At 57.4% G+C, this 69,071-nt stretch overlaps 3 protein-coding genes and 1 pseudogene across 5 annotated transcripts in view; 2 read left to right on the top strand and 2 right to left on the bottom strand.

The window, feature by feature from the left end:
- Nucleotides 1-6,127, bottom strand: part of RAB36 (RAB36, member RAS oncogene family) — an 18,156-nt gene extending 12,029 nt beyond the window's left edge. For both annotated transcript variants that reach the window (XM_075534281.1, XM_075534280.1), the window contains exons 1-4: nt 5,970-6,127; nt 5,428-5,508; nt 1,003-1,094; nt 1-15 (exon numbers count right to left, since the gene is read on the bottom strand). The exon at nt 1-15 is cut by the window's left edge and continues 51 nt beyond it. In XM_075534281.1, the coding sequence (XP_075390396.1) occupies nt 1-15; nt 1,003-1,094; nt 5,428-5,496 (176 nt within the window). In that variant the 5' untranslated portion in view covers nt 5,497-5,508; nt 5,970-6,127. The remainder of the gene's footprint in view (nt 16-1,002; nt 1,095-5,427; nt 5,509-5,969) is intronic.
- Nucleotides 6,128-14,684: 8,557 nt separating this feature from the next.
- Nucleotides 14,685-65,021, top strand: RSPH14 (radial spoke head 14 homolog). Its single transcript, XM_075535043.1, has 6 exons — nt 14,685-14,883; nt 20,419-20,521; nt 23,742-23,860; nt 63,129-63,360; nt 63,682-63,818; nt 64,783-65,021. The coding sequence occupies exons 1-6, from the start codon at nt 14,685-14,687 to the stop codon at nt 65,019-65,021; spliced, it is 1,029 nt and encodes a 342-aa protein (XP_075391158.1).
- On the top strand, nt 24,538-25,162 carry LOC142429820 (DNA damage-inducible transcript 4-like protein; annotated as a pseudogene).
- GNAZ (G protein subunit alpha z) lies at nt 29,916-57,392 on the bottom strand. 2 transcript variants are annotated; one of them, XM_075534234.1, is made up of 3 exons: nt 57,261-57,392; nt 40,015-41,082; nt 29,916-31,598 (listed from the first exon to the last, which is right to left on the bottom strand). In XM_075534234.1, the coding sequence occupies exons 2-3, from the start codon at nt 40,747-40,749 to the stop codon at nt 31,254-31,256; spliced, it is 1,080 nt and encodes a 359-aa protein (XP_075390349.1). In that variant the 5' UTR covers nt 40,750-41,082; nt 57,261-57,392; the 3' UTR covers nt 29,916-31,253. The 2 variants fall into 2 exon arrangements, with proteins under 2 accessions (XP_075390349.1, XP_075390350.1); XM_075534235.1 differs by having other exon boundaries at nt 40,027-41,082.
- Nucleotides 65,022-69,071: the final 4,050 nt, after the last annotated feature.

Here is a 69,071-nt window from a genome sequence, read left to right as displayed (position 1 = left end):
TTGGACAGTCTGAGCCTGGAAGACACGTGTGGACGCTTGGCGGGGCTAGGGGCTTCAGCCTCTTGCAGGCTGACCCCACCCTGCCCTCTCGCAGTGTCCGGCAGGCCATCCCATCGGAGCGGGCAGAAGCCTGACTTCCCCAAAGTCCCTGTCCTGAGGATCAGACCTGGGGTCGGCAGAGGCTGGGGAGAGGGCTGGGGTAACCAGGAGCCACAGCATGATTTGCAGGCCCCGCCAAGGGCCCAGGAAGCTGATGGGGCCCGTGGGCAGGAAGACACGGGTGCTCGGTTGTCAGTGTTAGTGAGACAGCCTAGCACCCCACAAGCTTCCTGGGACAGAGACCGCAAGGGCCCCAGGGCTCTGATGTCCAGCCTGCCCCACCTCCCATAGGGCAGTGTCGTCACCTTGACTCCACCTCCACGAGGGTGGGGCTGACATCAGGACACACCCCTAGGGCATGGCCCTATCCACCCTGCCTCCACCTCCTGGATGGAGGATTCTGTTTGCTGGCCCCAGGCTGCCCTCATGTGTTGCACGGGGTGGTTTGGACTTGTGTCCCTTACAAGAGGCAGTGGTTCCTCCCAAGCCAAGGCTGGGATCCCCGCTCTTGATTCACAGCCCCCACATGCTGTTGGGAGGGACCGCGGAAACAACGTGCCCCCAGCCCCTGGCCCAGAACCAGCTGCCTCAGGCCCAGCAGCTTTTCCAGACAGCTGTGCAGGGACCCTGGCCAGGGCACCTCCAGGCCTCATGTGGGGCCTCTGCCTGACCTCTTCACACCTGGACTCTTCACACCTTTGGACAGAGGCAAGAGCAAGCCCTGTTGGTCCCAAGGAAGGGCTGAACCAGGGACCACGGGGGCGGTAGACATGGGGGTCGAGAGAACATTCCAGATGCCACCATAATTGTCATTCTGAAACTGGGGGCGGGGGGTGGGGGGGCTGCAGGCATGGACATGAGCAGAGGCCAGGGCGGGGCCTCTTCCTCCACTCTGGCACTCACCCGACGGTGCCCGTGTCCCTGCTCTCACAGGCGGCGCTGACCTTCTCATGGAAATGTTCCTTCAGCTGCAGGCTGGCCTGGGGTGTGTACCACTGCAGCGAGACAGATACAGGGAAAGAGGGCTGAGAGGGGGTGCCCTGCTCCCCAGCCCCCACCCCTACACAGAGAATGACCTCGGACTCAGGGTGTGGCCAGGCCAGGACTGCTTTTGAATCCATTGGTCGGCTAACTACAAGGTCAGCAGTTCAAAACCATATGCTGCTCCTTGGAAGAAAAGCAGGGCTTTCTACTCCCACAAAGAGTTAGTCTCGGAAACCCAGAGTCCGGGGAGTTCTACCCTGATTGTGGGGTCTCTATAAGTCCCCATCGACTCAGTGGCAGAGTTTGTTTTTCGGCTTGGTAACTGTTTGGAAGGGGCCCAAGTGGCGCTGTACAATAAGCACTGGGCTGTTAATGACAAGGTTGGCACGCCCTCAGGAGAAAGAGGGGCGCCCTCGGCAGCCCTTTATAGGGAATCGACTCGATGGCAGTGGTTTGGTTTGGCCTGGAGGCTTTGTGCTCGTCTCTGTAGCTGGGAGGGCGGCTCTGAGCATTTGCCTGTGTCCTGCCCTGGCCTCCCGTGTGACCCTGGCCTCTCACACCCCCGTCTAGAACGTTCTGGCCTGTGTCCACGCCGCAGTAGACATGGAGCCCTCGGCAAACGGCTGTGGCGACAGAGAGGCAACGACACCCACTGAACAAACCTAGCACCCATGTGAGAAGGCCTACTCCTACTCAGCAGGACCTCATGGGGCAGGGAAATGCCTGCTCAGGACTCTCAGGGACATGGAGTCCGTGACGATGCAGTGACCCTACAGGACAGGGCAGCACTGCTCCGGTGGGTTTCCATAACCCCGTCTTTCTCCCCTGGCAGCGAGCCGGTGGCTTCAAACCGCTGACCTTGCAGATCTCAGCCCCATGTGTCACCATGACGCCACCAGGGCTGCACCACTGCAGGGCCCGTTCTGACACAGTGACCTTCTAGGGCAGAGCGGAACGGTCCCACGGGAGAGGGGCACTCGTGGTGGGCACAGCAGAGGGAGTGAAAAAGAGGCAGGCCTTCAAGGAGATGGACTGACACGGCGGCTTCCACGGGGGTCAGGCACAGGGACCATGGTGAGGAGGGCACGGCCAGGCAGGGTTTCCTTCTGTTGCAGGGGGTCACTATGGGTCAGAACTGACAACAACCACAACAACAAATCTTTACGGGAGCAGACTGCCTCACCTTTCTCCCTCAGAGCGGCTGGAGGGCTCAAACGATGAGCCTTTCGGTTACAACCACGGAGGCCCCGTCCCTGAACGCACGGAGCTTTTTAAACTGTGGGTCCTGACCCCATATGGGGTTGAGAGACTGACGGGGTGGAGGGGAGGGGCGGACTTGGGAACCATTTGGCAACGGCCGAATGATTTGAGAAGGCACAAGGACCACCCATGAATTCTGAATCAAATGCAGCCACCGCGTCTCCGGAGGCACTTGCCGGTATGGTAAGGTCCTCCGGCGGGATGGGGTCGCGAGTGACGGCACTTGAAGGAGGCCTGGCTTAGCATTCGGAAAAGGGTGATCCTCACAACCTCAAACTGCTGTTTGGTGACATCGACTCGACAAGGGACGGAAGCTATGACACAGTAAGGACTGGGGCGCAAGCTGTGCCCTGTAACAGTCATAACCTCAGACACCTGGAAAGGCCATCCACTCGCTGGCTACCTGCTGGGCCGTGGCCTCTCCTTGGTGCAGTGCTTAGACCTGCAATGGCTCCCCTCCCTCTGGACTTGACCCTAGCTCACAGTGCCTCTCCAGAAATCTGACAGTGAGATGAACCCTACCTTAGCCTGTCGGCATCTCAGGGCCCATTGTGGCTTAGGCAGCAGGGGCAGCTGAAGGACCGTGTGAGGGTGAGTCACGTGTCCTTCTGGGCTTCAATTTCCCCATCTGGAAGATGGTCTTGCCCATGTCTATGAACGTGGCCCTTGAAGGATGATGGGTAACCTAATACAGTGACCAGCTTAGCCTGGTGGCCCACAATCACTGGGCAGGGCAGTCCTGTCGCTGGCCACACAGCTTCAAGCAGATGGGGGTGGTGGGCTGGGGCAGCTAGACACCATGGATATTAGAGGAATCAAGCCGTTTCGGTGAAGAGTGAGCCCTGGAGGCACAGTGGTTAGGCACTGGGCTGCAACTGGGCTTCTAACCACAAGGTCAGCAGTTCAAGACTACCGGCCAGCCGCTCCTTGGGAGAAAAATGAGACTTTCTCCTCCCGTTAAGAGTTACAGTGGTGGAAGCCCACAGAGGCAATTCTACCCTGTGCCACTGGGTCAGCAGAGTCAGATGGACTTAATGGCAGTGATCTAGTTAAAGTGAGGAGATAGGGAAAGAAAGGACCAATGGTAGAGCAATGGGATAACCATTAGGCTGCTAACCAAAGGCAGAGGTTCGAACCCCCCTGGCTCTCTGAGGGAGAAAGGTGAGGCTCTCTGTCCCTGTGAAGGTTCACAGCCTTGAGAACCCTAGGGGAGGGGGTTGGTTCTGCTCTGTCCTATGGGGTCTCTCTGAGGTGCAACTGGTACCACGGCGGTGGGCCTGGCAGACAGCTGTGGGCGTTCAGCAAAAAGCGGGGCAGAATGGCTAAGGTGGATAACGACTCATAGTCACCCTATAAGTCACAAAGGGGAGCTTCCATGTCCAGAGGGGTCTCTGGTTTGTGACACTCACCAGACACATGACAGTCAGAGGCAGAAGGGTTTGGACCTTCAGGACTTGGCTCTTTTGATTGAAAGAGAAACAAATTCACTGCCATTGTGTCCAGTCTGACTCATGGCGATTCTGTAGGACAGGGCAGAACTGCCCCTGTGTGCTTCCGAGACTAACTCTTTAGGGGAGTAGCCAGCCCTGTCTTTCTCCTGAGGAGCAGCTGGTGTTTTCGAACTTCAGACCTTGTGGCTTGCAGCCCCACAGGTACCCACTACACCACCAGGGCTCCTCCAGGTGTGATGAGTGTAGGCCGATGAGGCTGGCCCTGAGGATCTCTGAGGGAGGCAGGGGGTGCTGTGATAGAGTGCCTGCCTTCCATGCGTGAGACCCAGTTTGATTCCAGGGCAAGACACCTTGTGTAATGCCACCAGTCGCCTGTCACAAGGAGACGAGAATAGCCAGTAAGGAAGACCAAAATCCTCACAACGGGACCATCATGCCAAACGGAGAAAAGGTTGAAGTTGTCAGGGATTTTGCCTTGCTTGGGTCCACAGTCAGTGCTCATGGTAGCACCAATCAAGAGATCAAATAATGCATCGCATTGGGTAAATCGGTTGCCCAGGACAGATTTAGAGTAGTCCTTTTGAAATGCAAAAAAGGTGACTTTGAGGACTAAGGTGCGCCTGAGCCAAGCCATGGCATGGAATCTCCCATCACCTCACAGGCATGCGAAAGTCGGACACTGATGAATCAATGCATTTCAACTATGATGTTGGACAGAAATATGCAAAGTATTACGGATTGCCAAAAGAACAGAGAGATCTCTCTCGGAAGAAGCACAGGCAGACTGCTCCTCAAAAGCCAGGATGGCCAGACTTCATCTCACGACTTTGGACGTGTGGTTAGGCAAGACGGGTCCCTGGAGAAGGACATCGTGTTTGGTAAAGTAGCGCGGCAGCGAAAAAGAGGAAGGCCCTTGACATGATGGAGGGACACAGTAGCGGCAACAGTGGGCTCACACATAGGGCTGATTGTGAGGATGGGGCCGGGCTGGGCGGTGTTTCCTTCTACTGTACACAGCGTACAGGTCGGACCGACTCGATGGCACCTGACAAGAGGATGCTGAACAGACCAGAGTAGGAAGAGAACGCTGGAGATTTCATCTTAAAATCTGCTTGTACCCGCAACACAGGGAATCCAGGAGAGATAAAACCCTCAGGGCCAACAGGGAGAGTAGAGCTACCGGGAGGATTAGGGGAGGGTGGGGGAGAAAGGGGCAATGGATCACAAGGATCAATCTAGAACTCCCTCCCAGGGGGACGAATAACGGGAAAGTGGGTGAGGGGTGACGGAGGATGATGTAAGCTATGGAAAAAATTATCTATAACTTATCAAGGGTTCATGAGGGAGGGTGGGGGCAGGGGGGAGAAATGGAGAGCTGATATCAGGGGCTCAAGTGGGAAGAGACTGCTTTGAAAATGATGATGGCGGCATATGTGCAAATGTGCTTGACACATTGGAGGAATGTATGGATTGTGATAAGAGATGTAAGAGCCCCCCCCCCATAAAGGTGTTTGTTTGTTTGTTTAATCTGCCTGTAAAAGTCCTTCGGGTTCCCAGCTGGGAGTGGGGGTGGTGCAGGAACCTGCTGTAGGGGCTGAGTCCACCTCAACCAACCACCACCAGGAATCTCTACCTTCGGGAAGCTGGTGATGACACAGTTCCGGCTCACAGGTGGCCCCCACGGCTTCAGGCTGGCCCTCATCCTTCCGGAGTCCTGGGGATCAGAGGAAAGAGTTAGGCAACTGCCCACAGGTTTCCCTGCCAGGCCCTCCAGGCTCACCAGAGAAGGCTATCTCACCTACGAAGGCCCCCCACCCTCACCCCACCTCCCATTTACAGCTCTGCCTGGGCCTGCTCAGAACCAGGGACCTGCTTCCCAGAGCTAGGGTCCAAGCAGCGCGGGTAAGCATAGGCCCGCCTGGTGCAGGAGGGAAGGGAAGATCCAAATCTCCAAAGACTAAGGTCCTGGGCCTGGGAGGGGGTCCACCCCCAGCATCCGCAGGCAGCCCAGCACCCACGCCCCCTCTGGGTGGCCCGGATTGGGGCTTCCCTGGCTGCGCTCCTCGGCGACCAGGCTCGCTGGCCCGCCGGGCGCCAGGGCGGGAGGCTGCGGGCCGCGGCCAGGTTTGTCTGGGTCGTGCGGGAAGAAGCCCACTGAGCTCCGCGCGCACTCACCTGCGGCCCAGGCAGCTACGGCTGCAGCCGGGGTTCTGAGCTTAGCCCGCGGCGCCAATCACCATGGCAACGAGGCCCCACTCGGGACTTGCGGGCTCCAGGCGGGGCTTGGGTGGCTCTGGGCGGAACCCGACCCGGGAGAGAGCCGCGCATGCGGCCTACACAGGCAATCTGCATGGCAACGGGGCCGGGCCGGGTCCAAAACGGACAGGGGGCGGGGCTTAGCTTGGGGGCGTGGTCTGGACCGGGAATGGTCCAGGCACCAGAGGTCACCATGGCAACGAGGGCCTCGCCTGAGCGGCTGACTCCAGAAGGGCGGCCTGTGGGGAAATTTGTTGCCAGGCAATTACCAAGGCAACGGGGGTGGTGCCTGGGAGACAGGAGTGGGCGGAGCCAGGAGAGCCCGAGAGTGCTGTCCTGTCCCTAGACTGAGAGGGACTTGGAAAGTGGTTGGCGCGCACGTGGCTGGCGCTGGGGACCCACTATGTTTGGGAGGGGCGGTGGCTTCAGGGCTATGGAAATGTTTTAATATCTACTTTTGTGGTACATTAAACATGATTTCTTTTTCTGGTTATCTAGTTCTCGCTCCACCAATAAACCCTGTAGGTTCGACCTTGAAATGCATCACCACGCTCTCTCTCCACTTGCACTGTCTACCCAGGGCTGGACCACCCTCTTCACATCCCTCACCTAGCAGCCCTGCTCTGGCTTATTGCAGAGTCAGCCCCAGTGAGCCTGTTGAAGCACATCATATGATACCTGTTCTTAACATAAACACACACACATGCTTCCACCACACACTCTGATAAAGTCCTTATGTGGTCCCCTAAGCCCCATGTAATTCTCCCCATCTCCATCTCGCCTGCTGTGGGTCTACTACTTCCCATAAGCCCACCCAGTGTCACTGGCCTCTTTGATGTCCCCGGCACACACTGCCATGCATGGGGGGTGGAGAGGTGTTGACCAGATTGTCCATAGACCTGGAACGGCCTTCTTCAGATCCCCAAGCAGCTCTCTCCATCACTTTCCATCCACCCCCTGCTGTGAGTTGATTGCAACTCACAGTGACCCTACGGGACTGAGGAGAACTGCCCCTTTGGGTTCCTGAGTTTGTAAACATCTTTGAGAACAGACAGGTTCCTCTTCCTCCCTGGAAAGGACAGATGGATTTCAAACTGCTGACCTTGTGCTTAGCGCCTCAATGCCTGACCCACTGTGAAACCACCCCCTGACAGTTTGTTCAAATGTCACCTCTAACTGGGGTCTCTCCTGACCACAATGTGGAAAATTTTACCCTTTTGAACCCCTTCTGCTCTGCCTCTCTCCAAGACAGTGGTTCTCAACCTTCCTCAGGCTTAGACCCTCTAATACCATACCTCACGTGGTGGTGACCCCCCCAACCATAAAATTGTTTCCATTGCTACTTCATCTCTGTCATTTCGCTACTGTTATGAATCATCATGTAAATATCTGATAAGCAGGATGTGTTTTCATTGTTACAAATTGAACATAAAGCATAGTGATTCATCACAAAAAGGATATGTAACTCTATATTGTGAAATATTTATTTCTAATGACAAATAAATGAAATTTTGTCTTCAAGCATGGTGTAGCATGGGTAACAGTCTTCATGCCGGGTACTCGTAGGTGGGCATATCTGCATGTGAGCAGACCCGCCTGGAGACAGATAGAGGAGCGGTGTCTTTGTTCCTAAGACCATCAGAAATCTGTGTTTTCCTATGGTCTTAGGTGACCCCTGTGAAAGGGTCGTTCAACACCCAAAGGGGTCACGACCACAGGTTGAGAACCACTGCTCTAAGAGATCATAAATCTGATTAAAACAAACGAAAAATGTTAAAATGTGAAGGTGAAAGCCAACAGAGCTTTCCTGCCAACAATTCAGACACTCTCCCTCATCCCACTTCCTCCCTGGCGTTCCTGTTTCCCTTCCTCCTCCTCCTCTCCTAAGCCATCTGCACTGTTTTCGGTCCAGCGCTGCCCTCTGATCTCTGAGGTGTGTGTACTTCCTACCGTTACTGTTCTACTGTTCTCCCATCACACACAAAACTCAAACACACATGGAATCCGTGTCAGCTCACAGTGACCCTATAGGACAGAGTAGAACCGCCCCCATGGTTTCTGAGATGAAACAAACAAACAAACTCACTGCCATTGAGTCCATTTTGATTCATGGTGACCCTATAAGACAGGGAAGAACTGCCTCTGTGGGTTTCCAAGACGAGCGCCTCACGGGACTAGAGAATCGCGTCTCTCTCCCGAGGAGCAGCTGGTGGTTTTGAACTGTGGACCTTGCCGATCCCCAGTCAACTGGTATCCACTACACCACCAGAGCGCCCACAGACCTACTGTTTGACTGGAAAGTGAGCTGTGGGTGTGAGTTCATTTCCAGACCTGAAGGGGGATGAAGGGCCATAGTCTTGGAGGTTCTACCAGCCTCTACCTGACCAGTAAGCCTGCTCTTATTTCATAATTTTGAATTTTGTTCCACCTTTTCCCCATACCCAGGACCTTCTTAAAGGAGCCCCTTTGAAGCAGTTGGCAGTGGTAGCTGGGCACCATCTAGTTCTTCTGGTCTCAGGGCCAGGGAGCCTGAGGCTCATGTGGTTTGTTAGTCCCTCAAATCATTGTATAACTGACCTTTTATTTACTGCCTGTTTCCCTCCATTAGGAGCATTGACGATTGGGGTTTTATCTGTTTCCCCGTTGATCACTGCCCGATCAGTGCCTGCATGAAATGAGACTCAATCATTGTTTAGTTAGAGTGAATGAATATTAAATTTAAAAAAAAGAAGGTGGGGCAGAGTGGTGACAGTAGGACAGTATTTGTGAACAGCTGTTAGCTATGAGTAAATTCATGGGCACCTCATGGCCAACGGAACCAAATCCTCTCTGGTCTGGCACTGTCCTCATGACGGCCAGCATGTTCAAGTCCATCATTTTGATCTTATGCCAATCCCTCTCACTGAGAGTCTTTCTGGCCCTCACTGACCCTCGACTTCACCAAACATGATAACCTCCTACAGCAATTGACCCTTCTCAGTGATGGCAAGGAAAGCTTGCTTGTTGAAAGTGAGGAGGACTTGAAGCACTTGCTGATGAAGAGCAAGGACTATAGCCTTCAGTATGGATGACAACTCAATGTAAAGAAGACCTCCCCCCAGAAGAATTTACTTCAGAGGACAGCACTGAAGCTACAGCTCAGGGAGAGGGACATGTCTGATCAGAGCACACAGGAGCAAATGAAGGGGGAGGAAGAGAGAGTGGAGCACATCCTGGCCCACCAAGCCCTGAGGACGATATTCCTGCTCAGAGCAGCCAATCCACAGAGAAGACCACATGGCCTGTCCCACTATGAGACACCACATCCCTCACTGACCTACAGGGGACAACATTGGAGACACAGTGTGGGAATTCCACCCGATCTGATCCCACAACACCAAGGCAGAACACTAAGAGTGTGCAACAGAACAGCAAGGGGAACAGCAAGGAAGTCCTCAGGGAATACCAAAAATAGACTTTGGGGCCCGGGCATGGCACCTCATCAGACTCAACAAGAAAACGCTCCTAAAGGCAAAAAGCAGACCTTGAACTATTTACAGGACTTTCTTTTTTTGTCATTGTTTTTTTAATTGTTGTTGTTTTGTTTCCTTTTGTTGCTTTGTTTTTCTCTGTCTTGTTTTTGTGCATATTATTATCTCTGCAGGTCTATCTAGATAAGACAGGCAGGATAAACAATCTGGAGGAGAAAGCAACAGGACCACGGTTCCAAGGGGACATGGGAGAGGGGGAGGTGGGGGAAAGGAAGTGGTGTTAGCGAACCCAGGGACAAGGGAATAAGTGATTCAAAATCTGTGGTGAAGCGGGTGTAAGAGGCCTGGTAGGGCTTGATCAAAGGCAATGTAACCGAGAGGAATTACTGAAACCCAAATGAATTCTGAGCATGATTGTTGGACAAGAGGAAACTAAAAGGAAATAGAGGAAAGAACTAGGAGGTAAAGAGGATCTATAGAGGTCTAAATAAAGTTGTACATATGTAAATATATTTATATGTGATGATAGGGAAATAAATCTATGTGCATATATTTATAGGTTTAGTATTAAGGTAGCAGATGGACATTGGGCCTCCACTCAAGTACTCCCTCATTGCAAGAACATTTTGTCTATTAATGATGCTCATCTTCCTGACACAATCGCTGAAGACAAAGTGGGTGCATAAGCAAATATGGTGAAGAAAGCTGATGGTGCCCGGCTATCAAAAGATAGAGCGTCTGGGGTCTTAAAGGCTTGAAGGTGAACAGGCGGCCATCTAGCTCAGAAGCAACAAAGCTCACACAGATGAAGCACACCAGCCTGTGTGATCACAAGGTGTCAATGGGATCAGGTATCAGGCATCAAAGGACAAAAAATCATATCATTGTGAATGAGGCGGGATGCAGATTGGGGACCCAAAGCCCATCTGTGGGCAGCTGGACATCCCCTTATGGAAGGGCCGCAGGGAGGAGGCAAGCCAGTCAGGGTTTCAACGATGAAACATACAACTTTCCTCTAGTTCTTAAATGCTTCCTCCACCCCCACTATCATGATCCCAATTCTACCTTACAAATCCAGCTAGACCAGAGGATGCACACCGGTACAGATAGGAACTGGAAACACAGGGAATCCAGGACAGATGATCCCTTCAGGACCAGTGGTGAGAGTGGTGAAACTGGGAGGGTGGAGGGAAGGTGGAGTAGAAAGGAGGAACTGATTACAAGGATCTACATATAACCCCCTCCCTGGGGGACAGACAACAGAAAAGTAGGCAAAGGGTGACATGGGACAGTGTAAGACATGACAAAATAATAATAATTTATAAATTATCAAGGGTTCATGTGGGGGGGGGGTTAGAAAAATGAGGAGTTGATACCCAGGGCTCAAGTAGGAAGCAAATGTTTTGAGAATGATGAGGGCAACAAATGTACAAATGTGCTTGACACAATGGAGGGAGGATTGGATGGACTGTTATTAAGAGCTGTAAGAGCCCCCAATCAAATGATCTTTTAATAAAAATTAAATAAATAACACACATGCACGCGCGCACACACACACAGTATGACGTGTTTCCCTCTGTGGTGTGTAGAGTCCTTACCAATTGGAACAGACACCACGTAACTTGACCGTGCTTGCACATGGACGGCAAACCAGAGCCTGGTAAACGGAGGGGGTGGAGAAATGGAATCGGATTCACTACCAACATCCATAGGAGCTGTTGTTGAGTGACGGCAAGTGGTTTCTGCCTCACAGAAAGGACCTACGAACAAATTGAAGGACACCCTGGTGGGGCCATCCTCTGCTTGAGCCAGCAGTGGTGTGGGCCCGGGGCTAGGCCACCATCTCCTTGAAGCTCTTTCTCTTTGTTGTAAGAGTCTTCAGAAGATCTAAAGAAGCAACAGTCAAGAAATCAAAGGGTCTAGTAGACTCTAAGGAGCCCTGGTGGCTTACTGGTGACAAATTGACCTTCAATCCTAAAGGTCAGCCGTTCAAAACACCTAGCAGCTCCCCAAGAGAAAGATGAGGCTTTCTAGTCCTATAAAGAGGACCAGTCTCAGAAACCCCCAGGGGTCAGTTCTACCCTGTCCTATAGGGTCACTATGAGTCGTCATTGTTTTTGGTGTTTTTGTTATTAAATTCTAAAACTGTGTCATCGAGTGGATCCTGGCTCACAGAGACCCTGTAGCTGGGGTTCTCAACCTGTGGGTCTCAACTCCTTTAGGGGTCGAATGACCCTTTCACAGGAGTTGCCCGATTCAAAACAGTAACAAAATGATAGTGATGACGTAGCGACGAAAATAATTTTGTGGTTGGGGGCGTCACCACACATGAGGAACTGTATTAAAGGGTTGCGGCACTAGGAAGGCTGAGAACCGCTGCCCTGTAGGGCAGGGTAGAATTGTCCCCTGTGGGTTTCTGAGACTGGTGGCTTCTAACGGCTGACCTTGAGGTTAGCAGTCCAACACATAACCACTGTGCTGCAGGGAGAACTTAGCCAGGACCCAACTGTGCTTTTTTTAAAGGCGACAAAAGCAAAGATGTCATTGTTTGTTTTTCCCAAGCAGGTGCACCTCGCCCTGTCCGTCGTCTCGGGCTTTTCATATGCATGTGAAAGGTGCACAAAGGAGGGCAGACGGGAGAAGAGGGGGCACACTGGGACTGCGGTGCTGGCCAGCGACACTGAATCTACCACAGGCTGCCAGGGGAGCACTGGCCTGGAGCGTCGGCGAAAACGAGGCAACCCCTGGTGGCCGCAACAGTGGGCTCGGACGCCCCACTGATGGAGAAGATGCTCGTGGACACGCTAGGTGGTCTCTTGTGGTGCGTGGCCCCCTGGATGGGCCCGTATACCAAGGGGTTCAGAAAGTTCGGGGAGTCCATCCTCCGTGAATTCCACGGTGAGGTCCCTCAGCGTCCCGTCTCTCCCACTAACAAAGCCCTCGCAGTTCGCCTCGCTTCCCGGGTCTCCCGAGGGAAGAAGCATCTTTTCTCTTTGCCTCCAGACTGGGCTCCGCGGCGCGCGCTGCTGACGCCTGCGCAGTGGCGCGCCCCGTGAGTCGCCTAGCAACCCGGTCGCCTAGCAACGGGCGCGCGTCAGACGGCGGCGCGCGCGGGGAAGCAGGTGAGCGGTGGCGGCGGCGCCGGCTGGCAGGACCTGGGAACAAGCCCCCACCCCCACCCCCACCCCGAATCCGGGTCACTCGAGGGCCAAGTCACTCGCTCCCCCGTGGGCAGGCCCCTGCAGCTCATGCGCCCTGGAAGGGACAGAGTCCTGTCCCTGACACCCTCCATTGGGTGCCCAGGAGGGACATGGCCTTGCCCCACCGGCCTGTCCTTGGCACCTGGTGTCTGCCCCGGGACTGGCAATGCCCCGTTGCAGCTGCAGAAAGACGCAAGTCAAGGGTCATACCAGCAGGCTTGCTCCCACGTGGCATGGGGCTAGGGCCAGCTCGCAGTTGGTTGCTAAGAGTGGACCTCACTGGAGGATCCACAAACTCACAAAAAGGCCCCAAGGCCAAAGGGTGACACCCCCCACCCCCCTTTCCAAGCTGTGGTCGCCGCCCTGTGAGAAAAGTAGAACTGGGTTTGCGGTGGGCATCCATCGATTGCTAGCCTTCTCTTTGGAGGTACTTTGAGTGGCCTGAAACCTCCCACCTTGGGGTAGCACCCTACCGGTTCAGTGGCTTGGCTTTCTAGGAACCTTGGAGGCTGGAAACATTTCTTCATTGTGGGCGAACCAGAGCCCTCTGATAACAGATCCTTCATTGGGTGAGAAGGCATGACCACATTTGAGACTTCACTCTCATACTTGCCCGTCCTAACCCCGTCTGGCCAATGATGCCCCAATCTCTTCATTTGTAAAACACAAGTCCTGGTGGCACTTTTGGGTAAGTGCTGGGCTGCTCATCACGAGGTCTGTGGGTCAAATCCACCAGCTGCTCCTAGGGAGCACGGTGTACATACAGCCTTGGAAACTCAACGGAGGAGGCATTTCTACTCTGTTCTACAGGACTGCTGAGTTGGAATCGATTAGATGGTTTTGGAGTGAGCTACTGGGCATTGCTGAGTGTGGTGGTGTGGGAGTGACTCGTCTTGTTCCTTTCAATGCCCATGAGCGAGACCCAGCCCGAGAGTTGTCCCTGGTTGTGACCGTGGGTGACTCCTTTTAATACCTGCAACCTCAATTTGCCCCGCTGTAAAGTGGGATTGAAAATACCCATCCCTTTTGGAAATTGATCATAGTGGCAATTGTACAAATCCCCTTGATGTAATGGAACATGGAATGGTATGATATATGCATTAACTCCCAATTAATAATACGTTTATTTTAATGCCCCTCCACTTATGCTCACCAGCTGAGAACAACAAAAGCAAACACCAGACCCATTGCCCTCAAGTCCACTCTGACTCACAGTGATACTCGAGGACAAAGAATTTCCCACCAGAATTTCTGAGGCTAGAGGGACTGGTGGGTTTCAATCCTCAACCTATAGTTTAGCAACCCCCTAACTACCCACTGCTCTCCTAGGGCTCCTTATCAGACAACATTATTGTTGGGTGTCATGGTGTCAATTCCAACCCAGGAGGACCCTAAGCCCAGCAAAACAAAACCCTGCCTGGCCCTGGGCCATATTCACAATGGTTCCTATACCTGAGCCCATCGATGCAGCCCCTGTGCCACTACTTCTTGTCAAGAGCCTTCCTCTCCTTCACTGCCCCTCCACTTTCCCAAGCCAGATGCCCTTCACCAGGGACTGGCCTCTCCTGAAAACTTGTCCAAAGTATGTGAGGTGATGTGTCCCCCTCCTTGCCTCTAAGGAGCACTCTGATGGCACTTCTTCCCGTACAGATTTCTTTGGTCTTTTGGCACTCCATAGTACGTTCAGTGTTCTTCTCCGGCATCACAGTTCAAGTGCATTGCTTCCTCTTTGGTCTTCCTTATTCCAAGTTCAACTTTCCTATGTGTGTGGGTGATTGAAAATGCTACTGCTCGGGTCAGGCACACGTTAGTCCTCAAAGTAACCTGCCTGCTTTTCAGGGGAGAAGACTGCCAGCCAAGTCACAGTAGTGGTAACGACAGCTTTTTTTTTTCTTTATTCAGTGGTTTCCGTTGAACTTCATTGTGAAAACTAGGGAGTAGTTCTCCTTTTCTGACGTGGAAAGATGGCCCACACCCGAATCTCCATGTACCAGCCCCCAGACATCAACCCCACCCAGGCGGCCATTGCCTACGGCTGCCGGGCCCTGCCCAAGCTGAACGAGGAGCTGCAGTCTGAGAACCTTCGGATGAGGCAGAAAGCCCTCATGGCGCTGTGTGACCTCATGCACGACCCTGAGCATGTCTACCAGGCCATCCAGATAGGTGAGGCCCCGATGGGACAGCACCGCCAAGTGGCCTAGGCTCCCCGTCTCCCCCTGCTCGGTGTCCCTCCCGTCCCAGCAGGCCGTGCTGGCGTGGATACTTGCCCCAGAGCCGTAGTAGCCCCACTGTGACAGTCACCCTGCAAAGAGCCTTGTAGGTGGGCCACATCCACAAGGCTGTCACAAGAGGTGGGTTCATATCTTTGTCTCCCACTTTCCCAGCATCAAAGGACAAGCTTCCTCCTGGAAGCTTTGGGTACTGGGACTGCTTCAGCAAGCAGAGTTGCTACTGAAGATTTGTACCCCATGTACCGTGCCTGTGCCAGCTGAGTCCTCAAAGCGGCCACCCGAGGGAGGAGGGAAGATCCTTGTTGCTGTTAGCGGACATTGAGTCAGTTCCGATGGCCCCTCATGACGACCCAATGCACAACAGAATGAAACACTGCCTGATCCTGCCTCATCCGTACAATTGTTCCTAAGCCTGAGCCCATCGTTTCAGCCACGGTCTCAATCCATCTTGTTGAGAGTCTTTCTCTCTTACTCTGCTGTTCTTTTCTGAGGACTGGTCTCTCCAGATGCGCTCAAAGTTCATGAGGCCCAGTCTCACCATCCTTGCCTTGTTTGTTGGTTCTTTGGGCGGTCCATGGTACTTTCAATATCCTTCTCCAGCCACACAGTTCAAGTGCATTGATTCTTCTTTGGTCTGAATTATTCAACGTTCACCTTTCGCATGCAGGTGAGGCGATTGGAAATGCCATGCCTTAAGTCACGCACGCCTTAGAGTAACATCCTTGCTTTTCAGTACTCTAAAGAGGTCTCGTGCAGCAGATTTATCAAAACGTGTCATTTAATCTCTTGAGTGCTATGTTCGTGAACTTTGATTGTGGGTCCAAGCAAGACAGAATCCTTGACAAGCTCAACCTTTCCTCCATGTATCATGATGTTACCTATTGGTCCACTTGTGTGGATGCTGGTCTTCTTTACATTGAAAGAATGTACTCACACTGATCTTCGTCAGCAAGCGCCTCAAGGCTGCCTCACTTTCAACAAGCAAGGTTGTTCATCAGCTTTTCTCCCTGGCTTCACCAAGGGCTGAGTCAAGGCTACCAGCCACATCCACGAAGCAGGCTTTGCCTATTCAGTCTTTCTTTTCGCTTAGGTCAGTTGAGTTTCCTTTCTTTTGTTCCCCAGCCAACTCAACATTTCTCACCCGAATTTTTATCATGAAACGAGTGACGGTTTACAACGCGGATCAATTTTTCCATCAGGGCAAAATTGTTTCATCTCATCAATTGCCAGCCCCACAGTGGAGCATCTCTCATCCCATCCCACTTCCTCCCTGTGTTCCCTGTTTCCACTTCTCTTTCTTTCCTACCCCCTCTGAATGTTGCCCTGGGGTAAATGCTGCCCACTGATCTCAAACGGTTGATTGTTCTCCGGTAGACATACCTCCCTGGTGTTATTCTCCACGTGGGCCTGTCTTTGTTTGGTTGAAAATTGAGCCATCCTGGTGAGTGCATTTTCAGACCTGAAGGATGAGGCAGGACCATAATCTCAAGGGTCCCACCTGTCTCTACCCACATTTTTCTCCCCGTCTATCCAGGACCTTCTAATATGAGCCCTTTCAGAGTGTGTGACAGTGGTGGCCGGGCACCACCTTGCAGAGGCCGAGGCTTATGTGGTCCACTAGACCATCGGACCATTTGTTTCCATACACCATCAATTGACTTCACTTTCCTTTCCTCCAGACAGGGTGAGACCAACAGTTGTAGTTCCTCTTTAGATGGCCACGCATGAGCTCTTAACACCCCTGTGCCAATCACTGGAGCCCTGGTAGCATAGTGGTTATGCATTGTGCTGCTAACTGTAAGGTCAGCAGTTTGGAGCCACCAGGCAGCTCCTCTGTAGAAATACGAGGCTTTCTATTCCTGTAAAGTGTCACCATCTCGTCAAGTCACAAGGGCCAGTTCTACCCTGTCCTATAGCATCGCCATGAGTCTGCATCGGCTCGATGGCAGGGAATTTGGTCTTGGTTTGGTTGCTACTCACCAATGTTGGATGTAGACCAGATGTTATGCCAACTGACCTGGACGTCCCCCTACACGCTAGTTGGAGTCCCTGCTCAGTGACTCACTCCCTCAAGGTGTTTGGTCATGGCTAAGACATGTTCATACCTTTGCCCCCGATGTGTTCTCCTGTGTTCATGGATATACTTGCAGCAAAGGCAATTACATTATTCATCCAAATCTAGGCCCATTGGTGGGTGTGCGTCCACTCTTCCCCCTACTCCTGTTCAGCCGCATGTGTGTCTGTACAGCCAATGCTAGGTTCTTATTATTGCGGGATTTACCTCCACTGCCGCCAACACAGTGTCCTTCAGCTTGTGCTGCCCTCCCTCTTGTGGTATAGTTAAGGTGACCAGATTTTAACATTGGTAAAACTCGACACCAGTGGGACGCCATTGATAAAACTCATATCCTGGCGAAATAGCCACATGGCAGCCGAAAGCCGTGCATTCTTTCCAAAAATCTTGACTTTTTAAAATGCCGCGGGATGTGGAACAAATTGTTAGAAATCGGGACTGTCCTGCCCAAACCGGGACGTCTGGTCACCTTAGGAATATTGCCTTTCCCTTCACCCAGTGTCTCCCACAGTGGGCACTATCTGTATCTCCTCTTCCTCTGGCATATTCGCCTGTGGTTTGTCAAGTTTTGTTCACCTTCTAGCCGTGTTGATTCTTTGTTTTTCTCTTTTGGATTTCATCTATTTCTGTTCTAGTCTTTATATGTCTTTTTTTTTCCTGTTGACTATAGGCTAATTAGCTGATATTTCTCTAATTATTATTATTATTTTTAAATCATTTTATTGGGGACTCGTACAACTCTTACCACAATCCATACAGATCTTTCTCTAATTATTGCAGAAGTTTGATCAAGGTATTGATTTTTAGTTTCTTCTTCTTTTAAAATATGTGTTGACTGCTATAAATAGCCCCCTGAAATAGCATTTTGCTGTGTCCAAAGGTTTGGGTATGTTGTATTCTCATTCTTCTTTGATTCAAGCGATTTTTTTAGTTTGTCTGCTTCCCAGTAGTTTTTAATCAGAGTGTTATGTGATTTCCATGTGTTTGGTTTGCTCCCCCATTCATCTTCCTACTGTTGATTTCTAATGTGATGATATTGTGATCTGAGAAGGTGCATTGAAATATCTTGAGGTTTTAAATTCACTGACACGTGTTTGTGGCCTAACCTGCGGTCCGTTTTGGAGACTGTTCCGTGCGCACTGGAAAAGGATGTACATGGAACTGTTGTTGGATAAAGGGCTCTGTGTAGATCTTTGAGGTCAAGTTGGTTGGTTGTGTTCGTTAGTTCTGCGTCTTTGTTGCGCTTTCGAATCGTTCTGTCTAGTTGTTATGTCTTGGTGTATTAACGTCTCCAGCTACTATTGTAGCATTGGCGATCTCTCTCTTCAACTCTATAGGAGTATGATCAATGCCTTTTGAGGCTCTTTCATTGGGTGCATTGATACTTATTATCAATACATCTTCATGATTTTCTTTTCTAGCCGCCCCTATTAGGGACTACCGAGTCTTTTTGAATGCATGCTTTCCCATCTTTCTTTCAACCACTCCAGTCATATTCATGTCACGGTCATGACTGAACACTGCTCACAAAGTTCAAAGTGGCCACGCTGTGTCAGAGCCGCTGGAAGTTCATGCTCCCCCTCTGCCTCCTCTCTCATCTTTGTTTACTCAGCTTCTACTGAAAGTTGGGACTTGATCCGCTTATTTGTTCTTTCCCTTGAAGGTTTCCAGGGCCCCCATAAATGTCTGCTCCAGTTGGGCTCTCCTGTCTTTGCCCTAGAGGGTCTGGGTAGTCTTTCTGCCCAGTCCTCCACCTTCCAGATATTCTGCCTCGTGGTTTTAACATGCACAACGCAGTGATAGCAATTGCACTGGTCACACTGTGCAGTCGCCACCGGCCTCCTTGGTCAACCGTCCCGTCACCACAAACAGGTCCTCAGCCATTCTCTCTTCTACTCTAAAAGAGTTTGGTTAATGCCTTTTGAGGCTCTTTCATTGGGTGAATTAATATTTATTCTGCATATGTCTTCATGATTTGTTTCCTAAGCAAAATCTCGCCCTCTCCCCTGCCCACCTGCCCCTGCGAACCACCAGTGAATGCCTTATCGCGGTGCAGCTGCCCATTCTAGAACAGACGTTAAGGAGAGTCATAGGCCATTTGGCCTTTGGTGACCAACTGACTTCACTCAGCATGGCATTCTCTGGTCCCCCCATGTCACAGGATGTATCTGGACTTCACGCCTCTCTATGGCTGAAGGGCACTCCGTTGTTTGGCTGTTGTTGATGTTGCCAGGGGCCGTCAAGTCACTTTGGACTCAGAGGAAGGGACCCTCTGTACCACAGAACAAGACGCTGCCCAGTCCTGCCCCATCCTCACACTGGTTATATTTGAGACCCTTGTCGCAGTCACTGTGTCCGTCCATCGCATGGCTGGTCTTCCTCTTTTTCGATGACCCTCTCTCTACTTTGCAGAGCATGATGTCCTTCTCCAGAGACTGGTCCTTCTTGATAACGTATGTCCAAAGTACGTAAGATGCAGTCTCACCGTCCTCACTTGCAAGGAGCATTATGGCTATACTTCTTTCCGGAACAATTTGTATTGTTCTTCTGGGCGCCCATGGTACTTCTAGTATTATTTGCCAGCACGTCATTCAAATGCACCAGTTCTTCTGCAGGCTTGCCCAACTTCCATATGCAGGAGAGGCAACTGGAAAGAACATGGCTTGGGTTAGGTGCATCCTTATTTCTCAAAATGACATCCTTGCTCTTTCCCCCTGCACTGAGGCAGGTTGAACCTGTGCAGCCGATTGTCTGTCTTGACTGTTGCTCCCATGAGCGTTTATGACATAGACCCACAAGCAAGTTGAAACCCTTGAAAACGTCAGTCTTTTCTGTTTATCATGATGTCTCCCGGTCCAGTTGTGGGCCTTTTGCTTTCTTTACACTGCGTTGCAATCCACACTGAAGGCTGCATTCCTTGATCTCCATCAGCAAGTGCTTCAAGCACTCTTCGCTTTCAGTCTGCATATCGCAGCTTGTGAATTCAAGGTCGGCTGAATGGATGGACTGTATTTCTGTCCTTCCGCTTACCTGGGGAGGGCCAGTTGGGCTCTGTCCACTTTGGAGTCTCTGTAGTTATGCTGCAGTGAACCTTGGTGAGCATGTGTCTGTCCGACTCATCGAATAAAGCTGGATTCTTCGCACTAGATGTGGCCGCCCTTGGTGCCGCCTGCTATCATGCACAAGAGAAGGTTGGGGTAGGACCACATCTGTCCGTGGGTCCCTCTGGTGCAGTGGCCATCCTGGGAACCCTGGCGGAGGGTCTTGGACATTCCCATGGGCCATGAGGTGGGCCTGCTCACTCAGAAAGATCCCCCAGTCAGGGTCAACTGCTGCCCTGAGGGCAGGCTGGTGTCCCCGGCGGTGACTCTTTACAAGCATCTCTGGTTCCAGGCTGCCTGGAGAGCCTGAAGGCTCTGCTGAGGGATAGCAACCACTTGGTCCGGATCAAGACCACCGAGGTGCTGTGCATCATGGCCACCCACAACATCGGCAGGTAGGTACCAGCTCTGCCTTGGCATGGCTCTGCCCACACGCATGGCTCTGCCCACATGCATGGCTCTCCCCACATGGCCAGCCCAGCACAAGGCGGAGTTCATGGGCTGCTCTGGGGAGGGGGGTTGTTGGGGGGGGCTCCCAACACCCCAGACCCACTTTGAATGTGTGCTCTTGGTTCTGAGCTCCCCTCCCCTCTGCCCTGCCGCACCCACAGCAGCTGCAAAGAAGGCTCAGACTCCACAGTGATGACACTTTCTCTCTCCCGGCTGGTGGCTTCCTTGAGCCGCTCACGGCCCCCTGGTTCCCCCCTGAGGCAGAGGTGCTAAGTGCCAGAGCCTCAGAAGCCACCTCTTGTTCAGCTGGGTGTTTGCTACCCTTCCCTCCACCCCAAAGGAGCATGAGGTTCTTTCGTCTCGGATTCCGGCTCCGGGACATGCCCCTCATGTGGCCATGCCTCTCACCGAGTCCCTGGGGGTGCCCTGTCAGCGACGAACCCCAAGCTGAGAGGTTCCAGTTCTCCCAGAGGCACCGCAGCAGGAAGGCATGACAGCCGTTTCGGAACTCCAAGTAGCACAGGGGGAGTGGGAGAGGAGGGGATGGGGTTGACCAGCAGCATCAAGACCTCCCTCCCGAATAGCTCTGGCCATTCCCTTGTGGTGAGACCCACCTCAGCTCAGGGCCTCTTCTTGACCTGGGATCACTGGCCTGGCTTTGTACTCAAGCAGAACTCAGTTCTACAGCACCCTCAGGGCCTGCCCAAGCACCCATGGAACCATGGCCTGGAACCCACCTCCCAAGCCTGGTGCCTACCTGCCCAAACTGCCATCGTCCCCATGGCCTGGTGCCTACATGACCAGACATCAGCAAGAGGGGATCGCTTCCAGGCAGGGCTATGTGGTGTTCAGAGAGACTTCAGAGCATGTGTCAAGAGCCCTGGTGACGCAGTGGTGATGTGCTGGGCTGCTGACCGCAAGGCCAGCGGTTTGAAGCCACCAGCCGCTCTGTGAGAGAAAGACGAGGCTTCCTACTCTTGCCAAGTGTTAGTCTCAGAAACCCACAGGGGGCCAGTTCTACCCTGTCCTCAGAGGTCACCAGGAATTGGCACGGAGTTTGAGTTTAGGCCATTTCCCCCAAAGCCAAAGTTACCCAGCCCTTCCGTGCCCCAAACTCCATGTGCCTCCAGTCTCCAGTCTCCACCTGTGTTCATCTGGGTAGACTAGAGAAGCAAATCCAGGGAGACACTCATTTGTGTGTAAGAGAGAGAGTAATTGAATATTGAGAAAACATCCTAGCCCCGTCCAGATCAAGTTCATAAGTCCGATATTAGCCCATATGTCTGATACCAATCTATAAAGTCCTCCTCAGACTCACGAAACATAGGCAATGGTGGGAAGATGGAGGCCAGTGGGTAGAAAGTCTTTGGATCTAGTGGCATTGTAAGCATCTCAGCGCTGGCAGGGGCCTCCACGGGGCTCCTTCAGTTCCCAGGGCATGGGGTCCATTAGCGTAGTGACATCTGGCTTGTCAGTAGACTCAGGGAGTGTCTCCCACCTTCAAGAAGGCATACCGGATTTCCCAGAGTCCTCAGGGGGAAGGCCATGCTCACACAGAGGCCTCATTGGCTATGACCCGATTGACACACTAGGCTCCACCCCTTCACTCTTAATCCTCTCAAGTCCCAAATTGGTACCAGATGATGTAACTACCACACCACCTCAAAACCAAACCGACTCACTGTGACAGGCGGTGACCCCATTGGACAGAAGAGAACTGATCCTTTGGCTTCCGAGACTGGCAGTCTTTATGGGCGCAGACAGCTAGTCCACAGCCCCAGCAGAGCCCCTCAGTTGCTGTGCCCCAGGGCGGGGGGGCTGTGTCCGTGAGGCAGGGGGCCTTGGAAGTGGACTTCAGCTCTCCTGACCCCAGTGAGGGACCCAGGCCATTTCCCAGCCGAGGCTTCTCATGCAGTGCAGGCAGGCCGGCCTGGGGCTTGGAGGCTTAAATGGGTTTCAGCCGAACTTCCAAACGGAGCTGGCTCAGAAGAAAGTCCTGGAGACCATCCCCTTCAGAAAACCGACCCCACCAGGGGTTGTGCGAAAAACCCACACAGCCATCCGGTTGTGTTTAGGGCCCCCGTTAGAGAGGCTGGCTGGACAGCAGGCTTTGCCCCTCCCAACCCCCCACCCCTACCTGCCCAGCGGTGGGATTCAAACAATGTAACGGCCGGTTCGCTGCCCTAATGACCATTTCAAGTATTAGAAGACCCTATACCGAAAGGCAGTTTGTGGTTTCATACAGTGAATACCTGGAAACTGGACGACGTCATAGGAAGAGCTGTAGACGGTAATAAAAACATCAGCGCCTGACAAAACCAGGAAGATATTTCCATCTCGTTTCTCGCCTGGCAGCCTCACTGACAGTCTTCTTCGCCAGTCATTGCCAGCGTAGTTCCGTCAGCTCTTTTAAACCCCTGGAGGACGGGGCGAATGTGGTGCTTAGAAGGCGCTGTGGTGCGGGCGCAGGCTTACAGAGGAATAAGGAAGGGGAGTTGGTGATTTCCACATCGGGGCGCTGTCCGGCTGCCCACCTTAGAGAGGACCCCAAGACAAGGGCCATGCTAACAACCGGCTCACCCAACTCCACATGAAACTCAGCCTGCAGGGGGCCTCTGAAAACAGGCTGACGCCCACCGCTGGCCCCGCCCACCCCACATTGTCATGACAACAAGCGGGGCACTCATGGGTTTGGGGCGAGCTGCTCTGAGAGGAGAGGGAGGGCGCGCCCATGGGACTGTCCCACAAACCCCGGGGGGCGGAGGCTGAGAAGGTGAGAGGAAGAGGCGGGGACATAAAGTCACACCAGGCATCCACCCCTACCACCTCCCACCCCACCTGTCCCCTCTCTGACAGCTCTCTTGGTGGTCCCCCACCTCTGGCCTTGTCTCCACCCCTGGAGTCTCGCGAAGACAGCCGGGCAAGGCTTCAGAGCTTGGCGGTCACTCGCTGTTGTCAGCCACCCCATGCAGCACGGCCGCCACGCTACGGTGTGTTCCAGGGCCTTTCAGGCGGCTGGGTTGGTTGTGGTTGACAGCCGCCAGGCCTTTCTTCCTGGTCTGCCTGAGTCCAGACGAGCTCCTGGAACCAGGGGCTACACAGGAAGAAGCTGGGCGGGGTGCCTGCGCTTGTGGTGATGTCCAGCTCCCCCTGTCGTCCACCTAGGGAAGGCTTCTTGAAGTACAACGTGGTGCCGTTTCTGGCCCTCCTGCTGAATGACCCCCAGCTGCTCTGCCGCCTGAACCTGCACCAGGCCTACAAGCACCTGGCCCAGCTGCCCCAAGGTAGGCTGTGGCCACCCCTGGCCCTGCGTTCGGCCCTCACACGTCACTCTGCAGTCGATTGCGCCTCACTTTTGTCCTGGGCGGCGGATCAGGGTACAAAGGAGGCCTGTCGCAAAGGCAAGGGCCCAGGCCTGCTAGTAGATGGGGAAATGCTGCCTGCCAACTCGCCCCATCGCGAGGACAAGCTCCTGATGCCAGGAGCCCTTTAAATGAAGGGTTGGGCCCAAGACTGCACCAGAAGGAGCCCTGGTGGCAGAGTGATTATGTATTGGGCTGCTACTCACAAGGTCAGCAGTTCGAAACCACCAGTCGCTCCAAGGGAGGAAGATGGGGCTTTCTACTTCCTTCAAGGGTGACTGTCTCAGAAACTCACAGGGAAAGTTCTGTTGTGCCCTGCCTTGCAGGGTCACTGTGAGTCAGCATCGACTCGATGGCAGTGAGTTTTGGATTTTGTTTTGTTATGCCTTTGGCCCAAGAGTCATGGCAAGGGTCTGTGGAGGAGGCAGACAGCCTGATCTCCCTTTTCCCTGTCTTGTTGATGCCCCAAGACTCCCAAGGCGCAGGAGGGGGGGGTGTCTGACTTTCTAAAGCGGGGTGAGAAGTGGGGAGGAGGCAGGCAACCCTCGCCAGAGGCAGAGTTCCACAAGGGCTCCTCCAGGGAAACAGAGCCTTCGACCATGGTTGCAATGGGCAGTTTGAGCAGGAAGCACTTGGCCAGCATTTCTGAGTTGCTGGACCATGGTCGTCCCCCCCGCCCCCCACCCCCCACCTTCCCTGGAGGAGCCTGCTGCTAAGTGATATTGTCTACTGGGATTATGTTGTTCCTGAACTCAACCTCAGTGGGGTGCTATCTGAGGAGACAGCTTGCCTGAGGTTGGTTGAGATGCTGCCAAAGTGCCTGTCCTACATCAAAGGCCACCAAACGTGGTCCTTGTCGCTGAAGAACTGACCCAGGGAATCGCTCAAGACGTCCTGTGGCTTTCCTCCACGGAGCCCTGTGGCCTGCGAGGTTGGGTGATGCATGTGAACTTGGAGATGGAAAAGGTATGTTGATAGCTGGCCAGGATGGTGTATGATTCCAGCGTGGGGCCAACTCTTGAGCGAAGACTGGTGTGTAAGCAGGAAAACTGCTCACAGGATGGAGTGAGTAGCTCCGGGGGGGTGGGTGGGGGTGGACTTTCGCTTTAGGAGAGCCTGCTTCTCAGCTGGCCTCTGGAGAACTCTGATACTCAGGTCAGGGTTTTTGACTTAAGGAAAGGCTTGACGCATTGGATTGGAACCATAGTCACTGAAGAGTGTTAAAAAAATGTTAAGCTTCTTTTTTAGGATTGGATAATAAAACGATGCAGACGTTCAGTTAAAACAAACAAAATAAAAAACACCCCGCGTTTTGTTTGGAATAAAACCCAAGCATGTCTGAACTGGACCTCTTGGTGGTGATCGATCTTTGTTCACTTATTCCCGGATGTCTGTTTGAACTCCCGGTAGAGGAGGGGTCCCTGAAGCAGCATAGGTAGGTGAAAAGTCCAGGGGCCGGTAAGTAAGGTGACAAAGGGAAACGACGGTCAGAAAATGATGTCGGCAGCGTCTGTCCTCAGTTTGGTGGGGCCTTGGTGAGGCAGTGGTAAGCATTCCTAAACCACCAGCCACGCCGCAGGAGAAAGACGGGGTTTTCCACCCCCCACCCCCCCATGAAGAGTTCGTCTCAGAAACTCACAGGGGCAGGTCTACCCAGCCCTACAAGGCCATCATGACTTAGCATCAACCTGAAGGCAGTGAGCTAAGTGTTGCCGTACCAAGGTGCTTCGACTTATCTTGCCATCTCGTTGTCTTTTCTTGCAAAAATCTAAGCAGAAGGGAAGCTTGTTGGTGCCAGGGCTTCGAGTGCGTGGGACGCAAGGGCATCCCGTCTGCCATTACCAGGGCTCTATGGGGGAGCTGGGGTCCCTGGGTAGTGTGCACTGAGAGGTTGGCACCTTGGAAGAAAGGCCTGAAGGGCACCCCTCGCAGTACAGTTCACTCTGACCCCCGTGGGGTCACCCCCCCAAGGCATCTTGGTTCCGTCATATTTTTAAGGATCATTTGTTAGTCGTTTTCTGGCTCCCGTCAGCTCACCTGCCCCTTCCTTCAACTCTGCAGATCTGCATCGGACACTTTCTCAGCCCCAGGCCCCCGGCCTTCTCTTTCCTCATCTGTAAAACCTGGCAGCGGGGTTGGTTAGACCATGCCATCCACACCCTGGCCTGGCCTACCCTGCCGTGTTGTTTCCCAGAGTGGCCAGCAGGCGGCGAGGCAGGACCGGTGGCCGGCAGGGGCGGCCTCCGGCGGCCTTGCAAAGGCTAGGCCTGGATGGACCGCTGCCTGGGCTCCTGCTAAGCCGGCGACCTTGCACTGGCCATGTGCAGGTGTTCTGTGGGGAGGAAGCACCGACACTAGACGCAGGGGTCTTCCATGAGCCGGGGCCCGCACTGGCTATGGCCTTGAGCCCTCGGGTCCCCTTACGACCTTGCTAATGTCGCAGTGGACCTGGCAGATGGCGAAAGGGCCTGCGGGAGGGTGTGGCTCCGCGGCTTGGAGTAGGCAGCCCCCCCTCCCCCAGACCCTTAGACTCGGGCCCAGTCACAGGGGTAGGGGTGAGGCGAGGGGTCAGGAGACAAGGGGAAAGGCTTGGATCGGGGTCGGGGTGTCGCGGTGGAGGGGACCCTTTTATGGCTCCGCAAGATTGTCATGAGAGCCTCATTCTCTCTGGTCGCCTGCTCCTGTAAGTCTGCGCCGCCCAGGGTAAGTGGGCCTCACTCGCCCCGCCCCCCGCCCCTGGGGGTGTTCAGCTTGTGGGGTGCTGCAGATGCCCCTTTGGAGCAGCCCCAGCCCTGTCTTTGCCTACTCTACTCTGACTTTGGGGCGGGGCTCACAACTTCGCGGAGGAGCGCCGGTGCCACTGTGGGTTAAGAATAAGGTGACCAGACGTCCCGATTTTCAAACATTTTTTCCCACGTCCCGCGGCGTTTTAAAAAAGTCCCGATTTTTGGAAAGAATGCACGACAAGCTAGGGTATACGGTTTTCGGCTGCCATGTGGCTGTTCCGCCAGGATATGAGTTTTACCCATGGTGTCCCGCTGGTGTCCCGCTTTACCAATGTTACTTAAGAACCCATCGGCTGCTAAGCTCAAGGTTGGTGGTTTGGAACCTGCCACGTGCTCCCGGGAAGAAAGATGGAACTGCGGGCGTCTGTAGAGATCGACGGTCTCAGAAGCCCCATAGAGCAATTTGACTCGGTCCTACAGGGTCACCAGGGGTTGGACTCCACTTGACGCCACTGGGTTTGGTGGCGCTCAGCCGCTAACCGAAAGGATGGCAGTTCAAACCTTCCAGGCATTTGGAGGAAGTAAGACGAGGCTGTCTGCTCCCAGTAAAGACAGTCTTGGAGCTCCTGTGGGGTCGCCGTGATTTGGAATCTCCTGCACAGGGAGGGGTTATTTTATGGCCTGGCGGGTTGGTTGTAAGGGAGGTCCCGGGCTTAGGGGTCTCCTCACTGCGTCCTGCGTGGGCCAGAGACCATGGTTCAGGAGTAGCAGGACAGGTGGGTACAGGATGCAGGAGAACGCACAAACCTGGCTGCCTGAAGAGTGGGTGTGGGGGACCTGCAGAGCATGAGAGGGCGGGGTCTGCTCAGAGAGGGTGGAGCCTGCAGAGGATGAGAGGGCGGGGTCTGCTGAGAGTGGGAAGGCAGAGCCTGCAGAGAGGGCGGGGCCTGCAGAGCATAAGAGGGCGGGGTCTGTTGAGAGTGGGAAGGCAGGGTCTGCAGAGGACGGGGCCTGCAGAGGATGAGAGGGTGGGGTCTCCTGAGCAGGGACCATGGCATGGCATGCAGTCGCCACCCACAGCAAGAAAACACGGCTCTCCACCCCTCCACCAGTAGGCTGCTTTCATCCACTAACGCCCCCAAACCCCCTCTGCTCTCAGAACTTGGAGGTGCTAGGTGCCGTGGAGGAGCCGTGGCTGTACGTCCTGGACTGGTGCCGTGAGAGGGCCGGCTTGGTCTGCGGTGTGCAAGGCAGGGAGCTCAGGCTAGCCTGCCTCTGGCTGGGCACGGACCCAGAGCGCGTGCGTCCTGGCAACTGCCAGGTGGGTCCCCCTTGCGAAGACCCCTGCAACATGGGAACAGAGGCAGCCATGCCCACACAGGTCCAGAGGGGCTAGGGGTTGGGGTACACAGTGATGCTGGTCATTTTGAGGATGGGTGTCACTGGGGTTGTACTGTCTGGGCAGTGAGGCTGTGGGGAGGCTGTGCCAAGGGACCTACTGCACCCTTCTCCTTGGGGTGGGCAGCTGCCACTGAGGGTTGCCTCATCCCCTCTCCAGCAGGGGAACCAGGCCCCTGCCCCTCTCTTCCTGAGATATTTACTGTGCCCATGATGGCCCTGTGGGGTGGGCTCAGCCTCTCAGGGACCCCTCTTAGGATTGTGTGGGGGTACTCCGCCGAAGGTTAATGCCCCCCACCCCAGCTCACCATGAGCTGGGCAGTAGGGTCGTGGTGAACATGGTCGTCCCATGACCCTGCAGACAAAAGGTGGGATATGGCAGAGGGGTCCAGGCCCCCTACCATCTCCAGAGGGCCTCATGCAGCCTCCCCCACAGCTACTTATGGTGAAATGACCCATTCAGCATGTGGAGGGGTTGACAGCACACAGCAAGTTGGCAGACAGACCCCCCCTGCCAATGAGGTGGGTATGATGGGAGGGTGGGGTTCCTGGTAGAGGGGACTGAGGGACAGGGTGGCAGGGGTGTGGTGAGGTGGGGCAGGCCAGGCAGCACTGGCTGCTGGTCTTTCACAGTGACAGCTGTCCCACAGTGGCCCCCAAAGTCCAGAGGGAGTCTGACTCATATCAGACTCCCAGGGCTCTGAGACAGCATGGGAGCTGGAGGGGACCCCCACATGGGGGGTCTGACTGGTGGTGTGGTATGTGTGCGTGTGCATGAACATGCACATGTGTATGTACTTGTGTATTTATGGGAATGTCTGCGTGTGTATGCAATGTGTATGTACACATGTGAATATGTGTGTTCAAAGAGTATGTCTGTGGGCACGTGCACATGAGTGCATTTGCCTATGCGTGTATTTGTGTGCACATGTGAACGCATGTACATGCATTTGGGTGCACATACATGCATGTACACAAGCATGTCTGAGTAAGCATGTGTGTGTACACACACCCTCGTGCAGTGATGACCACAGGAGACATCAGGGGGGCTGGAGGGTGCACCCTGCAGAAGTTGGGAGAGACTATGCCCTCCGCAGACCTTGGAGTGGAGCTGAACCTCCTGCAGACACTTTTGGGGCACAGTATGTTGGGGGGGGCAGTGTTCCCAGCAGATGTCAAGGGGCGGTGGGTTATGCCCCCTGCAGACCTAGAAGGTGGACTGTGGCAGCTGCCTAGTCTGGGCACAGGGCATTCTGGAGGTCCAGTCTCTGACCTTGATCTTGACCACGTTTCTTGGGTGAAAAGAAAAAGACCACTGTTGTCCACCTCTGGAGGCCACTGCTCCTGTAAAGACCCACAGCCTTGGAGACCCTCTGGGGAAGTTATGCTCTGTCCTATGGGGTCACCGTGAGTCAGGATCGGGGTGCCCACCTGCTGGGATGGAGTCTTAGGTAAAGAACGTGTGACAGCCAGGCACGTGGTGCCTCTAGCGATGTGTGCCACCTTCTGCAGGAGGCAGCCTGTGGGGTCAGCAGGTGAATAGCCCTGATTGCCCCCCAGCCCCATCACACTGCCTCCCCAGCTTACAGGTAACCCCTCTCTGACCTCCACTGTGTGTGTGTGTGTAGGGGAGGCCCTGGGTATGGCAGGGGGTCAGAACTATTGCCCCCAACCCTCCTTGTTCTGCTCAGATGCACCTGCCTGACAGGCCTCCCCACAGCTCCGTCTCTCCCCTCTGGCCAGGCTGCTTAGCCTTGATGGTGTTGCCCCCACACGGTATCACCCCTATTTGGCATCTCGGGTGCGCTGGTCGGGATGTGGGCATACAGCACACCAGGACGGGCTGGGTTCCATTCACGCGTTTTATTTTTCTGAAATTGACAATCGCGGCGACTTGCACACCACCCTGGTAGCCCCCCTGCCACCTGTGCACCAGGGCCGGGGCTCTGCTCAGCAACTTTGCATGCCCGGGCACTGGACGAAAGGGGTGAGAGGACAGGCTTGGGGACTCACCCCAAGGGGTGCTAACTTACAGGGCCCTTGGTGGGCAGAGTGAGGGCCGGCCCCGAGGCATAAGGCCTCCTTCAGGCAACAAAGCTGACTGTGCCGTCACAGGAGTCCTGGCTGCACCAGGTGCAGGCCTGTGGGCAGGGTGCCCCCCTCAGCCCACCCTCCACGTGACAGAGCCACGGGTCACGGACACTTTAAATACCAAGGCGTTTTCTCACTGTCCATGTGTTCCCTGGCACAGGGCCTTCTTAAATACATCACAGGGATTTTCTTAAATAAAAATGGAGTAGGAACCCACCCGAGCTAGCCTGGAGGCTCCTCGGGGACCTGGGTCTGTTCAGTGTGTCCCCGCGGCCCCAGCGGGCCCCACAGGTCACATCCACCCGGGCGCCAGAGCAGAGGGACAGGGTCATCGGAAGAACAACTTGGACAATCAGCAAGCCAGACACAAAAAGGACCACCAGGAGAAAAAAAAAAAAAGGTTCATAAAATCTACATTTAAAAAAGAATATTCAACTGCATTGGAAATTTGCCTTTGAGTATGTTTTGTTTTGGGGTTGTTTTTTTTTTCGTTTTTTTTTTTTTCCTTTTCTGCGAAACACTGCGAAATTTGGCCCAGAAGAACAGAACAGAACCAAAAAAAAGGGGGGGGGGGAACCTCTGAGAAGAGAAACCAGGTTTCGCTTATAAAACGTCAGACAAGTAGAAGAGCTGGGCCCCTCCCCACCCACCCCCCGTCGGCCTGGGTTGGAAGAATCGGTCCCATTTTTTTGTCGTGTTGGTTTTTGCTGCATATCGTGAAGGTGTGCACAAGGAGCGGAGTGCGGGCTGGGGCCGGCCAAAAACCCTGGCTCTGGAGGCCGTGGGCCCTGAGCGAGGTGGGGTGGTGCACACATGTGTGGGTGTGTGTGTGTGTGTATGTGGCTCGCCAAGAAGGCAAAGGACCCTTGCTCCTGGGCCTCACTCCCGGTCAGCTGCGAGATACCAGTCTGGAATGTAGGCTGGAGCCAGCAGCTTGTCGTCAGTAGTCTGGATGCTGGCCAGCCCAGGATGAGCTGGCCACAGCGGGGAACATCTCCAAAGTGTGCGTGTGTGCGCGTGTGCGTGTCTCCCTAGCCGGCATCCCTCCCGCGGTGGGTCCAGGAGGGTGGCCGGGGCCTGGGTCCGGCAGGCGGCAGCCCTCAGCAGAGCCCGATGTACTTGAGGTTGTTCTGGATGATGACGTCGGTCACGGCGTCGAACACGAACTGGATGTTGCTGGTGTCGGTGGCGCAGGTGAAGTGGGAGTAGATCTCCTTGGTCTCCTTGTTGCGGTTCAGGTCCTCGAACTGCCGCTGGATGTAGACGGCCGCCTCCTCGTAGGTGTTCTGCCCTCGGTACTCGGGGAAGCAGACGGTGAGCGGGATGCGGCGGATCTTCTCCGCCAGCAAGTCCTTCTTGTTGAGGAAGAGGATGAGCGACGTGCTGGTGAACCAGTTGTTGTTGCAGATGGAGTCGAAGAGGCGCAGGCTCTCAGCCATCCGGCTCTGTGGGGAGAGGCCACGTCACTCATGCAGGAGGGACCCACCCGGGCTGATGCCCACATGACACAGAGATCCCTGCCCCATGTCCCGCAGGCTCAGGAGCCCTGGACTGACTGGACACCCCTCCCTGCCCCCAAGCTGTTTGTGCTGGTGGAGGCTGGGGGGGGGGTGGTAGTGGTGGTGAGCTAGTCACCTCTCTCTCGGGCTGCTGCTGAGCCCTGCATCCCTCCCCTCCAAGGCCTGGCCATTGCCGATCACACTCCTGGGGTCCTCAGGCTGTGGTCACACCTGGCAGTGCACAGTCCCCCACCCTCCAGGACTTGACGCCCACCCAGACCAACACCATTTGGCAGCTCAAGTCCCACCAGGAAGGTTCCCGTGGGTGGGTGCAGCCTGGTGGGTTTGTCCCTGTTTTCCTCTTGTCCTGTCCGGGCCCCTCTGTCTGCAGCCACCAGCCTGGGAGGGGTGGCTGCTGTGCCCAGGCACTGCTCACCCACCCCCCCATGGGTGCATCTGCTCCTGCTTACAGGGCTCTCAGCCCAGGTCGGGACCACATGATTCCACTGCCAGAGCAGGGTGGGGGTGGGGGCCGACCGAGTCAGGGCGCCAGTCACACACGGACATCAAGGACAACATGCAGCTTACCAGGCAGCAGTGCCCACTCCCACCCAGAGGGCATGGCCCCAAGTCCATAATTTGGGACCCAGCCTTTCTTTACCCTTGTTCCTTCTCAGGAATCCTACAGGGTTTCCGAAGTCCCCAATTTTCCCGGGAGCAGGCAGTCCCATCTTTCTTCTGAGGAGCAGCCGGTGGATTTGAACTGCTGACCTTGGGGTGGGTTAGCAGCCCAATGCTTCACCCCCTGCAGCAACTCCTAGGGCCTTAAGTTTGCATATGCTTTTTATTCCGAGTGGCAAAGAGACCAGACATCCTCACAACTTGGCCAATAAGCGACATCACCATAAGCGGTGAAGGAACCGGAGCAGACGGCAATTTCGATTTCTTTGACCACGGAGGCGGCAGTCCAGACACCAGTGCCAGGGCCCTGGGCACACCTGCTGCAAAACGTGCCAGGGCAGGCTCACTGGGCAAACAGATCCGCCTTGGAAGAAGTACGGCCAGAGCGCTCCTCAGAGGCACGGATGGCCAGACTTTGTCTCAGGCACTTTGGACGTGTCGTCAGGAAAGACCGGCCCCGGGAGGAGGACTTGGGGCTTGGTTAAAGTGGAGGGGCAGCGACAGAGAGGAAGGCCCTCCACGGGACAGACCGACACCGCGGCTGCGGCCATGGGAGCCAGCATGGGGATGGTCGTGAGGAGGGCGTGGGACCGGGCGGTGTTTCGTTCTCTTGTGCACAGGGTCGCTATGGGTCGGGACTGACCTGTCGGCAACTAACAGCAACAATGTGCTGAAAGTAGCGAAGGTGCCGTCCGGATGTCTAAGGCTCACTTGGCCCAAGCCATGGTCTTTCCACTGGTTCTCACGCGGGGGGAATGACTACAGCAGACCAGCGAGGAACTGGTGCCTTCTGACTTCTGTGTGTGTGAAGCCAGAAGTGCAGTGTTGTGTGTACTGCCACCAGATCAAAAATCATCGCAGACGCAGTCTGAGGGGCCTTCAAAAAGCTCGTGGGGACTCTCTTGTATTTTCCCCACCTCTCTCCTCCTGTAAAAAGCTACCGTCTCGGAATCCCACAGGGGCAGTTTTACCCTCTCCCTATGCGTCAGCATTGACTGGATGGCAGTGAGTTTTTGGCTTGGTTGATCTGTTAAATGCTGCCCCGCCCCCCAATCCCAGGGGGCGGAGCTGCCATGTGCAAAGGCAGGGCAGGGGCTGGCCCGGTATGGCAGGCGGCCTCACACAGGGGCGCTCTGGTGGAGCAGTGAGCGTCCAGGCCATCTGGTTCTGTTCAAGGTGGGGGCTGATCTTCCTGGGGCTGTACATACCATGGGCCAGCCCAGGCTCTGTGTACAGAGGTCTGGTCACCCTCGCTGCTGGCCCCAGCCCGTCCCTGCACACATGGGACGCACCTGGCCACAGCTCCATCATCTTATGCCTCCAACCCAGCCTGTGGCAGCTCCGGTGTTGACGACCCCACAGCAACAGATGGGGATTGGCAGGGGCCGTTCTGAGGTGACCCCAGCCCCGCCCCGTGTCCAGTGTTAACTGTGCTCTCGGGCTGCCATTTCAAACAGCGAAGGCTGTTTGAACAAGATAACAGGCTGTGCCCTGTGCCACCGCGGCCCCCACAGCTGGACCCACTGCGGCTCCAGGGGAGCCACTTCCTGCAGGCGCTGTGGGGCCAGCCCAGGAGGAACGTCCCCCGACTGTACCCACCCTTCTGCTGGTCCCTGGTTCTCCCGGGGGTGTCCTGGCAGAAGCTGGAGAACCTTAAGCACTTTATGTCCTGGGCAGGGGCAGTGGGATCCTCTTCAGGGTGGGGGGTGGGGCGACTTCAGGAGGAGGGGCTTTGTTCCCTGGCAGATTGGGAACCAGCTTTGACCTCAGAGCGTGGGCAAATGCATGCATGTGGCCGCCAAGGTGCCCAGCCAGCCTGTTGCCCTGTCTTTGCCTGTCTCTGGTGCCTGGGAGAGCGGGGATGCACCCAGTTCCTGCTGTCCCCTGTGCCCAGCCCTGGGCTGGGACTTGTGTGGCCTCACAGGCCCTCAACACATGTCATAAGGCGTCGGCTCGGTGGGTGCATGCTGAGTCCACTCCTCCTCTGGGAGGACTGGGGCCACTGTGATGGGATCATGGATGCCCCAGGTGGAGGCCTCACCTGGTGGGCTGTAGGCGCCCCAGACTTGGTCACCTGTGGCGGGGGGGGGGGGGGATGAGAACAGTCCTGGCCCTGATCTGCCCACCTTGTGGGAGAGTTGTGCAGACCTGGCTCTAGACCCACCTCCTCCTCACCCCCCAGGTTGCCCCTGCCAGGGCGGCAGAAACTCACAAGCGGCTGGAAGAGACACAGGCTGGGTGGGACAGTGAGACTCCTTGCTCATACCCCCACAGAGAGCACCCATCTGAAACTCACCCTGGCCTCTGGGTCCTGCCACACCTGCCCACCAGCAAGCCACCAGGGTGCCTCTGGAAGGCCACACGCCCATCCTTCAAGAGCTATTGGCAATGAGAGGCTGCTCCTTGTCCACCCCGACAGGACCTGGCCTCCCTCCTGGACGCTGGGAGACACGCTGCATCCGTGACAGGGGACACTGTGGGGACACTGCCTGTGGGGACACTGGCTCGATGTCCTCCTGTCCTGGAGGTGCTGGCGGGAGTTTCCGAGAGGCAGGGATTTGATAGAGGACAAACAGGTCCATGTCTCACACCTGGCACTGACCCAGACAGGGTCCCCTGTCTGGATGATCTGCATGTCAAAGCCCTGTTCCTCTGAGGAGACCTGGCCAGGCAAGACCGTCCTCTTGTCCTGAGCGCCACCTGCTTTCCTGCTGCCAGGGGACCCTGAGCCAGACCCCAACTGTATCGTCCCACCTGTCACTGCCCCTCTTGAGGCCTTATGGCTTGTGGGACTGGGAGGGAGGCTGTGTGGGACTAGGAGGGGGGTCATGTGGCTGGATGGCTATAGGTCTCTTGAGCTAAGACCTCCCCTGAGCTGTTGGGGTCGCTGCTGGCCAGCAAAGGGTGCAGGACTTGGACCTGGTTTGGCCTCAGGCTGATGCTAAGGGCTGTGTCACCACTCACCGTGTTGCATGTCATTGGGGCCCCCAAGAGCCGAGGGGTTCCCCTTCCTGACAGGCCTTCCATCCCTGCATAAACCCATGGCCGCAGGGAACCCCACCCTGGGGGGACTGCCCGGTGACTACTGCATTCCCGCCCTGTTAGGCAGACTCTGGTGCCTACAGGCCCGCTCCCCTCCTCCACCCCAACACTGTCCTAAGCCTGTCCTTGGTGCTGTCCCAGCCAGTCGTGGGATGGCTCGGGTGAATGTTCCCCCCGCTCCCCCCTCCCAGCAGCAAAGCCTCCAGGGCCCTCACCCCGCCCGCAGTCCGCTCTCCATAACGGGGAGATTGTTCTCTGGGTCTCAGATTACACAAATCCCCTGAAACAATCCTAATCTGTGACTTAGAGCCCGCTGCTGGGCTGTGTACACAAGGGCAGAGGGAATGCGCTTGGGAAAAAGTGGTCCCACCAACCCCGGGCCGCTGTGGGGCTGGGGCACCTGATGGCCACACTTGCAGGGGGCGGGGAAGCACCGTGGTCCAGCGTGACAGGTTACATGTCCACAGGCCCCAGCTCCAGCTCCCGAGGAGCCCTGCTGGCACAGTGGTTACACATGGGGGTTGCTCACCACTAGGTTTGAAACCATGAGAGGAAGGCAGGGCTTTCCACCCCGGAAAAGAATCAGTCTCAGAAACCCACAGTTCTACCCTGCCCCGTAGGGCACCTTGAGTCGGCATCCCCTAAAACCCCACCCTCAGTCTGCCCGCTCACGGCAGGCATCCCTGACACACAGGCTGTCTGTGTGCCCTGGCACTTCCCACGTCCCCTGCATCCTGTGCACCACGCACCCCACCTGACATGTGACCCCCCCGGCACAGACAGCCCCCATGGTGTCCCTGTGTCCCCCAGCTCCACACAGAGCACCCTACAGCCCCCCAAGCTCCTACTCCCGACAAGCCCTCACTCTCCTACCAGCTGAACTTTGGGGCAGAGGGCCTTCCACCTCCTCAGGGTCAGGATCAGCAGCCCCGCTGGCTGTGCGTGGTTGTGGACTCAACAGGGTCCTGCAGGGTCAGGCCTGAGTAGGCTGGCCCGGCAGGGTGGGGCAGCCCACTGGCCCGCCCTCCTGGCCAGCAGAGGTGAACGGATGGTGCGCCCCTGCACACAGCAGTCGTACCGTGAGTGTTGCTTCTCAGACGGAGCCTGCAGGGAAGGGCAGAGCGAGTTCGTGGCTTGCTGCCCTCCAGGGACAAACGTGGGGCCAGGTGGCAGGAGGCGTGGTGGTTCACCACTCAGTGAGCCCAGCCCCTCAGGCCCCTCGGCCAAGGCTCAGGGCTCACAGTGGCGAACTAGCAAATGTCCCGTAACTGATTGGGCACAGGGAGTGCCTGCTTGCGTCCGTGGTGTAATCATGAACTGGAACTACCAACACGTCACCCCAAACAAAACCCTCCTACCCACCCACCCCCCAAAAAACTTACTGCCCTCTCTTCAATGCCAACTGACAGCAAGCAACCCTACAGGACTGGGCAGAACTGCCCCTGTGGGGTTTGGGGTTTTCAAGTCTGCAAAGCCCCCCCACGTCTTTCTCCCACAGACAGGCTGTGGCTTCGAACTGCTGACCTCGTGGTTAGCCCACGATGCCACCAGGGGCCTGTGATGCCATGTCGCACAGCTTGCCAAATTCCCTGAGACCCAGGCCAAGCAGACACCAACGTTGAACAAGCCCGTGACGGTGGGCAAGGATCATCGTGTGTCCGAAACGAACACCAAGCCATGAAGGAACACGGAGGACTGACAAACTGGAGCGAAGGCATCGACCACAGAGCTGAGACAAACCAGCGCGAGAAGAAAGTCAACGAATGCTCCTGAGAAGCAAGGGCGGTAGGACTGGGCCATGCTGACTTCAGAGACCAGTGGCTGGAGAGATGAACCAAGGGGGCAGCAGCTCACAGGCCGGCAACTGTGTGGGTGGCAGGCTGGGACCAGCCACGCTCAGCTCTGTGGGATACCAGGACACCATGCATCGGAGCAGACACAGTGGCACCGAAGCAGCACAACTAGGAGCCACCGCAGGGAGGCGGGTGAGAAACTGCACGGCCATCGGCACAGGCAGAGGAGTCAGTCTGGGCTGCCCCATGCCTGGCGAGTCGAGGAACTGTTGGCTCCTTTCAAGAACCTGTAACTCCATCGGGGCTTTCCCCACGGTGGGCACCTCTCCATCCCCACCACCACCCCGTCCCACTGCACTGTTCCAGACATGGGCTGCGTGCGGCCCCTGGCCTCCAGCACCTGCTACCTAGGATGGGGGGCCCTGGGGCTGGCCTGGGGGCCATGGCAGGGCTGGCTGCAGAGCCTGGCTCCAGGAGGCACTACCTCTGTCCCTGGAGACCTCGAACACATGTTCTGACTGGGATCAGAGGAAGGGCACCAGGTGGAGCCCAGGCCACCCCCCCTGGAGGCCCCCCAAGTGGCCACAGTGGGCCCTGGAAGCAAGCAAGGGGCGGACAGCCCTGGGACACCAGCAGACACCGCTACTGGCGTCTGTGGCATCAAAGCCATGACTGCTGTGTGTGACCATTCTCCCAGCCCTGTAGCTCACGGGTGCCCTGTGTGTTTGGTGTCCAGGTGAGGGCACATTGGAGTGTTAGGGCAGGCCTTCCAATAGTCCCTTTGGATGATCACCCTCTGCCTTGAGGCAGCTGACAGTGCCAGCAAGCTGAGCCCCTCCTCACATCACGCCACCCCAGCGAGGGCTCTGGCAGAGGATCAGTGGATACAGGCACCCCACCTGGGCAGGCCGAGTGGCAGCTCATGGTTCTTTCCCTCAGTCCTCTGGGGGCTCAGAACAACCCTGTCGGGGTGGCCCACATGCCTGTTGAGAGGGCTTGGGGCCCAGCCTCAAGGAGGCCTGACTCAGGTGGCCTGCTGGAACCATCCTGGGACAGACCCCCGGGGAAGCCAAAGGCCAGATGGCATGCAGGGTCACCACTGTCCCTGTCGCTGTCCCTGTGGGCCTTGCAGTCACCCATGGTGGGGACTGTGGGGCCGGGGAAGACCTTCCATGCATCTGTCCCTCACATGGCTCCAAGGCTCGCATCCAGAGCCTGCCCTCCCCCCAGCGCGCCCCCCGTGGCGTGCTCAGAGCTGCAGGCCTGGAGCCTGGTGCTCTCCTTGGCAACGCGCTGACGCAGACGCCGCCGATGCAGACACCGCTGCTGAGTTGGGCTGGGGGAAGCTCCGTCCACAGGCAACCGCCCTTCCCATCCCCAAGCTTTCCCCAGTGGGCATCTAGGCCCAGCCCCCAGCCCCCAGCCCCATCCAGGGCTGCCTCCCTGGGCTGGTGCTTTCCCAGGAGAGGGGTGGGGGGTTGGGAGGACATAGGCACGCAGGGGGCTAGGGGCGGGGCTGGGGCGGCAGGGACTGGGAAGGTGTTGTCTTTTACCCGAGACTTTGCTGGCAAAGCATGAAAGGTCACAACCATCTGGAATCCACGGATTCCCGGCCTCGCTGAGTTTCCCAGAGAATTTCCTTTTCTGGTGAACAGCCGTCTCCTTGGGCCTGCAGAGAGCAGGGTGCTGGGGGGTGCAGCCCCTCCCTCTGATTTGCCCAGAACTGCCAAGCCTAAGGACACCCCTGCCCACATAGGCGCTGGGCCTCACTGTGACCCTGTACCACCCTCCTGCCCGTCCCAGATATCACTTTCACAGAGCCCGGTAGTTGAGGGCCTGCAGGTACCTGGGCATGGCCAATGAGGGCCGGGAGCAGGGTGGCCATGTGGCCACCAGCACCCACTGGATCAGACCACCTCCCTGGGAGGCAGCAGCAGTGGTTGGGCTGTACCCGTCCCTGGGGCTCCAGACTGCCTCCTTGTCGACAGACTCAGGGAGCAAGGGACAGGCCAGGGCCCCAAGGGAACAGGGCCAGCCTGGCCCCTGTGGGAAGAGCCCTGGCAAAGCGCTGCCCAGTACGGTCTTCACAGCGCAGCCACACCCAGACTGCGGGGAAGGATGAGAGCACCCCTGGGACACACAACCAGTCGTGGGGGCGGTATGCAGAGCTAGGAGGGGCCTGCCCTCCCCAACCTGAGCGACCTCTTCTCCAGGGACCCGAGGGGACAATCCAGAGTGACCCCACAGCAAGACTGGCCCAGCCTGGCTCCACACTGCCTGCGGGGGAGGCCGGAGGGGCTGGCCTCCACCACGGCCCCCTGCCCCCGACAGCACTCAGCCTCCTACCTTCCCTCAAGGGGTACCCCTCCCCAGCGCTGAGGCTTAACCCTGGTGAAAATGGGACTCTCACAGGCCCCCAATACCCACCCTGCCCCCTCACCTAGCCCCAGCCGCCAGCCCCAACAGGCCACAGCCAGACGCTCCTGGAATCCTATCAACAGTTCTGACTTCTATCTCTGTCCCAGAAGTTCATGGTCCAGTGCAGACAGTGGGCCAAGGCCAGGTGACCTTCTAGTCCCAGACTAGCTAGGGTTCGTCTCCCCATCCCCACCCCACCCCCTTCCAATCCCTGGTAGAGGCACCAACATCACCTGCGTCACCCCAATGGTCACCCTTCTGACCCAGAATCCCTCTTTTGAGCTCACTCCCACGTAGAGATGCTCTCTCCAACACCCCAGACCCCAAGAACCTGTGTGTACCCTGCAGGTCTAGGCGGGCTGAGGTCAAGGTGATCGCTTGGCGGGGACTGGACTCCCAGTTGGGAGCCTGCTTGGGTACCGGCTTACCGTCTGGCTTACCGTCTGGTTGTCTTCGTAGAGTTTGAGGTCATAGCCACTGAGCTCGACGCAGAAGATGATGGCGGTGACGCCTTCGAAGCAGTGGATCCACTTTTTGCGCTCCGAGCGCTGGCCGCCCACGTCCACCATCTTGAAAGTGAGCTCCTTGAAGGTGAACTTGTTCTCCACGATGCCCGTGGTCATGTCCCGGGAGCGCAGGATGTCCTCCACGGTGGGGATGTAGTCGGGCGCGGCGATGCGCTCCAGGTCGTTCAGGTAGTAGGCGGCGTTGTCCTCCAGGTGGTACTCGCTGGAGCGGCCGTAGCAGGCCTGCGCACCCGGGTCTGCCCACAGCCGCCGCATGACGCCCAGCAGCTCGGGCGTGATCTCGCCCTTGCTCTCGGCCGGGCCGGTCAGCGCGAACAGCTGCACGGCGTCGTAGGCGCGGTCGGGGTTGTGGAAGTCCATGCGCAGGGCGGCCAGGGCGCGGATGATGCGCGTCAGCGAGTCGATGGCGTTGTAGATGATGAGCGGCCGGTACTCCTGGCAGGCGTCCAGGTTGAAGCCGCCGCTGTGGATGATCTTCATCTGCTTCACGATGGTGCTCTTGCCCGAGTTGCTGGTGCCCAACAGCAGCAGCTTGATCTCGCGCCGCTGCCTTTGGCTCTCGGAGCGCAGGTGGCGGTCAATCCGCCGGGACCGCCGGGCCGCCTCCTTTTCCTCCGAGCTTTGCCGGCATCCCATGGTCCCGCAGCGGCGGGATGGCAGGAGGGGCGTTGGGGCAGGGGGGAGTACCACCAGGGGAGAGTGGTACTTTGTGTGTGTGTGTATGTGTGGCAGGGGAGGGTGCTCAATGCCGACGGGGGCGCCCGACCAGGCCGCCCTGCAGCCCCTGCGCCTCGGCTCCAGCGGGCATGGTGGGCCCCGTGGCTGCGGTCATGCCCAGAGCCCCGGGCCGCTGACAGAGGCTGTCCACGCAGGTCCGCTGCTGGGTGCTGCAGGGGTGCTGCTGGGCGAGGCTGGGGGCGCCGGCCCCTGGGGCTGCTCCCGCACCAAGACGAGCATCCGGTCCGCCACCTGCCAAACGCGGAAGGAGACGGTGTGAGAAGGCGCAGGGAAGGATGACCTGCTCAGTGGGGCACATGGCCGTGATCACCCTGGCAGCCGGTGTGTGGGAAGCCAGGTGGGCAGGGGCAGGGGGTGGCCCAAGGCCCCAGCCAGCACAGCCCCTAGAGCACTCAGAGAGAAGGAAACGCAACCCCGGGGCCACCATGGCCCCACACCAGCTGTACCCCATTTTCCTAAGCGTAGCTACCCTTAGGAAGGACCTCTGTCCTCGCCCCTCCCTGCTGTGGAGCAAGCTAGGCAGGGAGACATCTGCGGTGCAGTGGCCTGTGTCCTGTGAGGTAGTGGGCCTGCTTTCCCTGTCCTCAGTGCATCAGCAGGGCCGGGGGCACAAAGCTTTCCACACTCTGTGCACTGCCCAAAGCCCAGAGTTGGGGCGCTGGGAGTGGCTGGAGCCCAAGCATGAGGGTCAGGGCCTGCACAGGTGCACTGTCTGGACAGAGGGGTGGCTGGGGCTGGGCCTGGGGCTGATGGAAACTCAGGGGTTAGCTTGGCATGGTTGCTCCTGCCCTTGCCCAGGCTATCAAGAAGCTGCTGTGCCCACATCTGGGGCCACTTGCTGCCCAGGTATAGCTGCTCTTCCCAGGGACTCTGCAGCTCAGGCTCAACTGGTGGTCCCTGGGGGACCCACACCTCCCACCTTCCTTCCCAGGCTCTGCTGTCCCTGCAGACCCCAACTGCTTGGCTCTAGGCAAGCAGGCAATCCAGAGATAAAGGCGGCCACCTAAGGCCAGTGCCCACTCTCAGCTCCTCGGTGGCATGTCTTACAGCCCAGGGCACCCAATCCCACTGGAGGCACACTTGGCACCTCACTCTGCCTCTCTGCCAGTCCCAAGCCAGGAGACAGCAGCCACCCCCAGAGACCCTATTCCTTGGAAACCCTATCTTGGAGACCTCACCCCATGCCACCCCTCTAAGGCGGCTCCTCTCCACATTCCCTGAGATTCTGTCCCCCATGGCCCCCAGGACCCTAGTGCCCCTGCTTCCCCAGGCTACCCTGTGGCCAGCATCCCTGAGGTCACCCTGAGGTATGGTGTGAGTGCCTACTGCTACCCATGTGCCAGCCTGCAACCAAGGGTGATGGCCTGTCGGCAATGTCCCCCAGTGCCTCCGCCTGGGGCATGGAGCGCAGCCCGAGCCCGGAGACAGGTTGGCAGCCACATGTCCGCTCTGCACGCTGGGCAGCAGCAGTGGGTACAGCTGGCCGTCAGCCCGGACCCGGACGCCCTAGTCCTCAAGTCTCCCTGGTAGACAAACAGGGATAGCAGGGACGGGCAGGAGGTGGGGGCACACTGGCTCCTCCTTTACAGAGCCCACCAGGCAGGAGCCTTGCTCTACAGGGCCCACAGAGGCTCAAGGGACCCTCAGGCGTTAGGCAGTCACCCAGCAGGCAGCCAGGAGCCCTGGGGAGTGCCTTCACTGAGAGCCACAACACTTGGCTGCCACCTTGTCCCACGGGCTCCAAGGACTCTCCCATTCCAGGGGCAACTCTGCAAACAGCTACCCTCTTTGCCACATTGCTCCCAGGTCCAGAGCCCGCTCCCAGGTCCCCAGGATGGCACTGCGGGGCCCGACTGGAATGAATAGCAACAGCATCAATAAAATACAGAGACAAGGGATAGTGGGCCCCAAGCAAATGCGGTGGGCCATGGGGGTGGGGGCTGGACACAGAAGAGGGAGACACAGAGGACAGGAGGACGGAGACGTGAAGGACTGAGAGTCATGCCCCGTGTGTGAGTTGCACCCCTCTGCCCAGGCCCCCGTGGACAAGCAGAAGAGGCAGACGACGTAGAGGGGTCCCCAGGGGGCGGGTGCCGTGGCTAAGGTGCACTGAGAGTCTGTTAAGGACAGGACAGTGTGGAGAGGGGTGGCGGCGACACCTGCCCAGCACGATGGGTGGTGTGACGGTACTGAACTAGCCACAGAAATGGCCGTGATGGCCATTGCTTTTGTATGCTGCTTTGGGCCATGAGAAGAGCCCAGGAGGCAGGTGGGTGGTGCTGACCTGGAGGCTGTGCAGGGGGGCCCAGGAAGCTTTGGCCCCGTGAAAGCCACACATGGGGCGGGGCACCTGGGACGGTACAGTGCTGTGGTCTGCAGCTGTACACACAGCTCCTGTACATGTCTGATCACAGGGCTGTGCACACTGGTCTGTGGACATGTGTGTGTGTCTGTGTAGGTGATGCATGTATACGTACAGGCACATGTGCAGGCAGATCCTCCTATGTTCTGTATGAATGTGCCCATGGGGTTGATACATACCTGTGCAGATGAGTGTGTTTGTCTCTACAGGTCTTTGTACATGCTGTTCCACACTTGTAGATCGATGTATTTGCACGTATGTGTGTGTGTGCAACTGTGCTTGTGCATCTCCACATGCCCACCACATAAGTGCGTATGGCTGCACATGAACAGCTGGGTGCTTCTATGTGTGCAGAGTGTATGATTGTACATGCGCATTGATACTTCTGCAGCAGATGGGTGTGTCTGTGGTTGTACAGGTGCAGCTGTGTGTGCAAGTGCACGTGTGCCAGGTGTGTGAGTGCACACAGTTTGTCTGTAGTATATGTACAGGTGAGTGCAACTGCGTGTGTGCATGAAGTATGTCTGTGGTTGTACGTGTGCAGGTGTGTGTGGTGCGCATGGGCAGATTTGTGTGGAGATGTGCGGTGAGGGGGGCTGGTGGTGGTGACAGGCTGCAGGAGCTGTGGGAGCGGCCTTCTTGCGTCCCATAGTTACTCACTGAACGCGCAGACCAGGCCCTGTCCCGCACTGACTCAGAGGAGGGCCGGGGTCAGACCCACAGGAAACCATGATGGAAGGCTGTAGTGTGGGCGAGGGGCAGGCTGGCAGGCAGGCAGGAGGTGACCACCTCAGGAACTGAAGGACAGAGGCCCTGGTGGGGGTGTGGCTGGAGCCAGAAAGTGAGGGGAAGTGGTGGGGGACAATGCCCCTCTGGGGTCAGGTGCTGGGGAAGCCCTGGCTGGTGGAGAACTGGGTGGGGATCTGGTAGGGACAGGCTGCTCCTCCCTCTGGCCTGTAGACATGGGCTTCTGTGCTGAGGGGGGGCCAGTGTGTGACCCTTGGTTCCTGTGCTCCATAGCCACGCCTCTGCTGGACACTCCTCACAGGAGTGACAGACAGCCAAGGTCACCAGGTGTCTCTGAGCAGGATCCCCTGGGTGGGAAGTGAAAGACAGTGTTTCTTCTACAGGACTGCCCAAGTCCCTATGTCCAGAGAGAAAGGCTCAATTCTGGAGGGGCCCTAAGCCCTGGGGCGTTGGGGGGGAGGGGGCTGCAGACCCACCCCAAAGAAGGGAGAGACCCACACAGTAATCAGACAACGGGGGGCGGGGCTGGCGACGGGCAGCCAAAGGCAGAGAGCTGCGTGCTCCCTGAGGCCCCTGTCCATGCCCACGTGGCAGGAGGCTCCCCTGTCACTCAGAGGTTACAGGACTGGGCTGCGGGCAGTGAGTGACACACCCAGCCCTGCCTGCCCGAGGGGGTGCCCTGGCCTATCTTCCCCCAGGCCCAGGGACCCAGCCTGCCTTCCATGCCCTTGGCAGCAATCTGGTGTGGGGATGGGAGTGAAAGCTGCTCCCCATGGCCCTGTAAACTGTCTCTGGGTCTGAGAGGTTGGGGTGCATGTGCACTTCTGCTGGTGAGCCAACCCAGCCAGGGTCCCGCTCTCGGCCCTCGATATCACGGTGTGCCCACCTTCCCTTTGCTGTGGCCCCACCCTTGGCCTCTGTGAGGCCCCCCCCCTCAGTGTCAGGATCCCCTGCCTGTGTCCTTGAGCTGACTGCCTCCCACTTCTGCATCAGGCACCCCCAACATGGCCCAGCTGACTGCCCTCCCCCATTTCGGAGACCGAGGCTGAGTGTCCACTGGTCCAGTGTGAGCCCAGCAGCCTGGCCAGGCCTGCTCCCTCTGTGTCCTGAGCTGGTGGGCCAGCCAGGGCCTACTCTAACCCATTACTGATCTCACTGCCCACCTCTCACTGCTCCCCTGACCGACGGGGGCTCCCAGATGGCTGGCCTGAGACAGTTCAGGGGTCAGGGGTGCTTCTGTTACACAGGAAGCAGGCTTCCTTGTAGGGGGCAGGGGGTTAGCAGGCAAGGACTTGGCCGCCTCTGACCGCAGGGCTGTATCCACCTTTGGGTGCCTCGCTGCACACAGGCACTGGCGTGTCAAGTATGCCACCATGGGGTGTGTGCTCAGGGCCCCCAGCTGAGCATCTGAGAGAGTAATATCCAGTGCCTGCCTGTCCTCAGACGGACTCTCCCCTCCAATGGGGAGCCTTCCCCCACACTCAGCCGCTCTCTCCCCTGATGCAGGTATGGCCCGGGAGGCCAGGGAAGGGCAGGCTCAGAGAGCCCGGGGGCCACGTGCAGCACGTGACAGAGGGTCAGTGCCTCGCAGGACCCCGGCCCGCTCCTTGGCTTGGGAGGAAATTGGGCTGCTGGCCTCCTTCAGAGGAAGCCTGAGGGGCACTGCCCATGGGAGGCAGGCAGGTGGGCCTGGGCTGGGAGGGGGCGCCGGTTACTTCTGAGGCAGAGGTGGCCTCTGGCCTGAGGAGTGGTGTGGTGTCGGTGCCCACCCTGCATGGCAACCCAGTCATATTTACATCCTTCACTATATGCCCACCGCCCTGCCCCGTTCCATGTCCCCTCCACAGCATCCATGTCCCTGCTCCATGTCCCCTCCACAGCATCCATGTCCCTGTTCCATGTCTTCCCCTCCCCCCAGCGTCCACGTCCCACCCAGAGTCTGTGCCCCCTGACGCATGTCCCCTTGGTGCCCGTGCCCCACAGATGCAGACACCGGGAGCCCAGCCTGAGTGGATGGCCCTCTGCCGGCAGCGGCCGTGTGAGAGTGTGAGGTGACTCCTCGCCCGAGGCCTTGCCGGGCCGGCGTGGGCTCCAGGAAGGGCTGGCCGAGGGAGGCTCTCGATAGCACCGGGGACTTATTTTTGGACTAAAAGCCACATCTTCCCGAGGAGATAAAAGCCTGCTTGTTGCGGTGCCAGTGACAATGGGCACGGAAGGGGGTGGGGTGGACCTCGCTCTGGGGAGGTCTGCCCCACGGCTTCAGGGGGCCCACAGCCTCAAGTCTAGACAAGGCATCACGAGCGCATGCAGGGTGCCACAGGGAGCACCTACCCCCACCCAGATGGGACCGGATGGCTGGGGCTACCCGCTCCTCATACTCCTTCCGCCCCACCAGATCCTCCCCCCACAGGGGGTGTGGCTGGGTGACTCCACTCCCTGCCCCCCCCCACCCCGCGGGTGCTCCTGAAAGCTGCACAGAGCAGATGGATGGACGGATGCAGCCACAGCACAAAATATTTGCTCAGCGCTCAGGGGTTCCTGGAGCATGCCCTGGGCCTGCCCCACCTGGTGGCACCTTCCTAGGGCCAGTGAGGGCGGGGCCACGCCCTGTCAGAGCCCATGATGCCCCGGAATGCTGGCCTGACCCTGTCCGGTGTGCCCGGGGACACTCTCTGCCTGTGCCCACCTCCCCAGCCCCAGGGCCTCCCCAGACACTCCTACCCCAGCCTCCCCACCTGCCCTTCTTACACACCTATTCCAAGCTGCAGGCTAACTCACCCACAAGCCCCCAAATGCAGTGTGGCCAAACCACGCCGTGCTACAGGCACCCTCTCTGCCCAGCCAGCGGCACCAACTCCCTCGCCTCCCACCCCCTCTCACTGCATCGCGAACCCCCCAGGGAAGAACCTTGGAGGCCACACCCTGCCTCTCGGTCCGGATCCTTCCCTGACGCTGGACACTCAGTGGAGGTCTGTGCACCAGGGCCTGCCCACCCCTGGTCCTGGGGAAGGGGTTTCCAGGCCTGGTGGGTCTCTGCAGGGTCCTGGAAGCCCCCTTTCTTCCCTGCTATGGCTCTCTGGTCACAACCTTCCCACGTGCCATAGGAAATCTATTACTCAGCAGTTTCCAGGGGCTGGTTTTCTGAAACTGATAGAAAAACCCACACTTCCTAGAAGCCCATTGATGGGTATGACCCCCATTCCTCAGGAACCCCCCCCCCCAACCCAAAGGTAGCTTGCTGTATTGTGGAGTATGGTACCCAGATTCCCCTAGGCCTCAGGGAACGGAAAACCAAAACCCAACTTGCAGCCATCAAGTCATTAGCGACCCGAAAGGGCAGGCCCTTGTGGTTTTCCGAGACTATAACTCTTTACCGGAGTAGAAAGCCTCTTCTTTCTCCCTCTGGGAAGCTGGTGGTTTAAGAACTGCTGACCTTGCGGTTAGCAGCCCAGCTTGTAATGACTGTGCCACCTGGGCTCCTAATTCTGAAGTAGACAGCCAGGCCTGTTTATCTGGGGTGCCTTTGGGGGGACCTGAAACCTCCAACCCTTCATTTGGCAGTCAGGGGTTAGCCCCTAGTGGCCCCCAGAGCCCCCAGTGACCAGACTAACTACTGACGTGGTAATGGTGGGGCCAACAGGCAGAGTCACTGTCAGCGTCAGGCTTTGTGTGTCATCATTAGTCCTTCATGCCGAGGCCATGAGGGAGGCTGGTGGGCTGCTGGCCTCAAGGTCGCAGGTTCAAACCCACCAGCTGCTTCGTGGGAGCTGGATGAGGCACCATGCTCCCATCAAGGCTGACAGCCTCTGAAACCCTAGGGAGCAGTTCCACTTTGCCCTGTGAGGTCCCTATTATTCAGAATTGACTCAGTGGCAGTGAGTCAGGCATCTGTACCAAGGGGCCCTGGTGGTGTGGTGGGTTAAGCATTTGGCTGCTAACTGCAAGGTTGGCGGTTCAAACCCACCAGCCGCTTGGCCGGAGAGAGAGGAGGTTGTCTGTTCCCATAAAGATTGACAGTCTTGGATATCCTATATCGGGTCACTATGAGCCAGAGTCAACTTGATGACAGTGGGTTTGGGGAGAAGGATGAGGCTTTCTACTCTCACAAAGACTTTGTCTTAGAAACCCACAGGGCCAGTTCTTCCCTGTCCCTGAAGGGCCACTATGAGTCAGAACCAATTGGATGGCAGTGCTGTTTGTTATCTAATCAAAGTGTTTCCACGTCGGCCCGCAAGGTCTCATGCATGCTACTCTGAATGAAGCCGTTTAAGGAATACTCGGTACCGGGGGCTAGCCTTTGGACATGCTGTCAGGAGAGACCAGTCCCCGGAGGAGGACATCATGCTTGGTACAGTAGAGGGGCAGCAGAATTGAGAAGACCCTCCAGGAGATGGATGGGCACCACGGCTGCAACCACGGGCTCAGACAAGAACAGCTGTGAGGAGGGGCCAGGAAAGGGCAGTGCTTTGTTCTCTTGTCACTGTGAATCAGAACCACCTCAACATGCCTAACAACCGCAGCCTTTGTCCGGGAGCCCTGATGGCACACTAGGTTACGCACTGGGCTGCTAACCGGAAGGCCAGCAGCTCGAGACCAGGCTTGGCAGGAGGGCGATGAGGCTGTCTGGTCTGCTAAAGACAGCTGTCCCAGAACCAGTTCTCTTCTGCCTTCTAGGGTCCCTGTGAGGTTGGAGAGAGACCAAGTGGCAGTGGGCTTGGGCTTGGGGTCATCAGCAAGGGCCTCTTGGGGATGTCTGCACACAGGTCACCATGTGCCCTACAGAGGGTCCCTGACCAGGGACGTGCGTGAGTCTGGGAGGAGATGTTTGCCTGGCTGCCCTCCGGGGAGGCTACGCTCTCTGGGTTCCGGGACTTTCTGCTAAAGGGAAGGCAGGAGACAAGCAGGGAGCTGGCCTGGCCTCAGGTGGCAAGGAGGCAACACAACCAGAGCCCCCACCCCACCCCCGTGGAAACAAAGGTGGCCTTGGGGTAGCCAGCAGCCTCTGATCTATTCACTGTCGATCCTGCCCTGACTCTGTATGTGGCAGCCCAGAACCCCTGCTGTCCCTCCCTGGTCAGGGCTCCTCCCTGCGGGCCCTCCTGCCTTGCACACTGCCCCACCCTGAGAAAAATGAAGATGGCCAGAGAGCAGGCTCGGAGGCACCCCTGGGAGGGGTATATCCCAGGCACCTCAGCACCAAGCATTGGGGTGGGGTCTTCAAGAAGATGTATTGACTGAGGGCCGTGTACAGGCTGGGCAGGGACCAGGTGTGAGCTGGGCAGAAGCATGCCTTGGTCTGGTCCCTCATGAGCCCTGGGTATGGCCGCCATCCAAGCTATCCCACCACCTGTGGGAATGGGCAGGGCACTCTGGGGACTTGGGAACCATGGCCCTGGGTCAGGGAGTCGTTGGCAGACATTGGGCAATAGACCAAACTGCAGCATCACACCCCCAACCCATCCCCTTATAAGCCTGGTCCTTGCCAGCCCCTCCCCCACCCCCAAACCCAGTCTTCCAAGACATTTCCAAAGACCTGGGGCTGCCCTGTCCTCTGCTGGGGACCGGCACTGGTCACACCATCCCCAGACCCAGCCTTCTCCTGCCCCATGGCAGGCCACAGGTGCAGCTCTCGTGACCTCCAGAGTGAGGAAGGCCCAGGGACTTGGTGATGTGGGGGGCAGTGCGCCTGCACCCACCCCGCTTGGGGCCAGGCCGGCTGGGGATATGCACAGGCAGGCATGGAGCGGTCACAGGAAATCGAAGCTTGGCGCTGGCCCAGCATTTCAGGGAAATGAATAGATTTGGGCCGAGGACAAAGAGAGTTTGATTAATCAGAAATTGGATAATGGAGACAACATTCTAATTATTTTCGTCTCAGCATTCCACCGAGAACTGTTTGCACAGCACACCAGAGGTGACAGAGTGGTTGAGGACTGGCTGAAGGACCACAGGGCTACAGGCCCTGGCAGGGATGGCGGGTGGGGCCCCAAGCTGGTCAGACACATTGGGGCAGCAGGGCCAAGCAGGCTGGACAGGGAGGTGGGTCCCTCCACTCTACCCTCTCTCACATTTCCACCGCCATCCCGGCTCTGGATGCAAGTCCCTCCCGTGGAACCAGGCGGGGCTGCAGGTGTCCAAGGAGGGTAGAAGGCTGCCCCACGCCAAGTCTGGCAGGGCCATGGGGCACGTTGTGGGTACAGAATGCCATGCCCATGAGTCTCCCCCTCTGCTGTGGGTTCATTCATTCATTTGTCAAATGTACAGGCTGAGACTGTCAGCCTAGCCGGAGGTACGCCGGTGGGGGGGGGGGCAGCACTGACCAGTGTACCTCCCATGGGGCAGTGCTTCAGAGGGGCAGGCCGGTGTCACCAATGAGGATGTGGCAAGAGTTCCAGGCCAGGGTGAAGGCAGGACGTGGGGAGTGGCCCGTGGCTGGCAAACATCCAAATCCTGACCCTTCCCACTACAGATGGCACTAATCAATAGTGGCATGCTTTCCTCAGGCTCTTCTCATAGCCTGCTTCAAGCAGCCCCCACCAGGGGCGGTCCCCACACACTCTGGACCATCCCGGTTGATGCCGGGCAGTCCAGCAGGCTCTGGCGCAGAGTGAGGACTCCTACACCCAACAGAGAGAAACAGCGCCCGGTCCTGCGCCGTCCTCGCCGCAGTCTCTGTTATGCCTGAGTCCATCGGTGCAGCCCCTGTGCACTCCGTCTTGTCGAGGGCCTTCCTCTCCTTCACTGCCCTCCACTTTACCAAGCAGGATGCCCTTCTCCAGGGACTGGTCTCTCCTGATATGTCCAAAGTACATGAGACCAAGTCTTTCTATTCGTGCTTCTAAAGAGCATCCTGGCTGTAGTTCCTCCAATGAAAGGGTGAGGAAACAGAGCCCAGAGAGAGTATGACTCGCTGGGGTCACCTTTAGAGGTCAAGGCTGAGGGCTCTGTCCTTGGGCCCCCAAAGCACTGACCTTAGGGGGCAGCTAGTTGAGCAGAAACAAGCAAAACCAACCATTTGAATACTGTCCAGTCAGCCAACCAAATACTGTCCAGCCAACCAACTGACCAACCAAATACGGTCCAGCCAACCAACCGACCAACCAACCAAATACTGTCCAGACAACCGAATGACCAACCAAATACTGTCCAGCCAGCCAGCCAACCAACTAACCTGTCAACCAAATATTCTCCAGCCAACCAACCAAATACTGTCCAACCAACCAACCAACCAACCAACCAACCAACCAACCAACCAAAGAAATACTGTCCAGCCAGCCAATCAATCAACCAAATACTGTCCAGCCAACCAACCAAATACTGTCTAACCAACCAACCAGCCAACCAAATACTGTCCAGCCAGCCAACTAGTCAACCAACCAGTCAACCAAACTGCTGCCAATTAATCAATCAACCAAATACTGTCCAGCCTACCAACCGACCAACCAACCAAATACTGTCCAGCCAGCCAGCCAGCCAACTAATCTGTCAACCAAATACTCTCCAACCAACTAAACAACCAGTCAACCAAATACTGTCCAGCCAGCCAACTAATCAACCAACCAGCCAATTAATCAATCAACCAACCAAATACTGACCACTGTGCTTCCATGTGTCTCAAAGGAGAACTGTACTCTCAGGGTTTTCAATGGCTGACTTTTGGCAGCAGACCACCAGGCCTTTCTTCCGAGGTACCTCTGGATAGACTTAAATTTCCAACCTTCTGGGGAGCAGCCAAGCTGCACCACCCTGGGACTACTCCAATGGTGGCGTTGTTAGGTGCTACCTGGTTTCTAACTCATAACGTCCCCACGTGCAACCGAATGAAACAGCCTGGTCCTGCACCATCCTCACAAGTGATATGCTGACCCCATCCTTGCAGCCTGTGTCAATCCATCTTATTCAGGGTCTTGTTATCGCTGCCCCTCAACTTTACCAAGCACCTGTGTTCCCAGGACTGGTGTCTCATGGCAACACATCCAGAGCACATGAGATCGTCTGGCCATCATCACTTCTCAGGAGCATGCTAGCTGTACTTCCTCTGAGATAGATCTGCTGGTTCTGCCTCCCCACGATATTGTGCATATTTCCCACCAGCACCACAATTCAAAGGCATTGGTCCTTCTGTCTTCCTTACTCACTGTCCAACGTCCACATGCATATGAGGTGACTAAAAATACCACAGCTTGGATCAGGTGGCTGGAAACCCCAAAGCTCACTGCCATCCAGTGGATTCTGACTCAGAGAGAGTAGAACTCCCCCAGGCGGGTTCCGAAGCTGTCACTATTTCTAGGAGCAGACAGCCTCATCTTGATCCCTCAGAGGAGCAGGTGGGTTTGAACTGCTGACCTTGTGATTTACAGCCTAACCCACTGCTCCTGCTGGAGGACTAAGGTGAGGAATAAAGTGCTCAAAGAGGGAGCTTCCAGGAGACCAACGGCCCCAAGGAAGCAGGCAACAGAGCATCCCTGAGAAGAGAGCCTTCCACAGCTCTTTCCTGAGGCCCTGCTGCTTGCGACAGGAGGGAGCTGCTCTGGGCCGGCTCCACAGACCTGGAAGCAGCCATGGATGGCAGAAGACAAGGGCACACAGTTGGCAGGAGGAGATACAGCAGTTAGTACCCCGGGGAAAAACAAGAAGCAGAAGGAGAGGGGAGGGGAAGGGGGGCTGCTGAGTGCTGCAGATGGAGGCCCCTCCCCAAAACGCAAACCCACTGCTATGGTACGGTGCTGACTCATAGCAAACCGATCTGACCGAGTAGAACTGCCGCGGTGGGTTTCTGAGACTTTTAAATCACTCCAGGAGCAGACCCAAACCCAAACCAAACCCACTGCCATCCAGTCCACGCCGACTCATTGTGGCCCTGTAGGACAGGGTAGAACTGCCCCGTGGGTCTCTGAGACAGTCACTTTTTACCTGATTTGCTGGCCTCCTTTTTCTCTGGTGCAGTGGCTGGTGGTTCCCCGCAGCTGATCTGATGGATCGCAACCACACCACTATGCCACTAGGGCTGGCCCACAGGAGCACTCCGCCTCAGTGCTCCCTCGGAGCCTCTGGTGAGCTCGTGGTGGGCAGCTCAGTGGGTAGCCCGCTGCTCCACCAGGGCCCCAGAGGCCTGGAACTGGAAGTATCATCTATCTCTGTTCCGGAGGCTGCTCTGGACCCTCAAGGGATGTAGTCCAGGCGTGAAAGAACACAGTGATCACCCCCCTCCCTCCTTCAGGAGGCCTGGGCGCCCAGGGCGGCCCTTCCCACGCTGCACAGCCAGAGAGGAAGGGGCTGGCTGAGAAGAACGAGGAGGGCTTCTTGTGGCCATCCCCCTCCCCACATCACTGCCAGGCTGGCTTCCAGCATGCCTGGGGCACCTCCTGGTTCAGCCAAGAGGGCCCGGGGAGGGAGCCACACAGAGGGAAGTCGCCCTCCCCACCAACACTCATATCTGGTTTCTCGAATGTTCTGTCTAGTCACTCTCTGCTCAATGGCCCGACTTCCTCCACCTCCTACTTCCCGGGCCAGGGTTCCCAGTCTGTCCCTGCCACCCCGCACCCCCCCCCATAAAAGAAAGAACCCCCCTGACTATGCAGCAGGCCTGGCCCTGCAGGCCCAGGATGGGGCACGTGGCACGGTGCTCTCCATGGCCTCGTTCCTCACACTCTCCGGATGATTCTCCAGAGACAGCGAGTTAGACCGGAACGTAGAAATGGCCCACTCAGGACTCAGCGATGCGCAAATGTGAACTCGAAGAAGCAGGTGATAGCGGCTTTTGGGCCTCGGGCTGGGGCAGGCGGCTGAATGGGTCCGAGGGACACCCCACCACAGGCAGACCCGGCTCAGGTTTGGATTCCCCAGGCTGAGATTTGGGGTGAGGTGTGTCCACCCGGGAAAGATCTGTGTTAGGTTGGTGGCTGGGGGTTCCCCTCAGGGATGGACTGCCACCTGGCCAGTGCCTGGTTCCAACGGCAGTGGCTGTCTTGAAAGTCTTCACCATTGGTACGAGCATTTAGGCAGACCCACCGCCGCCGAGTCGATGGTGACACACAGCGACCTCGCAGGATGGAACAGAACTGCTCCCCAGGGCTCCGGAGCCTCATTCTCTACAGGAGCAGACAGCCTCATCCTTCCTCCCCTGGAGAGGCTGGTAGTTTTAAACCCCTGACCTTGCAGTTAGCCACCAGCAGGGCTCCTTCAATATTCCAGAAAGGGCTTACAGAGCACACACCCAGAGGGCCTCGCTGATCTACCCACGCTTGTCCGACACCGACCACCTCGGATTTGGACACTGTCCCCTGCCCCCTTGGGCCCCTCTGAGCCCAGCTTCACTTGCCCCTGACAGCAACGCAGGCTGCCCACCTGCCAACACCCCCAGCCTCACCTGAAGTCTCACTGCCACCTTTAGTCCCCCTCCTTAGTCTCCCCACCTCCTAGGATCTCACACCAGACTTCTTTCCCTCTTGTGACTTGCCCCAGGCCCCTACTTCTCATGGCCCCTGCCACCAACCCTTCATCCTCACCCCAGTTGGCCAGTCCCTGGGGCCAGAGCGGTCTTACCTTGTAGGCTGTCCAACAGATCACACCTCTTTGAGCCCCAGTAATCCAAGCTCACAAGCCCGAGCCATGACCCCACTAGGCGCCCCCCACCAACCAGCTCCCGCAGCTTATGGGCCTTTGCATCTACCTCCCTGCCCCCCACCGCTCTTCCAGCCACCATTTCTGCTAGGTACACAGAGGGGGTCCTGGGCGCCCCCTCGCTTTCTCTCAGCCTGTCCTCTCCTGATGGGGGCACAAACTGAGGTGGGTGGCACAGTGCTGGCCCTGCTCCTGTGTGGGTCAACTCTGCTGAGGGGGCCATGCGAGGCTCTGCACCAAGGACCCACTGTGTCACTGGGGGTACCTTCTGACCAAGCAGCATCCCTGCCACATGAACATATTGGGGGGGCTGCAGGGAGACAGTGACTGCCCTCTGTGCAGACTGGGAGGAGGCTGAGCAGAGAAGGGGGGCACTCTGGGAGACCCCTCCCGTGGACATCTCAGTGGGGCTAGGTGAGTGGGAGACCCCTTCTGTGTGCATGGACTGCAAAGGGGCGGAGCAAGTGCCAAGACTCCCCCTCCTGTGGGTGTGGCCTGGGGGGGCTAGTCGAGTGGGGTGGCAGATCCCTTCTGTGGGCATGGCCTGGAAGAGGTTGGGCACAAGAAAAAACCCTCCCGTCTTTGTGGACTAGAAGGGGGCAGGGCAAGTACAGAGACTCACCCTCTGTTCCCAGTCCCATATGAAACCTTTCCTGTGGCATGGACTGGGAGAGCTAAGCACTGGGCCATCCCTCATGTAGGTGTGGACCGACAGGGAACTGGCTGAGAGCCCTCCTTTTTCACTGTGGACCCAAAAGGGACTGTGGTGTGTTTATGTGTGTGTGTGTGTGTGTGCGCGCGCGCACTCTGTTCTTATCAATGGAACTAGCCCAGCTCGCTCAGCAAGGTGGACAGTGTCTGGTCCCAGGCTTGGTAAAGTTAGACTAGCACTCCCCTGGGCCTCACTACTCTGTGGGTACCAGCGACTGGGCCCTCCATGCCTACACCCACTGCTCACCTTTGAGCCTCTTCCAGCCATGCACAGCATTTGCAGGCCCCAGCTGGGGCTCTGTCTCCCAGTCTCCTTCCTGGGGGCTGCAAGTTCTGTACTTTGTCCCTCCCCCCACTTCAAGTTCCACTCACGGGGACTCTTGGTCAGTGCCGGGGCCAGCTGTCCCATCACCATGTGACACTCTCTCCAAGGGGTGGTCCTCACCCGGCTCACTCACTAAACAGAAGCTTCTGGAAGGGCCCTAGCCAGCCCAGGAGGCAGGAGGATGGGATAGAGGGGCAGTAAATCCAAACTCCTGCATCCCAACCCAGGCAGGGCCAAGCAGGGCAGGCCGGACAAGGCAGAAGTCATAGCCAGCAGTGGAGCGTCCTGACACTGGGCACAGATCACACGCCCCATGAGGGCAGGCAGGCAGGGGAATCGCTGCGGCAGCTCAGGCTCAGGCCTGACTAGTGCCTCTGCGGGCAGGCGGTGGGGGCAGGGCTGCAGGGATGAGTCAGACAGCCCCTCAAAGGGAGCCCTCCAGCAAGCAGCTGAGGGTAGCGGGCGGCTTTGATCCTCAACCCCCACCCCCCTCCTGCTTCAGTGGAACCCACCGGGAGGGGTCAGGGGCGGGGGTCTTCTCAGGAAACACCCTTGGCCTTCATGGTGACTGCTCTCCAATGTTCACGCCCCAGAGACACAGCCACCAGCTGCAAGTGACCACCATAAAGGATCAGGCACCTGGAGACACAGCTCTGGCAGGCGTGGAAGCCCTGGCCTGGCCCGCCCCGTCTGCTGTCACAGCTGCCAGATGTTTCCGGTCCTTCTGCAGACCAGGAGGCTGAGGTGTCCACTGGTGGAGCCAGAAGGAGGCTCCCAGCGTCCCTTCTTTCCCGCCATACCTCGGGTTTTGGCAAGCCTGTCCACTCCTTCTAGACCCCCACGCCTTTCCCAGGCATCCCCCTCTGCCTGCAACACCCACCCCCAGCCAGACCATGCCCTTCAAGTTCTAGCTCAAATGTCACCTTGCCCATAGGCCTGCCTGACCCTCAGCTGGGGCCACCTCCCCAGGTCCCTCGTCTGGCCAGTTGGCCCCCTGGGGCTGTGCGGTGTCTCCATAGGCGTGGTGAGTCAGTCGTGGGGGGAAAGGGCTGTCCACTCCTCCCCTTGCCCATCTAGTGCCTAGCCCTGGGAGCAAGGGCTCAGCCAATGCTCGTTTGAGCGAATTGGGCCAGCAGCCGGCTCCAGAAAGCGCCCAGGGTGGCGGGTGGAGCAACACTGAGGCAGGGTTGCGGTGGTCAGTGGTCAGGCGGACCTCAGTACCAGGTGGGACCACCCCCACACACACACCCAGACGTGGACCCCCAGGGAACCCTGCACTGGCACCGCCCTCCCATCAGCGCTGGCTGGCCTAGCGGGTTCCTGCTGCCAACCCCCCCAGAAGGCTCGGCACCGCCCTAACGGCAGGGCCCCTGAGAACCCCCCCCTCCGCAGGACACAGCGCCCCCCACCGCACCCCACCCCCGCCGCCTTTTAAGGGAAAAGACAGCGAGCAGGGACAGATGGCCGATGCTCAGCTCCGGGAAGCAGTGGGCTGCGGAGCTGTGCCCGCGCACCGCGCCCATGTCCCGGGGACCCCCAGCCGCCTACCCCGGACGACGTCAGCGCACCTGCCCGACCCGCCGCCCCCAGGCTCACCCCGCGCACAATAGGGGGCTGGGGGCCCGGGGGCCACGCACTCACCTCCGAGCCGGCACCTAGCCTGCCGAGCTGCTCCGAGCGGCGGCGGCGGCGGCGAGCCCGCGCCCTGGTTCCGCACGACGCGGGCGGCGGCGCCGCGCGGGGACGTGACCGGACCGCGGGCGGCGCTCACGCACGGCCAGCCGCTCCCCCGCCCGCCCCGCGCCGCCAGAGGGGGCGGAGCCGCGAGCGCAGCGCGTTGCCAGGCCAACCGCGGGCGGGGTGCGGCGCGCCCGCCGGGCACCACGCGCCGGGCGCCGCCGCCCGCCACGCGCGCTGGCTGGCCGCTGACTGGGCGCGGGAGGCTGACGGGCGTGGGCACGGCCCAATGGCGCCGTGGGGCGGCTGCCGCGCACACGCAGCCAGCTCTCTGGCGCGCGCCCCCAGCAGAGCCGCCTGCGGGCAAAGGTCCAGCCCTACGCAACCTCGGGTGGCCCACTGACCCCCGCCCTCCGAGCTTGCCGTGGACGTGGGGCTGGTGGCACCTGCCTGCCTGCACTCTCGTGACAGTCCCTCTGATCAGCAGCCCCTGACTTAGGGTGACCACCCTCTGCCCTGCACGACGAAGCAGACTGGAACCACAGGCCACCCACTCCTGGACATCCTCGCCACGGGCTGCGGATTGTGACCCTTATGATCCTGAATGTTTCACTGGTTTATTTGGGGAGTGGATCGCCAGGCCTTTCTTCCCACATCTTCTTAGCTTAGAAAACCAAAAATCTAAGTGAACTGCTATTGAGGTCGCTAACGGGGCCTGCGCTGAATCACAGTGACCTTATAGGACAGAGTAAAACCGCCCCTGTGGGTTCCTGAGACTGTAACTCTTTTCCCAGATAAATAGCCTCCTTTTTCTATGAGTGGCTGGTGGTTTCCAACTGCTGACCTTGCCCTTCGCACCCCAATGCATAACCACTTAACTTTGCTGAAGCATGTTGGGCCAGGGGTTCACAGTTAAAGAAAGGACAGTCTTAGCCACCTCTCCTCCTCATACCCCGCCAGCCTGCAGAGACTTTGGGGGTCCCCAGAGACCCTGTCCCGGGAAAAGTGGGTTTGAGAGGTGCCAAAGTTGGGACCCCCATTGACACTTTTAGGGACACAAGGATGAGGTCTGAAGACAGGCATCCAAACTCTACTTTTAGTTTCGGGAGCTCAGGAACCCCTGGGCCAACAGTGCAGCCCGGCCCAGGAGCCCTCCCACCCCCACCCCCATTTTACTGTGTCTGGATGTAACTTCATCACCATCAACGGAATAATTGCGTATTTGAGACTGTTCCTGGCAAAACGCAGGTGTCATCCCAGCTAACACTGTGGTCACTTCACACGGTCCAATGACCTGGCTGGTCCCCAGCTTTTGAGCAGAAGGCCGGGCACTGCCCACCCACAGAGGTGATGTGAAACTGTGGCAAGAGCCAGGTTGGATTCAGGAGGCTGGGGCGGGATCTAGCTCTTTGGCTAACAAAAACCCAAATCCAAACTCACTGCCATGGAGCCAAGACTAACTCACAGTGACCCTGCAGGACAGGATATAATGGCCTTGTGAGTTTCTGAGACTGTAAATTACAAGAAGCAAAGACGTTGGGCCCCTCTGTGTGTGCCCTCCCCTTGTCCAGATCAAGTGGGGGCTCCTTGGCTGTGACATCAGGTGGGTGGTAGGCCTAGGCCGTGTGTGGGGTGTGTGTCAGAGGTAAGAGGTAGTTGGGGTCAAGGGCGGGCCCGGCTCTGCTGTCCCCTCCTGTATCCCCTTGGGAGAGTTGTTTCACCTGGCTAAGCCTGCGAGTCCTGTCAGCCAAACCCTCAGCTGTGGAGCTGACCTCATATTTAGCAGCCTGGTGCTTAACCTGCCACACCATTGGGCTTCTTCTTCAGTAGAAAGGGGCACTAATGGACAACCTTGCCCAGAGGGAACCTCAGTGGGGTGTGTGTGTGTGTGTGTGTGTGTGTGTGTGTGTGTGTAGGAACTGCACAGTGGCACTAGCTCAGAAGGATGAGGTCAGTTTCTCCTTCTGGGTCAGGGGTCAACGTTGAGTCCCTTAAGGACATGCAGATGCAAGAGTTTGGGTTGACCCCTGCTACAGGCCTGTGTGAGGTCAGAGGCTGGCCCGCTGGGGTGGTTCCGGCCTCCCTGGCCAGTCCTGGTGTCCCCCTCAAGGTTGGGGTGGGGTGTCCCACCCTGCATCCACCCACTGACTACTCTTTTTTTTTTTAATCATTTTATTGTGGGCTCATACAGCTCTTATCACAATCCATCAATCCATCCACTGTGTCCAGCACATTTGTACATATGTTGCCATCATCATTTTCAAAACATTTTCTTTCTACTTGAGCCCTTGGTATCAGCTCCTCATTTTGTCCCCCTGTCTCCCCCACCCTCCCTCCTTCATGAACCATTGATAATTTATAAATAATTATCATTTTTTCATGTCTTACACTGACCGATGTCTCCCTTCACCCACTTCTCTATTGTCCGTCCCCCAGGGAGGGGGTTATATGTTGATCATTGTTAGCCATTTCCCGTTTCTCCTCCCACCTTCCCCTTCCCATCCTGGTATTGCTACTCTCATTATTGGTCCTGAGGGGTTTATCTTTCCTGGAGTCCCTGTGTTTCCAGCTCTTATCTGTACCAGTGTACATCCTCTGGTCTAGCCAGATTTGTGAGGTAGAATTGGGGGTGGGAGGAGGAAGCATTAAAGAACTAGAAGAAAGTTGTATGTTTCATCAGTGCTACACTGCACCCTGATGGGCTGGTCTCCTCCTGACTACTCACTCTTATAGCCACCCACAGCGTGCTCCACGCCCACCCGTGGTGCTGCTTCAGCTCTGGCCCATGGTGACCACATGTCCAACAACAAAATGAAGCATTGCCCAGTGCTTCTCACAACGGGTGGCATATTTGAGCCCACTGCTGAAGCTGTGGTGCCATCCCCTCTTGCCAGCCCCTCTTGCCCTGCATCGAGTCAATGTGGACTCATAGCAACCCTGTAGGGCAGGGCAGTGCTGCCCCTGTGAGTTTCCTAGCCTTTAGCAGAGTAGCAAAGCATCTTTCTTCCAGAGAACGACTGGTGGTTTAGAACTGCTGGCCTTGTGGTTGGCAGTCCAACGGGTAGCCACTACACCATCAGGTTTCAGAAGAAACCAGAAAAAACCAGGGTGGCTGGAGCCAGTGAAGGCCAGAGTGGCCAGGCGCTGCCAAGCGAGCAGCTGGACTGGGGATGCTGGCGGGCGACACCCTGGAGGTTTTCAATTCGAGAAAGTAGGCCTTCAAGTTTCCATTTTATATTTATTTACTGTCTACCCATCCTAATAAGCATCATTAAATCACACACTGAAATAAACTCGTCAACCCAGAGGAAATGGGGCCGAGCACAGAAGTGCTGGCTGCAGTTGTGGGGTCAGGAGGAGGCTTGTGTGGGGACGGTGCTGGTGATGAGGTAGGAGAAAGGTGAGAATGGGCAGGCATGGGTGGGTGTTAGAGTGCCCGGAAGCCAGGGCAGAGGGATACACAGCCTTTACCCTCGGTCAGTGGACCATGAAGAGGGTGGCCGGGAGGTCAGGATTCGGACAGCATGGTTGGGCTCTGTAATGGGAAGTGAAGGGACCCTGTAGGCAAGCTGTGAGCATTGGGACCCCCAAGCCCGGCGTGTCTTTCTGGCTTATCTTCACCACCCGCTCTGAATGCCAGGCACATGTCACCCTTTCATCCCACCTCCACTACCTCTCCCCTGCCCCACCTCACCCTCCAAGTCTCCTGTCCTGCACCCAGTGACTGTCAAGTGGACCCCAAGTCCGGCAATCTCCCTGAGTGTCCAAGCGTGTCAGCGTGTCCTATAGAGTTTTTAATGGCTGATATTTCAGAAAGCGATCCCCAGGCCTTTCTTCTGAGGGCCCTAACCTTTAGGTTAGCAATCAATGGCCAGACATGCTCACGGCCTCCACCAGTGTCCACTTAATCAACAGGTGTGCTTTGTGGCTGATCCCTCGCTGACTACCAGTTTCCCAGCCTCCTGAGGGTGCGGGTGGGGGTGGAGGGTATCCCAATCAGATTAAGCAGGCCAGTGGATGGCCAGGGGGCCTGGTCTGCGCCAATGCCACTATCTCAGGCTGGCATTTCTCTGTCCCACCGCCCTCAGGCACAAGAGGGTTCCTGGACTTGTTTCCAGGGGGTCTGGGGGCTGCTCCTGCCCTAGTGAACAAGCAGTTCCCAATCTACATGTCTGTTTAAATAGCCACACCCCACTCTGCCTTGTAAGGAGCCCTGGTAGCATAGTGGTTACTGCGTGGGCTGCTAACCACCAGGTGGGCATTTTGAAACCACCAGTCACTCCTTGGAAGAAAGATGGGGCTTTCTACTCCTGTAGAGGGTTAGTCTGGAAGCCACAGGGCCTTGACAAACCCAGCCTGAAAGGGTTGCTGTGAGTCAGAATTTCTCAATGGCAGAGTGGGGGTCCTGGTGGCACAGTGGGTTCAGCGTTAGACTGCTCACCAAGAGGTCAGTGGTTCAAATCCACCAGCCATTCTGGGGGAGGGGAGGGGGGGATGGATGAGGCTATATGCCCCCATAATGACTGATGGCCTCAGAAACCCTGGGGAATGTTCTGCCGGGGGTTGGCTTTCTGCATTTTTCTCCGTTGAGCTGAGGAGGGGCTGGTCCAGGTCTCTGGTCTGGGTGTGTATGACCCCAGGTTGGGCTGATGGGAGCAGAACCAGGGCCAGGCCATGCAGTGGCCTGGCAAGGTATGGGGACGTTGGGCGGGGTACGGCAGCGCTGGGGTCTGGGCAAGCTGCCGCGAGGACTACAGACAGGTACTCTTGCTACTCTCCTCCCACACCCCTAGCTGGGGAGGACAGACAGACGCGGGGTGCCCTGGGCCCACTCCTGTGGCAATCCTGTTTCAGGGACGCAGAATACGCCCCTGCCCGCTGCTCCGCCTACCTCCACATCCACCCACTGCTTTCGCCACACCCACCCGCGGTTCAGCCCCGCCCCACCACACCCACTCCTGGCTGTGCCCACCCTCTGCCACACCCACATGCTGTCGTCACACCTTCCCGCCGCTTTGCCAGCCCACCACCACGCCCACCCACCGCAAGCCCCTGCAAGCCCCAGCCAGGCGGGTCTTAATGTTGACAGCAGGCAGACGCCGGGACCTGTCCAGGGCCGCACCGCGCGCAGGAGTCAGACCTGGGCTTTTCCGGACTCCCCCGGCCCTCCAAACCCAAACTCATTGTCACAGGTCGATTCCCACCATAGAGAGCCAACAGGGCAGAGTAGACGGATCGTTGTGCGTTTCTGAGGCTGTCAGCCCACCGTAACCCGTGCCCGCGACACCCCCTCTCCGCCCCGTCATGCCACCCTGGGCAGTCCTGGAACGCTGCGCTAAATCTGGCGGCGCCGGTGGGCAGCCACACTGACAGCAATAGGAGCCGCTGGGGCGAGCACACCTCTCCACTCCAGCCCCGCCCCCAGGAGCTGAACCAGAGGCAGGGGGCTTCTGACACCCAGGGACCTCAGGGGGCAGAGGGGACCTGTGCGAGGCTCTGGACTGCCGACTTGCCTCCACACCTGGCGCAGTGCCCTTGGAAGCCCTGAAGGAGGGGCCTTGGGTGCTAATTGGCCTGGGAGAGCACAGGCTCATTATCGGTGGCCCCAGAGTATATTAGCCAGCCTTGGGGCACCGCAGTGGGGGGGCCCTTGGGACTCCAGCAGCACCTGGCCATGTCCTTGGGGAGCAGGAGGGCTGGCCTCACCTCTCTCTGCCTGCCTCCCTGCAGCCCCTTGCCCCTGGGCCAGCGCTGTTTGACCCCAACCCCTCACCGAGTCGGGTTTCATACCCACTTCTGGTCTGCACCCCCTTCCCTCCTGTCTGCCCGCAGGGGCTCAGGGCATCATCAACAGCGGACTGATCCCATCGCTGGTGTGGAAGCTGCAGCGGGAAGAGGATGAATCCGTCCAACTGCTCATCCTGGACACACTGTCGTCCTGCTTGTGGGAGGGCGCGACCACCGAGGCCCTGGACAACCGGGTGGTGCCCTTTCTCAAGGAGATGCTGCTGAGTGCCAACGAAGACATCCGGGCCAAGGCCGCCCACACCCTCATGGCTGTCTGGTGAGGCTAAGAGCCTGCCCCTTCCCACTGGGGTGACCGGAGCAGAGCCCAACACTCCCACGTCGCAGGCCCACCACTCTCATTCCCTGGGCTTCAGGTCGAGTCAGGATGAGGTAACCTCTGGCGTCCTTGCGTGAGGGACTTTCAAAGGGCCACCCCTGGCTTCACCCTGGGTGCGTGCCCTGGTTTGGGTCTAGAGGGCACATGCTTTGTCTCTTTCCCTGAAACCACGTGTGGGCCCCCGGGCCTGAGGCCATGGCCAGCGCTGGCCCACAGGCAGGGTCCCCATCAAACATCTTCCCTTGGGCGGTCCCCATGCAGCGTCCCTCTGGACGGCAAGAACCAGGTGTGGCAGTACGACGTCATCCCCATCCTGGTGCATATGCTGAAGGACCCGGTGCAGGAGGTGCAGGCCAATGCCGCCGGGGCCCTCATGTACGCCACCGTCACCACAGAAGGTGAGGTCCCCCAGGAGGCCCCGAGGCAGAGTGGCCAGAGGGTGTGAGCCCAGGAGGGGGGCCACCACGTTCACCATCACCCTTTCCTGGCTTGGAGTCCCAAGGGCTCGGCCACTCACCACACTGTCTCCTCACCAGCTGGCCCCCACTCACCCTGACGTCTGTCCCCAGGCCTCTGACCCAGGCCCCTCCTAGGAGTCTGGGCTTGATCCTGCAGCCCACTACAATTCTGAAGCCCGCGCCGAACCTCGGGCGGGCCCTTCATACTCCGCTTTTCACGTGTTGAGGACAAACCAGGCCGCATCAAAGAGCTGGAGGGACAAAGCCCTTTCCCACCACCTGATGCCCCCCTCGTGTACCACATGATGTTTGGGGATTCCCCATCCTGCCCCTGTGCCCTCGGGCTCTGTAGAACCCCTCCAAGGCACTCCCCCAGACTCCCCATCATCATAAACAGAAACCCACCGTAAAATTACTCTGCCCAGTAGAGGGATTCGGGTCCCCATCCCCCACCCTCGGACCAATGGTGTTCCCTGAGCCTGCTGCCCTGCAGGCTTCAGCCGTGTGCCACAGGGAGACCTTTGTCCTTCTCTGCCTGGGCAGCTGAGGAAGGGCCCCAGGGACCAGGACCCCAGCCAGGAGACAGAGACATGTGGGTGGCCTCTGAGCCTTGGCCTGGACTGGGCTTGAGATGGGCACTGGACTCTCAAATAAGTGGCAGCAGCATGATGAGGGACAGAGGGTGGCCTGTGATGGGAACACACACAGACCTCCCAGGGACACCAGCACTGCTGCGTGACTTGTAATGGAGACATATAACAGGGTTAGGCCCTAAAGACTTGGGGCATGGGTGGGGTGGGGGCCTGTGTGGCCTGTGGTGGGAGCCCGAAGCAGGGGCAGACTCCAAGGACAGGGGTGTGGGAAGGCAGGATGTGGCTGTCACTGATTGTCCGGCGGCCTGCAGGGAAATATGCAGCGCTGGATGCCGAGGCCATGGCCCCGCTGCTGATGCTGCTCAACTCGTCTTTGAGCAAGGTGCGCCTGAACGCCATCAAGGTCCTCACCATGCTGGCCGAGGCCCCGGAGGGCCGCTGCTACCTGCAGGCCCAGGTGCCCGTCTTCCGACTCCTGGAGGATGACCCGAACCCGACTGTGCAGCGGGCAGCCCTAACTGCCATCAAGGTCATTGAGTGGAAGCCCTGAGCTGCCTCCTGAATAAACGGGCCGAGCCCCTTCATTTTGGTTGGAGTGGCTGTTTCCCTTTCCTCCTGCCCAGGGGAAACGGGGCCTGAGAGCAAGTGTCCAGCAGGCCAGGCCCGTGGGCCCAACCCCAGGGCTCCCTGGGAGCAAACACTGGGGTCTGGGCAGAGTGAAAAACTACCGCTCAGGGAGGAGCGGGTGAGCCTGAGCCCTGGGGGGGAGGGGCAAGCCCTGGGTGTTGGTGGGGGATAGGGAGGGCAGGTGAGCCCAGGAGTTGGACTAGGCACAAGCCCAGCTTCAGACATCTGCTGGACCAGGTCCTCCTGAGTGGCCAGGAGGGAGGCCAAAGGGGCAACTCCATTCTCAGATCAGGGCTAGCTTTCTCGTTTCTTTGTTAAGATCTTTCTCCGAATAGTGATGTCCTTCTATGCACAGATGTGGCCTGTCACCAGCCCAGGTTGGTCCCTTCCCTGCCCAGGGCAGGCCTGCCTCACTTCTCTACCTTGGAGTGATAAGGGAGGAAAAGAGAGGGATGAGTGGAAGGAGCAGGTTGTTATGAATAAAATTGTGTGATTGTGTGTGTATTCCTGCCCCCCCCCCCACACTTACAAATTCTAATCTCTATTTGCCTGTGGCCATAACCCCATTTGGGATTGGCGGTCTTTGTTATGTTAATGACACAGAGTTAGTGGGAGGTGCATTTGGAGTCAATCTCTTTTGAGATAGGAGATTCCACAAGTACACTAAGGTGCAAAGATGGGGGCAATAGATGCCAAGCTGCACAAGCAGCAGCTCCCAAGGCCAAGACCTTCCTCCAGAGCCCACAGAGGACGCCTTCCCCCAGAGCAGGCACCCTGAAGTCCAATGCCGGTCTCCCCAGTGGTGAAAACACAATTTCTGTTTGTCAAAGCCACCCCCTTGTGATATTTCTGTGTTAGTAGCTCGTGATAACTCAGGTGTGGGTTCCAAGAGCGGGCTTGCTGCTCCAACCAAGATCCAAAATGTAGGGGTGGTTTGGGAACTGGGGACTGGGTAGCAGCTGCCAGGGAGAAGCAAGCAGAGAGAGAGTGGGGTCTGGCACCCACCACAAAGAGGAGCCAGGAGCACGGGGTGTTCTTTGGACTGGGAGTCCCTGTGCTGAGGGCCTTCTAGACCCAAGGGGAGATTGCTGCCGAGATCTGGAGATGACTACGGAATGTTGGGTCTAGAGGAGGTAAGGCCCTTCAGAGAGAGTCTTCCCCTGAAACTGGCAGCCTGAGTGTGAACATCAAGCCTTCTCAGCTGTGAGAAGAGGCATCTGTCAGGGGCACTCACTGGTGATTTTTTGATTATAGTCAAGATGGGGCTGAGCTGGGAGAGGAGGGGCTGAGGAAAGGGTTTGGGGAGGGAGCTGGGCCGCAGTGGGGAGGGGACAGGGTGGTGAGCTCCTATGCCAACCTGGCCTGGCGAGGTGGTGGGTGTCCTACGAGGGGACAGAGCCCCCAGGTGTGAAGGAAGGAGGGAGGTGTGGGTCTCCTGGATGCCACCCTCATAGAAGTGACCCTGTCAGAACCAGACTTCCAAGGTGAGCTCCTTCCTGAGTTCTTAAGGAGGGTCAAGGTCTTCATCTGCCACGAGCCCCACTGAGATGCTGCCCTTGCGGGGAAGAAGTGGCCACTCTTGTTCTGGAAAGGACAGTGGCTGGGCCCCCTGCATTTCAGGTTAAATCCCCTTCTCGAAAAAGGCAAGTAAGAGGAACCTTGTTTCTGTCTCCTTCAGAGAATCAGGTGCTTTCGGGGCCCCACTTCCTCAAGCCCCAATCTAGCCTCTCCCGGCAACAGGCCCACTCCATCCCACCACTTCCCCACAGGGCTCTGGTCCAGCTCATGGACCTTCTCCTGGGCAGAGGTCCTGTCCTTGGTGCCCAAGGCGGCATGGATGGACCCTCTTTGAAGGCTCTAGCCACTCTTCCTCCCGTCTTCCTTATGGAGACCACTGTCCTGCATGGCCAGTGTTGGCGTGGCTCTCATCTCTGCTCTGGGCCTTCTGCAGGGCAGTGAATTTTTTTAATGTAGGTCTGGCCATAGCCTTTTCTCTTCCCCCCAGACAACTGGGAGGGACCACTAACAGTGTGCATGATGATCGTCATCCTGCTGGGTGTAACGTTAGCCAGCTCCGAAGCGGGAAGAGGGCAACTCAGGACCAGTAAGAATGAAGAGCCAGGGATGGAAGCGTGTCCTTTGGACCGTGGGCTCCCTGCTCATGGACCCTCCTTGATCCAGGACAGCTTTGACACCAGAGTAGCAGAAGAGCCAGGAGCCAGAGGGCAAGTAAAGCTGAGTGCTTTGAGGTAGGGGGCTGGTTTATGGAGTGGGGTGCCTCTGGGCACTTAGTTGGGGGTATTAGAGCTGGGCGCCTTTGGGTGGAGGCTTACAGCGGAGTGGCGGGCCCTTTGGGCATTTATTGACAACACCAAAGGAGCTTTGTAACTTTGCCCCAAGGAGGGCAGGGGCCAGGCCAAGGGGCTGACTGACGGTCAGAAAGAACCCTACCTGTGGGCATGGGCATGGTTTTACGTCAACTAGATGCTCTTGGCTATGGGTGGAGTCAAACCTGTCAATCAGGTCACAGCCTGCCATGCCTCCTTAGGGATGTGGCCTTCTTTTCGGAATGAGAAACTGGGACCCTGCTCTCATTGACAATCTGTCTTCCTGCTTGAGAGCTGCCGGTACCCTGCCGTGTTCCCACCAACTTTGGATCCATTTGACTTGATCTTTCTGCTTCCTGGTTCACCATTCGGTGTCATGTGGCTCCGTGGGTCTGAAGAGGGACTTGTGGATGAGCATCGGGCATACAGACTCGAGTAGGACTGGGCTGGGCTGCTCTCTTTGATCCACAGCGGAATGTGACTCGACTGGTCTCTCTGGGCACCTCGGCCAGCACAGCATGGCGGAGAAGAAATGGTCCTGATTGAACGACTGCATCCCAAGCGTCCCACTCTCGAATCATAACTTGCTAACTTCCCTGGGAAACCTGGTGATGGTGAGCATTTTCATGAGCTCTGTGTGACCATGGTAATGAATGACAGAACCCAGCCATGGAAGTAAAGTGATGTGGGAGGGGGAGTTGGGGGCCAGCATAAGGTACAAAGGAATAGTGGGTGAAGGCATGTCTGACCCCGCTCGGCCTCGTGACAAGCAGCCTGGGAGCCCAAGGAAGTCAGAGGTGGCCCTCCCACGATGGCCTTTCCTCCTCTCCCCCTTCCTCACCTACCTACCTACCCGCTGTGGGGTCGTCCCCAGGTCCCCTGCTTGGCTGCGCTTGACCTCTCTGGCCCCGGATGAGTGTCTCCAGCCCCAGCTTCGTTCCTGAGTTCTGGGTCCTTCAATCCCACTGGACACCTGCCCCGAAATAACTCCTGGCAAGAGTCGACACTGGTCCTTCACAAAGAACCAAACTCCCTGCCAGCAAGTTGATTCTGACTCAGAGCGACCCTGTGAGGGCAGGGTGGATCTGCCTGGTGGGTTTCTGAGACTGGAAAGCCCCATCTTTCTCCCGAGTCACTGGTGGAGGTATCACTGGCCGTGTGGTGAGTAGCCCAGCATGTAAGCGTCAGTGATCCAGATCTCACACACTCCATCATAGCTCCCTCCTGGGTGCTGGTGTGGCGGCCTGCACAGGCATCCAGTCCATTACAGGACGGCAGGGCCTGGGGATGAGCCTCGGTTGGCCTTTAGGTGGGCTAGGAAATTTCTCAAGATGCAAGTGGCCTACTCTGGTCTCCAAGCAGCAGGGAGATGAGGGGCTGGGGGTCTTGTAACCACAGCCCAGGGAGCACTTGGGTCCTAAAGGGAACTATCCCCAAGGACCCCATTGCCCATAGAGCAGGGTCGGGGAGACCTCATCTTGTCCTTCATGAAAATGGACCGCCCTGCTGGCTGCTGGTCCCCAGTCTCTGCCCTAGTTGTCCCTGGGGCTGGAGAGTTGTTCTCACCATGCCAGCCCAGGCCCTGGTCAGAGCTCGCCTAGCTTGTGTGCTTGGCAGGCCGGCTCATCTGGGCCCTGGGTGCCACC

This window comes from Tenrec ecaudatus, chromosome 16 (genome assembly GCF_050624435.1).
Source record: "Tenrec ecaudatus isolate mTenEca1 chromosome 16, mTenEca1.hap1, whole genome shotgun sequence".
NCBI classification, from domain to species: domain Eukaryota; kingdom Metazoa; phylum Chordata; class Mammalia; order Afrosoricida; family Tenrecidae; genus Tenrec; species Tenrec ecaudatus.
The sequence above is the reverse complement of the archived record's forward strand: the minus strand, read 5'-3'. Positions and strand labels throughout refer to the sequence as shown.

Bases quoted from the DNA above. Each gene is read 5' to 3' on its own strand.
- RSPH14 (XM_075535043.1), top strand. From the start codon at position 14,685: ATGGCCCACACCCGAATCTCCATGTACCAGCCCCCAGACATCAACCCC. The intron at 14,884-20,418 runs GTGAGGCCCCGA...CTCTGGTTCCAG, and splicing joins CTACCAGGCCATCCAGATAG to GCTGCCTGGAGAGCCTGAAG. The intron at 63,819-64,782 runs GTGAGGTCCCCC...GGCGGCCTGCAG, and splicing joins CGCCACCGTCACCACAGAAG to GGAAATATGCAGCGCTGGAT.
- GNAZ (XM_075534234.1), bottom strand. From the start codon at position 40,749: ATGGGATGCCGGCAAAGCTCGGAGGAAAAGGAGGCGGCCCGGCGGTCC. The intron at 31,599-40,014 runs GTAAGCCGGTAC...CTCTCCCCACAG, and splicing joins ACCAGACGGTAAGCCAGACG to AGCCGGATGGCTGAGAGCCT.